The sequence below is a fragment of the Ranitomeya variabilis genome, chromosome 2 (genome assembly GCF_051348905.1).
Source record: "Ranitomeya variabilis isolate aRanVar5 chromosome 2, aRanVar5.hap1, whole genome shotgun sequence".
NCBI classification, from domain to species: Eukaryota; Metazoa; Chordata; class Amphibia; order Anura; family Dendrobatidae; genus Ranitomeya; species Ranitomeya variabilis.
In genome coordinates, this window is record NC_135233.1 from 361,359,419 (window position 1) to 361,431,507 (window position 72,089).

Genomic DNA, 72,089 nt, shown 5'->3' on the forward strand with positions numbered 1-72,089 from the left:
TAGAGGGTTAGGGTTAACCCTAACTCTAATGTCATGGCACATAGGGCCACCGATCCCACACTTGGCAACCAAACCTACAGTACGGCACCAGTTCTAGACAAAGCTCTCAATTAGGCCCTTACTTATTATAGCACGTAAGGGTACTCCATACAGAAAAGAAGCATGAACAGAAGTACCACGCAGAGTACCATCCGATCGAAGGTACATGAATGGACCATTTACATTGATGTCTATTATAAACAGCACTCCCATTATTAAGTAGGAGGCATGACTGCTCTAGGATGAAATCCCAGGCCCCGGAGAGTGGACTGGCTGATCGGCTGATGCTGACCTGAAGCGATACTCAATGACTACTGACATTAATTAGTGGTGGCAGATTTACGTGAGGAATCTGGGACTCCACAGTCACTTGCTGTTAATTGCATCAGCAACATTAATTAGAGCCCAGAATTTACACCCCATCAGCCCGGTAATGGGCTCCCCATTGTTTGCTGGTGCACACATTTATCCAGTTGACTGGAGATTCCCCCCCAAAAAATCACTGGTGGAGTAACCGGTCAAGCAAGTACATACCAGTTAGTAATGGAGTCATACAGTGAGACTGAAAATATTTCCTGCTGGGTTTTTTGTCTATATATAGATGCAAATATTAATCATGCCAAGTGGCTGGCACAACACCAAAGGCATAAAGGGACATACGATGTTTAGGGGTTGTATAGATTTGCCTTTTTCACCCACTTGGCTGATGGCATCTACCAAGTTCTGCTATAACCTCATCGTTTGCTCACTTATGCTGATAGTGATATATATATATATATTTTTTTTTTTACTATACTCATTATGTACAACACACTCGCTGGATCATGGATTCTTGATAGTGATTAAAGAGCAATTAAAGAGTTAATTTAATATGTTCTGGTGTGCTCTGCCAGTGAAGGTGCCACTGATAAATTTTGATTGCTCCTGAAAATCCCTTCAACTGGAAACCCCCTTGGTGTAAATAATGAAAGCCTGTAATTAACGCAAGAAATTAATCAGCAAAGATATTTAGAGTCATATATACATCATGGTGTTACAATATAGACTGAACCCAAAATAAATAATGATTCCACTATTGAACCAGATTCAAAGTTGCCTAAAATATACAAAAAAAGGTTCCTACTGAATTAAAACAAACAGATCTATAAAAAAAACAAACACAAGGAATCAATACAGAAAGTACATTGGAACATTTTGCAATTTTTGAGTAACCTTTATTTATTGAAACTGGACTATGACGCTCTTTTTGGCATCGTATTGTTTATAGCTTTTTCCAAAAATTAGATTACTGTATCTCCACAGAATATGTAGTTTTTATTCTCTGGCTGTGATATGCTGAAAGAACTTATTGGAATACTTAAAAGAAGAAGTTTAATTGACATTTAAGGGTAATTGATTACAAAAAAATAAAATATATATATATAGTATCCTAGTTAGGCCTCATTCAGGCGACCATTCTTCACGCATGAGTTCTATTTGAGGCTTTCATAGATATAATATGAGTACATGTTCTATGGGGCTGTTGACATGTGTTTTTTTTGTGGAGCAACTAGTCAGAAAAAAAACCAACAAAAAAAAAATCCATCTTTGATCTGATTCATGGATCACATTCGCCAGTGCAAGTACATGAGTCTGTGAAAATCACGGACGGCACAAGGATGCTATCGGTGTGCACTCATGTTTTCTGTCAGTAAATACACTGCTCAAATAAATAAAGGGAACACTAAAGTACCACATCTTAGATATCGCTGAATGGATGAAATATTACAGTTGCAAATCTTTATTCATTACATAGTGGAATGTGTTGAGAACAATAAAACATAAAAATGATCAATGTAAATCAAAATTAATTTCCCATGGAGGTCTGGATTTGGAATGATACTCAAAATGAAAGTGGAAAATCAAATTACAGGCTGATCCAACTTCAGTGGAAGTGCCTCAAGACAAGGAAATGATGCTCAGTAGTGTGTGTGGCCTCCACGTGCCTGTATGACCTCTACAACGCCTGGGCATGGTCCCGATTAGACAGCGGATGTTCTTCTGAGGGATCTCCTCCCAGACCTGGACTAAAGCATCCGCCAACTCCTGGACAGTCTGTGGTGCAACGTGGCGTTGGTTGATGGAATGAGATATGATGTCCCAAATGTGCTCGATTGGATTCAGGTCTGGGGAACGGGCGGGCCAGTCCATAGTATCAATGCCTTCATCAATCAGGAACTTCTGACACACTTCAGCCACATGAGGCCTAGCATTCTCATGTATCAGAAGGAACCCAGGGCCCAGTGCACCAGCATATGGTCTCATAATGGGTCTGAGGATTTCATCCCGGTACCTAATGGCAGTCCAGGGTACTTCTGGCGAGCACATGGAGGGCCGTGGGGGCCTCCAAAGAAATGCCACCCCACACCATTACTGACCCACTGCTAAACCGGTCATGCTGAAGGACGTTGCAGGCAGCAGAACGTTCTCCACAGAAGTCTCAAGACAGGCACATGTGCTCAGTGTGAACCTGCTCTCATCCGTGAAGAGCACGGGGCACCATTATCGAATATGCAAATCTTGGTGTTCTCTGGCAAATGCCAAACGCGCTGCACGGTGTTGGGCTGTAAACACAACACCCACTTGTGGACATTGTGTACTCAATACTGCCCTCGTGGAGTCTGTTTCTGACAGTATGAGCAGACATATGGATGTTAGTGGCCTGTTGGGGGTCATTTTGCAGGGTTTTGAGAATAGAGAACATTTTGAGAATGTTTATATCTGTATTCTCTTCGATCTGATTTTCTTTTCGTCACGTTATAAGAAATATTTGAGTGCCGAAGTTCAGTTTACTGTGCTGACACATACAGTTAGGCTATGTGCACATGATGCGGATTTTTCCACGCAGAAACGCTGCAGATCCGCACTGTGATGTACAGTATAATGTTAGTCAATGGCAAAAAAAAAAAAAAGCTGTGCAGATAGTGCGGAATAATCAGTGCGGAATTGCTGCGGATTTCAAAAAAGTGCAAGTCACTTCTTTTGTGCGGTTCTGCACCGTTTCTGCACCCTTCCATGTTAAAATTCCGCAGTGGCAAAAACCACTGCAAATTCGCACAAAATCCACATCAATTTCGCACAAAATCTGCATAAAAAACACGGAAAATCCACGGCTGCGGATTCTGCCAGGAGATGCGGATTTTGTGCAGAAAATTCTGCACCTCTTTTCTAATGTGTGCACATAGCCTAACATTTCATGCCACAGCTCGCATTGCTGTGCCATCCTGAATGAGCTGCACTATCTGAGCATTTCCTGTGGGTTGTACTGTAGACACCGCCTCATGCTACTGTACATTTAGGGGTGAGAGTAATGACAAATTGCAAAAGTGACCAAAACAGTGGCAAAAAAAAGGATGAGAGCAGAGAAATGGTCTGTAGTCACCCCCTGCAGAACCACTACTTTATAGGGATTGTCTTGCTAATCGCCTATCATTTCTACCAGTTGTCTGTTCCATTTGCACAACAGCAGGATAAATTGATTCACAATTGGTGTTGCTTCATAACTGGACAGGTTGATTTCACAGAAGAGTGATTGACTTGGGAGTTACATTGTGTTGTTTAAATGTTCCCTTTATTTTTTGAGTAGTGTACTTTTTATCATTGTAATGAGTAGAAGCTTTGCAATTTTTTGAAGCATATGAGAAAACCACCGATGATAAAATCCAACTCACTGACAATACACCAAGGAAAAATCGTTTTTTTGTGCGTGAGAAAAATCACTGATATCTGAATGAGGCCTTAGCTTAAGTATCTAATAAAAAGAAATCTTACTTGCTAGGGTTCTGCAATGGGGTCTTACGCCAGCCTAAGAAACATTCCCGAAAATGTTTGTTATTCTTAAAATTATACTTTAATTCAATAAAAATATTGTTGTCATCTAATCAGTTTCAACCTCTCACCACATAAAATCTTCCCTATTCTAAGTTCCAGACCTATCTGCACTGATTCTTCTCCCTTCATTAAACGGTTCTTGAAATCTCAAAAAGGGGGCCACATTTTGAGTTCAAATTGCAAAATTTGCACACTATGTGTCCTAGTTGTGATTAATAGTGCTTTATGCTGTATGCATCTAGCACAAATGATACATCGGAACACGTTTGATCAACTCCAAGAGAGTTATGACTCTTCAAAAATAAGGGTGTGGCTTATTAGATATTAGTGTAGTCTATTTCATGCTCCAAAGAACACAAAAGGTATATCTGCCTCACACCTTTATATAGTAAATCTGAATCACATTCCTTACTAAGAGCCAAGTACTTGGTACAAGCTGTGTGTGTGCCAATATGCCCAAAGATGTGATTCATAATTTACTTTAATCTTTAATTGTAAAACTGACTAATCGAAAAGGATTATTTCTATATGTAACGCTAGGCAAGAGCTGTTTTTGCACCTTGGACTCTGAATCTCACCATACCACATCTTACATCCCTTGGGTCCCGCAATGGGGTCTTCTACAAGTTTAACAAAAATGCCCAATATGTTTCATTGTACTGCACATTTATTTTTATCTCCCGTTAAATTTTTTTTTTACTAATCCAAAAAGTAATCATACTCTAGTCAATCTATTGCCATATAAAATCTTACCTTTCTGGGGTCCCGCAATGGGGTGTCGAACCTTCCTAGGTATCTGTACAAACTTATGACATGGTCGTCTTTTCAAGTACGACTTGGAAAATCGATTTTTTCAAAAATTAAAGAGACTTCACCTTAAATACACTTTAAATAAGGAAAGAACAATCCATACATTTTATTGTTTTGTACATCAAAGAGATTTCATAGATTGTAAGCTTGCAAGCAGGGCCCTCATTCCTCTTGGTATGTTTTGATCTGTGTTTATTGCTACGCTGTAATGTCTATTGTCTGTACAAATCCCCTCTATAATGTAAAGTGCTGCGGAATATGTTGGCGCTATATAAAAATGTATTATTATTATTAATCCATGTCAAGCACAAATGCCTGCAGTCCTTCAGTGTAAGAGGGGCAAGTGTATTTTATTGCCTCCACAGAGGGCACAGAGGAAGAGGTTGCTCAGAGAGGACACTTTCTATAATGTGATCATTGCAATTCAATACACTAACATTTTTAATTGCAGACTACAAATACAGTATGGCAATAATTTTTTTCTTTTTTTAAAGAGGACCCGTCAGAACTCCTGACAAGTGTGTTATTTTATATACTTGCGTTCCCTGTAAAATAACAATTCTGGGACATCCTTTTTTAGAATTCTGCATGTTGGCCTTCTTATTCTTAGAATTTGGTGGGTGTGCAGAGAAATATTATCCCTGGGTTGTTGATTACTCATACATTTCCAGGAGGAATAACAGAGGCATATCACATTGCAGAGTTCTAAGTAAACAATTATTTTTCAGGAGGAATAAATTTACTACAATAAAACCAGGAAACATTTACCCAAACACTTTCAGGATTTAGTATAGAGTCTAAAACGTCCACTAGGGGCATCTTATTTTGTGACACATAGTAGATATACCCTATACTAATGTATTCTATTAGTAATATTACTCTTTATGTCTTGCAATAATAATACCTGTTTTGCACGCTTACAATGATACCTGTGGTTTTACATTCCACCCCATGGATAGCGCCTCCTCCTTACATCCTACACATCGAACATACCTTTTCCTATTATAGTTATACATCTCGTTCTCTGGGTACAGCACACTGCACATTCTTTTATTAAAGGGGAAATCATTTTTTTTAATCAACCTAAATATTTGTACATCCTAGATGGCCAGACAGTAGCTACTCTTCATATAAATTACACAAAGATAATAGGAAATGTCCTAATTTGATTAATTATTCAATTATGTATATCTGCTGCCATCTGCTGGTCACAACACAAGGAGCAACTTACTAATTAATAAAAGGACAGGTCCTCCAGAGCGAGAAACGCTGGTTGTGACCACTGTGCACTTTGACCAAGAGAAGAGAATCCCGAAAAAAAGGACAACTTCCACTCTATTAATCCAACAATTTCTAATCCCTTGAACCCTGACAGGTCAATTTTATTACATTTTCCTCTCCGCTTTTCATCAGCCATAGCAGGGTTTTTTTTTCATTGATATGGCTGTATGAGACTGTTGTATGTGGGATAAAATTTTATAATTTTAGCGCTGTTTTGAAGTACATACCGTATATACTATGTAGTGTGGTTAACGGTTGCATAGTCAATGAGAGGTATGTGTTGCAGAGATGGCTGGGCTCTGTGATGTTACCGGGAGTATTTTCTCCAGTGCATGCAAGCACTGAGAGGCTCGTTTGTTGCACCTGGGACCGGGTTACGGGTAGTTATGAGAGATGGGCGGGTCTAGTTGGGACCGGGTTTCGGGTAGCTATGAGAGATGGGAGGGTCTAGCTGGGACCAGGTTGCGGGTAGCTATGAGAGATGGGTGGGTCTAGCTGGGACCAGGTTGCGGGTAGCTATGAGAGATGGGCGGGTCTAGCTGGGACTGTGTTTCGGGTAGCTATGAGAGATGGGAGGGTCTAGCTGGGACCAGGTTGCGGGTAGCTATGAGAGATGGGCGGGTCTAGCTGGGACTGTGTTTCGGGTAGCTATGAGAGATGGGAGGGTCTAGCTGGAACCGGGTTGCGGGTAGCTATGAGAGATGGACGGGTCTAGCTGGGACTGGGTTGCAGGTAGCTATGAGATGGGCGGGTCTAGCTGGGACCGGGTTTCGGGTAGCTATGAGGGATGGGAGGGTCTAGCTGGGACCGTGTTGCGGGTAGCTATGAGATGGGCGGGTCTAGCTGGGACCGGGTTGCGGGTAGCTATGAGAGATGGGGGGTCTAGCTGGGACCGGGTTGCAGGTAGCTATGAGATGGGCGGGTCTAGCTGGGATTGGGTTGCGGGTAGCTATGAGAGATGGGCGGGTCTAGCTGGGACCGTGTTGCGGATAGCTATGAGATGGGCGAGTCTAGCTGGCACCGGGTTGCGGGTAGCTATGAGATGGGCGGGTCTAGCTGGGATCGGGTTGCGGGTAGCTATAAGAGATGGGGGGTCTAGCTGGGACCGGGTTGCAAGTAGCTATGAGATGGGCGGGTCTAGTTGGGACCTCTGGGTCTGGTTACAGCCTATATAATGGAGGCTGTTGCTTGGCACATGGTTCTGTGACTGGAGGTGTGGAGGCCTCCAGTGCGTTTGCTAAGACACTGACCTGAGCGTGCAGACCCGCAGTGCTATATGGACTGTTTGTTTTCACTTTGTGCCACAGAAGGCTATCTTTTGTTTGCTTAAACTTAAGCAGGTTTATGGAACTAATAAACATGACTGGACATTTTTAGGAAAACCGCTTCCTGTGCTTACCTCAAACCACAGTTGAGTAAAACCTTAGAAGTGGTGTTAGACGTGCGGACAGAGTTCCCAGCGGAGACGTGCAACTGCTACAGGAGGGACTGCATGTCCTGGGTTAAGTCTGTTGCAAGCCAGCAAGCATCGCCAGACAAAATGGTGGACCTGCTGAAACACCTGGTCCAGTCGCAGCAGCAACAGCAAGAGACCAACAGGCTGATGTTACAGCAGATCCAGCAGGACAAACGGCAGCAGATGCAGCTCCTGGCAACTGCCAGGCGGTTAGACGGGCTTTGCAGAAAATGACCCCCGAGGATGACATCGAGGCTTTCCTGACAATGTTTGAAAGGGTCGCCGAGAGGGAGAAACTTCCGCCAGAGCAGTGGGCAGAGGTACTGGCGTCTAACTGGTCTGTAGGAGCCAGAACTCTTAATGGTTGGTAGGGGATCAAATACTTATTTGTCATGGTTCCCAATGGCAAGGGAACGTAAAAAACACATAAGTAACGAACGAGCTCTCGGGTGATGGAAACTCGAGTTGACCGTGAGCTAAATCTACCACACAACTAACAGTAGCCAGGGAGCATACCTACGGCTTCCTATATGCCACGCGCCAGCCGGAGGACTAACTACGCCTGGTAGAGGAAGAAACAGACCTGGCTTACCTCTAGGGAAATACCCCAAAAGATGATAGCAGCCCCCCACATGTAATAACGGTGAATTAAGAGGAAAAGACATACACAGTATGAAAGTAGATTTAGCAAAGAGAGGTCCACTTACTAGATAGCAGAAGGATACAAAAGAGGACTTCACGGTCAACTGAAAACCCTTTCAAAAACCATCCTGAAATTACTTTAAGACTCCTGTGTCAACTCATGACACAGGAGTGGCAATTTCAGCCCGCAAGAGCTTCCAGCTACAGAGAATTACAAAAACTGCAAACTGGACAAAAGGTACAAAACAAAAGGACAAAGTCCACTTAGCTGATCAGCAGACTAGTAGCAGGAACATGCAACCGAAGGCTCTGGTTACAATGATGACCGGCAAGGAAATGACTGGAGAGCAAGGCTAAATAGGAAACTCCCAAACACTGATGGAAGCAGGTGAACAGAAGCAGCAAAGTGCAAACAAGTCACCAATACCACCAGCAACCACCAGGGGAGCCCAAAAAGCGGATACACAACACTTATTTCTCACTGCAAAATGTAAAAAATATTATATACGGTAATTTACACAATGAGATTTTCTGGATTTTATTTTTGATATTCCATCTCTCAATGTTAAAATTAACCTACCCTTAAAATTATAGACTGTTCATGTCTGTCAGTGTGCAAACTTACAAAATCAGCAAGGAATCAAATAATTATTTCCTTCACTGTGTGTGTACAATATATACACACACATGTACATATATAACATGCATTTCGAGCTGATAGTAGGGTATCCACCTTCACAATGTTTATATGCCCTAAAAGACCACATAACCACTGAATGTTGTTGTGAAACAATACCTTTAAGGAGTAATGCAAAGTGGACATTAAAGGAAATGACAGAAAAATATGATACAATACTGTTTATTTTTTTTATACAATGTATTATATATAGTAAAAAAAAAAAGTAAAAAAAAAAATCTTTACATATAAAAACAGACAGCACCAATTGTAGGTAAATCTTTCCGTCAGCCAATCCAAGTGTAAGATAGATTATATATATATACACTCACCGGCCACTTTATTAGGTACACCTGTCCAACTTCTTGTTAACACTTAATTTCTAATCAGCCAATCACATGGCGGCAACTCAGTGCATTTAGGCATGTAGACATGGTCAAGACAATCTCCTGCAGTTCAAACCGAGCATCAGTATGGGGAAGAAAGGTGATTTGAGTGCCTTTGAACGTGGCATGGTTGTTGGTGCCAGAAGGGCTGGTCTGAGTATTTCAGAAACTGCTGATCTACTGGGATTTTCACGCACAACCATCTCTAGGGTTTACAGAGAATGGTCCGAAAAAGAAAAAAAATCCAGTGAGCGGCAGTTCTGTGGGCGGAAATGCCTTGTTGATGCCAGAGGTCAGAGGAGAATGGGCAGACTGGTTCGAGCTGATAGAAAGGCAACAGTGACTCAAATCGCCACCCGTTACAACCAAGGTAGGCCTAAGAGCATCTCTGAACGCACAGTGCGTCGAACTTTGAGGCAGATGGGCTACAGCAGCAGAAGACCACACCGGGTACCACTCCTTTCAGCTAAGAACAGGAAACTGAGGCTACAATTTGTACAAGCTCATCGAAATTGGACAGTAGAAGATTGGAAAAACGTTGCTTGGTCTGATGAGTCTCGATTTCTGCTGCGACATTCGGATGGTAGGGTCAGAATTTGGCGTAAACAACATGAAAGCATGGATCCATCCTGCCTTGTATGGAGCATCTTTGGGATGTGCAGCCGACAAATCTGCGGCAACTGTGTGATGCCATCATGTCAATATGGACCAAAATCTCTGAGGAATGCTTCCAGCACCTTGTTGAATCTATGCCACGAAGAATTGAGGCAGTTCTGAAGGCAAAAGGGGGTCCAACCCGTTACTAGCATGGTGTACCTAATAAAGTGGCCAGTGAGTGTATATATATATATATATATATATATATATATATAATCTATATATATATAATCTATATATATATATATATATATATATATATATATATATATATATATAATCTATATATATATATATATATATATATATATATATATATATATATATATATATATATATATAATCTATATATATATATATATATATAATCTATATATATATATATATATATAATCTATCTATATATATATATATATATATATATAATCTATATATATATATATATATATATATATATATATAATCTATATATATATATATATATATATATATATATAATCTATATATATATATATATATATATATATAATCTATATATATATATATATATATATAATCTATATATATATATATATATATATATATATATATATAATCTATATATATATATATATATATATATATATATATATATATATATATAATCTATATATATATATATATATAATCTATATATATATATATATATATATATATATATATATATATATATATATATATATATATATATATATATATAATCTATATATATATATATATATATATATATATATATATATATATATATATATATATATATATATATATATATATATATATATATATATATATACATATACATACACATACACAAAAAATACTCGGGGCTTTATAAATAGGTGGTAAAATAAAAGTGCTACACCGCGAGCACCACAGCAGGTTGTGATACTATACGTTTGTAGCAGGAGGACGCAACCAGCGTTCCACAAACCAATTGTCTTCAGCTTCCAAGGACCTGGTCACAGACAAGATGATCTATGTCTGGAGGCCGGATAGGAGAGGATGGTGCGATGGAAGGAGCAGGAATGGGTACATACAATTTTCTGGGATCCCCATAGATCAGCAAAATGACACTCCAGTGGGATGTAGATGAAGCGGAGCGGCGGCCATGCTTACATGAGGCTATCTTCCTAGCAGATTATGGGAGCAGTGAACACATACATACATACATACATACATACATACATACATACAGTGCCTTGCAAAGTATTCGGCTCCCTGGAACTTTTCAACCTTTTTCCACATATCATGCTTCAAACATAAAGATACCAAATGTAAATTTTTGGTAAAGAATCAACAAGCGGAACACAATTGTGAAGTTGAACGAAATTTATTGGTTATTTTAAATTTTTGTGGAAATTCAAAAACTGAAAAGTGGGGCGTGCAATATTATTCAGCCCCTTTACTTTCAGTGCAGCAAACTCACTCCAGAATTTCATTGTGGATCTCTGAATGATCCAATGTTGTCCTAAATGCCTAATGATGATAAATATAATCCACCTGTGTGTAATCAAGTCTCCATATAAATGCACCTGCTCTGCGATAGTCTAAGGGTATATGCACACGTTCAGGTTTTTTCGCGATAAAAACGCTATAAAAACTCATTAAAAACGCATACATTATGCATCCTATCATTTAGAATGCATTCTGCATGTTTTGTGCACATGGTGCGTTTTTTTCCGCGAAAAAAACGCATCGCGGTAAAAAAAGCAGCATGTTCATTAATTTTGCGTTTTTTTCGCGTTTTTCCTGCTATTCTATGCATTGGGGAAAAAACGCACAAAAAACGCATAAAAAAACGCGGTAAAATCGCGGTAAAAACGCATGCTGATTTCTGGCAGAAATGTCCGGTTTTTGTCAGGAAAATTTCTGCCAGAAATCCTGACGTGTGCACATAGCCTCAGGGTTCTGTTTGAAGCACAGAGAGCATCATGAAGACCAAGGAACACAACAGGCAGGTCCGTGATACTATTGTGGAGAAGTTTAAAGCCGGATTTGGATACAAAATGATTTCCAAAACGTTAAACATCCCAAGGAGCACTGTGCAAGCGATCATATTGAAATGGAAGGAGTATCATACCACTGCAAATCTACCAAGACCCGGCCGTCCCTCTAAACTTTAATCTCAAACAAGGAGAAGACTGATCAGAGATGCAGCCAAGAGGCCCATGATCACTCTGGAAGAACTGCAGAGATCTACAGCTGAGGTGGGACAGTCTCTCCATAGGACAACAATCAGTCGTACACTGTACAAATCTGGCCTTTATGGAAGAGTGGCAAGAAGAAAGCCATTTCTCAATGATATCCATAAAAAGTGTTGTTTAAAGTTTCCAACAAGCCACCTGGGAGACACACCAAACATGTGGAAGAAGGTGCTCTGGTCAGATAAAACCAAAATCGAACTTTTTGGCAACAATGCCAAACGATATGTTTGGCGTAAAGGCAACACAGGTCATCACCCTGAACACACCATCCCCACTGTCAAACATGGTGGTGGCAGCATCATGGTTTGGGCCTGCTTTTCTTCAGGAGGGACAGGGAAGATGGTTAAAATTGATGGGAAGATGGATGGAGCCAAATAAAAGGACCACCCATGAATAAACCCTGTTGGGAGTCTGCAAAAGACCTGAGACTGGGATGGAGATTTATCCAATAGTCGGAGGGCCGCACCCTAGGATTATATAGTCTCTCTGGACTTATAAGCGCAAGTCCTTACCAGGGGGTCCAACCCAGTCCACAGTTCCAAATATAAATAAAGAAAGGACAGCGCCACAACGGGATGTGAAGAAAGCAACTTACATTTTAATCTGCCTCCTGCGGCAACGTTTCGGACCGAAACGTTGCCGCAGGAGGCAGATTAAAATGTAAGTTGCTTTCTTCACATCCCGTTGTGGCGCTGTCCTTTCTTTATTTATATTTGGGATGGAGATTTGTCTTCCAACAAGAGAATGATCCCAAACATAAAGCAAAATCTACAATGGAATGGTTCACAAATAAACGTATCCAGGTGTTAGAATGGCCAAGTCAAAGTCCAGACCTCAATCCAATCGAGAATCTGTGGAAAGAGCTGAAAACTGCTGTTCACAAACGATCGCCATCAAACCTCACTGAGCTCGAGCTGTTTGCCAAGGAAGAATGGGCAAGAATTTCAGTTTCTCAATGTACAAAACGGATAGACATACCCCAAGCGACTTGCAGCTGTTATCGCAGTAAAAGGTGGCGCAGCAAAGTATTAAGTAAAAGGGGACGGATAATATTGCACGCCCCACTTTTCAGTTTTTAATTTCCACAAAAATGTAAAATAACCAATAAATTTTGTTCAACTTCACAATTGTGTTCCACTTGTTGTTGATTCTTCACCAAAAATTTACATTTGGTATCTTTATGCTTGAAGCATGATATATGGGAAAATGTTGAAAAGTTCCAGGGAGCCGAAAACTTTCGCAAGGCACTGTACTTTCGATATGTAGTAAATGTGTTGGAAAAGGATACCCCTTATCGTTTAAGTACACTCTTGAGATTAGTTTAATCAGAAAGGGCGGTCCTTGGGCCAAAAAAGGTATGTAAGGAACTGAGAAGGTGATCATACACCAGAGAACAAAATTCGAGGTCTCTGTAGCTGAAGAATCTTATACAGGATCTGCCTGATGTGGCTCTGCTATATTTGGTATGTTACATATACACATACATTAGATAACTTAGCACTAGCATTCCACCCCAAATCGATCAAAGTTCCTGAGAATGACAGTGAGCTCCAGGTGTACCTGCCCCATGCTTGTGGTTTGTAGACGGTACCGGTCCGCTCCTCCATATATAAGGTTCGTGGATTTCAGCTGTGGTCCTCCCCCTACGAACATCTGCGAAATCTGCTCCTGCCAGGTCCCCAAGGGTCTCCATGCGGGGCTCAGCAATGTGTGCGTTCCCGGAGTAGAAGGGACGTGCAGGAAACTGTATCCGTACAACTCATTCCGACCAAAAGAGTCCTGATGCCAAACCTGAAGATGTAGCTTAGGCCAACCTGGGAAGGGGAGGTGGGTGTCATTTAATATGGAAGTGCTCGGATGTAACCAAGACAGGTAGGCTTCACACGACTCCCGAAAGACACTGCAGCTGAACACTCTCCATAGTGATCGGAGCTGCAGTACCCAACAATGTACAGTATGTACTTCTGGTGGCTGCGTCACCAGGCATCGGACCCCCACCGATCCTAAGGCTTAGTCATCTATATCACAATCCCTTTATCGTTATGTCTCACCTTGATTTACCGACTGACTTACCTTGCAACCCTTTGGTAGCAAAATGTATGTCAATAGGGTGTGACCAGAAAGCCATGTCTTCATTCTGGGGGTTGTCCACCTGCGTCTGACCCTCCATGGTCCCCGAAAGCAACTTCCAGGCTCCCCCTATATGAGGCGCACAGAAATCAAACCGACTGTAAGTGTACTGTTCTGATGCTACAACAGCGACCATGGATGGGAGGAGGCAGCGCAAATATCCTTACTGGCCCTTAATAAATATACATACAATTACATCATTATTGGCTCATACCTGTGTGCACCCCCCATTTACAAAACAAGCTGTGCTGTGGGAAGCCGCTGGCACCGAGGATCTGCCCAATAATGTGGACCTCCGCCATCTCTGAGGAGAAAGACAATTGTGTGAGAATTCAGATATTCTATAACAATGTAGATTACACCCCCATGTTGTCAGCGCCCACAGAGCTGCAGTCCACAGAAGTGTCACCAACTAACTCTGATCTTACAAAAGCCTCGGAGAACCTCCAAGGCGGCACAGGAATTTCTGCACGCAATGGCCCCAGAGTGTATCCGCGCCACCAAGACGGCCCCAGAGTCTCTCCGCGCCACCAAGACGGCCCTAGAGTCTCTCCGCGCCACCAAGACGGCCCCAGAGTCTCTCCGCGCCACCAAGACGGCCCCAGAGTCTCTCCGCGCCACCAAGACGGCCCCAGAGTGTTTCCGCACCTCCAAGACAGGCCCAAAGTTAGAGTGCGCCTGCAAAACAGACCCAGATTCTAGGCACGCCACTGTGATAAGCCCAGAGTCTAGGCACGACACCAAGACAGCCCCAGAGTCTCTCCGCACCTCTAAGACAGGCCCAAAGTCACAGCGCGCCTGCGAAACAGCTCCAGAGTCTAGGCACGCCACGACACACCTCTGACACTGCCCCAGAGCCTCAGTGCACCATGGAAATGGCCCCAGAGTCTAGGTGAACAACTGAGACGAGCCCATAGTCTCGGCTAGTCACTGAGAAGGCCCCAAAGTCTCGATGCACCTCCTTGATGGCCCCAGAGTCTCAGTGCACCATCAAAACGCCCCCGAGTCTTGGTGAGCCACTGAGATGGCCCTAGCATCTCAGTGCCCCCCCATAACGGCCCCAGTCTCAGCGCACCTCTGAAAAAGCCCCAGAGTCTAGACACGCCACTGAGACGGCCGCACGGTCTCAATTTGTGACCAAAATATCACTGAAAGTGACACACAGAACTGTCCAAAATTATGTTTAATGGTCCAGATCCCACAAAAGTCTAATGAAATCACTCCTATCACACAAAGAAGTCACCGACTGAGCCGCGGGGACAGAAAGCTCATAGAGAATCAAACCATTGAGCAAATGTCACAGAACGACCGAATCACAGGAACGTCTCCATCACTGACCCAAATTCTGCACCAGACCTAACAGCACAAAAATAGCTGCAAAAAGTGTCAATACCTCTCCCAAATATCCCAACTGTGACCCCTGACCCCACTGCCATCAAATAACAGCCAGCCCCTACCCTGAGCTCCGCTAAAGCTCACATAACTCTGTAGTCTAGCCTCTCTCACCCCTCATGTAACGCCCACCTTCCCCCTCTGTAGAGCTCGCGGCACATTTCCCTCCTCACATAAAGCCCCCAGAGAGACGCACTCCCGCTCACAGAAATCGGCCCCTCCGCTGAAAAAAAGAGTTCGCCAGTTGCTAGGCAACAAGAGAGGTCGCCTGTTTCGCGAGAAAGAGGAAGCGGAAGTGACGCCTGCGATGTAGGCTGCCCTTATATTATGTTGTCGGCTGAAACACGCGCAGCCATGATTACTAAGGGCAAGTTTCAATGATCTTTATTGATACGAACAGAAGTGGTAAAGCTGACAAATAGGAGGTGAGGGCAGCAGCTTGTAGTGACAGCTGCAGATAATTTCTTCTCATTCACTAATGATTGTTAGACAACTATAATATTATACCCACCGAGCTGTATTAACCCCATGAAGACTGAGACCATTTTAGCTCTATGGACCGCAGAGAACCATATACTTAGTTTAATATATCTTTCATGCACATAACATTAGACTGACTTGTTTTTTTTGTACCCAGGCAGACTAAGAAAAATATGTAAAAAAAATAGTTTTAAACAAATGTATAAAATATTGAAATAAAAGTTTATATCAGCCCTTATTCCCAATTAAATAAAATATATATATTTTATTAATATTTCAGTAATATCTAATCTATGTAAAATTAATTAAGGAGCCAAAATAAAACTGGTCAAATTGGGCAATGTTTTTTTTTTTTTAATATCACAATCTATATTTCAAAAACCAAACTTTGTCATCTTGTATCTTGCACAGCGACTAATGAGGATTTTTTTAGACTCTGTTCTTTTTCGAAGAGTTTTCAGCAGGCTCCTTATCAGCAGAGGCAGGATTACCCTGACACTACACTTACACAAGATCCACCAATATCAATAGATTTCTATTTTTTATTTTTAATACAGTCTAGTTTTTTTATGTGATATTTTTCCTGTAATTCTGCACTTGATAATGCACTAAACAAAGCAGATTGTATTTAAATATTTCGGGGCAGATACCGGCAGAAAATCTGTACAAAAAAGGCAGTGGAAAAAAACATAGTGTTTACAGTACATGCGAACTGTTGTGGATTCTGTTTTTGGGCTCCCTCTGGTGGTTACAACTGGTACTAGGTGACTTTGGCGGGTTGCGGTCTCTGGTTTCCACCTGTCCATCAGAGGCTGGGTGTTTCCTATTTAACCTGGCTTTCCTGTCATTCCCTTGCCGGCTATCAATGTATCAGTGTGTCTCTGTTACCTTTGCTACCTGCTCCTAGGCCTTCAAGACAAGCTAAGTCTGGATTTCCCTGTTTCATGTTTGCTTTCATGTTTTTAGTCCAGCTTGCAGATATGTAATTCTCTGCTGCTGGTTGCTCTAGTGGGCTGAAATTATCACTCATGTACCATGAGTTGGCACATGAGTTCAAGTAATTTCAGAATGGTATTTTGAAGGGTTTTAAGCTGACCGCGCAGTTCACCTTTTGTATCCTCTGCTATCTAGCTTAAGCGGGCCTCATTTTGCTGAATCTGTTTTCATAACTACGTTTGTGCCTTCCTCTCATTTCACCGTCATTATATGTGGGGGGCTGCTATTTCTGTGGGAATATTTCTCTGGAGGCAAGATAGGTCTGTGATTCTTCTGATAGGGGTAGCTAGATCTCCGGCTGGCGCGAGACGTCTAGAGTCCCCCCAGGAACGTTCCCCGGCTGCTGTTAGTTGAGTGTTGAGGTTCAGGATCGCGGTCAGCTCAGGTTCCATCACCCTAGAGCTCGTCCTGTTTTTGCCCGTGTTATGTGTTTAATTCCCTGCCATTGGGAACATGACAGCGAACATTGCCTTAGGCCATGCTTCCACATGCAGAAATGCAGATTTTTAAAAATGTATTTTTTTCTCTGCACACAAAATACACAATCTGCTTAGTTTCGTGCATTTTTGTTGCTTTAATTAGTGTTTTTCCTGTTTTAAAGCATGGACAGGACGCTAATCAGGCTGGTCCATAAAATAAGTTAATTGGATTGATTCCTTTTTGGGTATGACTATATGGATAGGAGCTTTTTTAGGTGCCCCATGAGCCATTGAGGGTGTAATGTATGCTATATTCTATATTTGCGCATGTATATATGTATGTATTATTATATACTGGGTTATGTATTGAGGTATTATGCTATACATTCAGAGTGGGGACAATTGTATTGGTTATTTTAATTGTGTTTTAATTGTTTTTGTGTACTAATAAAGTGGATATGGTTTTCTATATTTGAAACATTGCGGTGGTGTGCATATATTCCTGTAGTGTCTTTCTTCTTTTTTTCTGAGATAACGTTCTGACATCACCTTAGTTCCCAGCAGCCAGAACTAGAGGAGCGCAGAACGGCACCAAACAGATGCTGCTGCTCTGATAGGCACCTCTCCATTACTAACCCCAGGGCTTGATGTCAGCGGACATAAAACAGCTGACATTAACCGAAAACTATTACCCCACTTGCCAATGCACCATGGCAAGTGGGAAGAGCCAATGTTAAGAGCCAGAATTGTAGCATCTAATGGATGCGCCATTTCTGAGGAGGCAGAAGGCTGATGTTATTAGTCTGGAAGGGGGTCAATATCCATGGCCCCTTCCCAGCCTATTAATATCTCAGCTGTCTGCATAGCCTCTGCTGGTTATTAAAAATATGGGGGATCCCACGCCATTTTTTAAATTCTTTAAATACATAATTTAAAAAAACAGCATGGGGTTCCCCCATTCTTGCACTTTTGATAACCAGCCAAGCTAAAATGGACAGCTGAGGGCTGGTATTCTCAGGCTAGAAAGGCCCATGGATATTTGGCTCTCCCCAGCCTAAGAATAGCAGCCGGCAGCAGCCACCCCAGAAATGGCATATCAGATGCGACAATTCTGAAGCATTACCTGGCTCTTCCTTTCCCTGATGCAGTGGCAAGCGGCGTAACATTTTGGGGTTAATGTCAGCTTTGCAATGTTAGATGACATCAAGAGCAGGGGTTAGTAATGGAGAAGTGTCTATCTGACACCCCATTACTAACTCAGTAAGTAAAAAGGGGTAAAGACACACACAGAAAAAGGTTGTTTAATTGAATAAAACACTACTTCACCCTATTGTACCCATTTATTAATGGAAAAATAAAAAATCTAAATTATACTCACCTGTCTGGCGATAATCCCTAATGCTGATGTCCCACAACAGTCCCCAACTCTGCTACATCTAGTTGCACTGCTGAGCAGTGACAAATGTTCCTGCATAGCCCTGCGTGAGAACGTGCCTCTGCGTGTGACCGGCCGTGAAGTCATTAAAGGTTACCGTCGGTCACGCAGACGAGTTGCCAGGCTGAGCATTAACATTTGTCACCACTCAGCAATGCTACCAGATGTAGTAGAATTGGGGATTGTCGTGAGGCTTCAGCATTATGGATTATAGGCAGAGAGATGAGTGTAAATTTGATTTATTTTTTTTTTACATTAATAACTGAGTAAAAGAGAGTTGGGGAGTGTTTTGTTCAATTAAAGGACTTTTTCTGTGTGTGTCTTTCTTACTTTTCAGGGGTTAGTAATGGGGGTGTCTTATAGCTGCTTCTCCATTAAAACCCCTGGCCTTGGTGTCAGCAGACATAACACAGCTGACATCAACCCCAAAAATGTTACCCCACTTGCCAACGCACCAGGAAAAGTAGGAAGAGCCGGGCAAAGAGCGAGAATTGGCGCATCTAATGGATGTGCCTTTTCTGGGACGGCTGCGGGCTGCTATTTTTAGGCTGAGGAGGGCCAGTATCCATGGCCCCTTCCCAGTCTGAGAATACCAGCCTTCAGCTGTATGCTGTAGCTTGGCTGGTTATCAAAAATGGGGGGCTATCAGCGAGACCAGGTGTATGCTGATAAGAGTAGTACTCATCAGCCGACGCCTGACCGGCGGTAACCTTTTCACTGCCAGTCAGGTCACAGCTGCTGGCTCACATGCTGTCATCTGTCAGCATGGGAACCACAGCATTGTGACTTGCAGTAACGTATAAGGTTAACTCCGATCAGAGCCAGTGTTTATAGTGCTGTCAGACAGATGGCAGCGTGGGAAAAGCCGGATGTTCAGGTTCCCCATTCATTCGCATGGGATCCGCTTTCAAATTCGGGTGCTGTTCATTTTTGTAAAGTTTGGCCGAACCCGACGGACCCGAACATCCATGCATCTGCCCATCACTAGTGCTGGTGAAATTTAGGGTTTTTTTAAATGCATTTTTAAGTGCAGAAACACTTAAAAACATGAGAACGTGTCCATTGGTTGCGTTCTCACAGGACATTTCTTTGTTGCAATTTGCAGTGGCCAAAATTTCATTTCAGAGAGTAAAATCCGTGACAAATCCTGATATCAACAAATCCAAATCATGCTGCAAAATATCTGCTGCAAAAGTAGTGGACAGCCCCTTTAAGTGTCTATTTCTGTCTCCTTTATTACTTCCATTTATAACAGAAGCTACAGAGCTGTCACTGATCCGTCTCACAACAAACCTCAGTAATGAGTAACAGGCCCACTAGGCCTTATTTATCATGTATCTTCGCTCCCTTAGCAACCAATCACAGCACAGCTTTCATTGTACCAAAGCAGTTTAAAAAATGAAAGCAGTTCTGTGATTGGTTGTCATGGGTGACAAAGGCAGCATGGCTCTTAGACACTTTTGATAACTGTGTCTTTTTAATTCTCCAATCAAAAGTCCCGTCTTTTTTTTTGTTCCCCCCATGTTGTAGGCAGGAGTAGGGAGAACTCCACCTTACAGCGCACCATACCTTAGCTTCCTGGACAAGGGGGCAATGGGGATAACTAATCACACATTGAAGCTACAATGAGGGGTTTTCATCTTACACCCTTACCCTTCTACATAGTGTCAGGCAAAAAAGAGAATACAATTTTCAGCTCACAACCCTCTCTTGTCCTGCAGGGGTCACCATTGTGTTGCCTAAAAATGAAGCGAGGCTTCAAACCAAGCGATATTATGATCCGCTGTTTAGAGATTGTAATTTCTTCTTAATTATGCCAAACGTAAATTGAGTAGGCTCAGCATCATAAACCATTCTCTGAATTATTGACTCTTCTTGTAGGACAAATATTTACCTCTAACATATTATCTCCTACCAGAGGCGTAGCTAGGGTTTTGGTCCGGGGGGGGGGCGAAGCGTCTGAGTGGGCCCCTAACCAGGTAACCTTGATTACAATTGGGTGACGCACCCTAATAGTGGAGGAGAACCTCAGCAGATGAGCGCACTGTTACTGAAAATAATCTCTATATAACGACCAACATGGACATTACCGCCATATGGTCAGTGGTAGATACCAGTCCTACAGAACATATAAGAGATCACTGCACAGTTACAGATAATGACTTACCGCTGACGTTCTCTGATGGAATCGTTCACTTTTCTTGTCTTTTCCATCTGGCCCAGAAAGACATGACAACTTCTTCCAGCTACAACTCGTCTGCAGAGAATACAACAAAGACACATTTCACTTCTCCCATTCCAGCCCCATCACCATATATTCCCAACCTGCACAAACTCCTCATCCTGCTGATATCCCAATACTGAGCCGCTGCTGCCAAATGTGTCCCTATCACTGCACCTGTTACCCCAATACTGAGCCGCTGCTGCCGTATGTGTCCCTATTACTGCTCCTGATACCCCAATACTGAGCCGCTGCTGCCATATGTGTCCCTATTACTGCCCCTGTTACCCCAATACTGAGCCACTGCTGCCGTATGTGTCCCTATTACTGCACCTGATACCCCAATACTGAGCCGCTGCTGCCGTATGTGTCCCTATTACTGCACCTGATATCCCAATACTGAGCCGCTGCTGCCGTATGTGTCCCTATTACTGCCCCTGATACCCCAATACTGAGCCGCTGCTGCCGTATGTGTCCCTATTACTGCCCCTGATACCGCAACACTGAGCCGCTGCTGCCATATGTGTCCTTATTACAGCACCTGATACCCCAATACTGAGCCGCTGCTGCCGTATGTGTCCCTATTACTGCTCCTGATACTCCAATACTGAGCCGCTGCTGCCGTATGTGTCCCTATTACTGCCCCTGATACCCCAATACTGAGCCGCTGCTGCCGTATGTGTCCCTATTTCTGCCCCTGATACCCCAATACTGAGCCGCTGCTGCCATATGTGTCCCTATTACTGCCCCTGATACCTCAATACTGAGCCGCTGCTGCCGTATGTGTCCCTGTTAGTGCCCCTGATACCCCAATACTGAGCCGCTGCTGCCGTATGTGTCCCTATTACTGCCCCTGATACCCCAATACTGAGCCTCTGCTGCCGTATGTGTCCCTATTACTGCCCCTGATACCCCAATACTGAGCCTCTGCTGCTGTATGTGTCCCTATTACGTCACCTGATACCCCAATACTGAGCCGTTGCTGCCATATGTGTCCCTATTACTGCACCTGATACCCCAATACTGAGCCGCTGCTGCCGTATGTGTCCCTATTACTGCCCCTGATACCCCAATACTGAGCCGCTGCTGCCGTATGTGTCCCTATTACTGCACGTGATACCCCAATACTGAGCCGCTGCTGCCGTATGTGTCCCTATTACTGCCCCTGATACCCCAATACTGAGCCGCTGCTGCCGTATGTGTCCCTATTACTGCCCCTGATACCCCAATACTGAGCCGCTGCTGCCGTATGTGTCCCTATTAGTGCCCCTGATACCCCAATACTGAGCCGCTGCTGCCGTATGTGTCCCTATTACTGCCCCTGATACCCCAATACTGAGCCTCTGCTGCCGTATGTGTCCCTATTACTGCACCTACTGTGCGGTTCTCTGTGCCCTCTAAGTTCTAAAGCACCCCTCTATAATATAGTAATGCCGGGTGCAAGTGCCCTAGAAAACAGTGCCCATATTTTGCCCCCTAGAAAGTAATAATTTCCTGTGTGTGCCCCTTTGATAATAACAGTAACCTGAGTTCCCCTATAACAATAAGTGCCCACTTTACATTTAATAATGTCCCGATTCTCCCCCCTGTACAGCTCCCTTATACACAGGATAATGCCCCCTCACTGTATAGTACCACCCACGCAGGATACTGACCCCTTAGTAGCCTCCAAACTGTTTGATGGCTCCAACACTGTATGATGGCCCCTTCACTGTAATCCCTACACTGTACAATGGCCCCCTCACTGTAATCTCCACAATGTATGATGGCCCCCTAGATAGCCTCCATATAGTATAATGCACCAGATAGTCCTAAATGTAGTATAATGCACTCCCCATAGGACCACTATATATTGTATAATGCATATAATGCACCTCCCATAGGCAGACTCTATAACACAAGGCAGCCCCCATAGGCAAACTCTATACTGTATAATGCATCCCCCATGGGCAGACTCTATTGCACAAGGCAGCACCCATAGGCAGACTCTATAGCACAAGGCAGCACCCAGAGGCAGACTCTGTAGTATCAGGCAGCACCCCATAGGCAGACCCTGTAGTATAAAGCAGCACCCCCATAGGCAGACCCTGTAATATAAGGCAGCACCCCCATAGGCAGATCCTGTAGTATAAGACAGCACCCCTATAGGCAGACCCTGTAGTATAAGGCAGCACCGCATAGGCAGACCCTGTAATTTAAGGCGGCACCCCTATAGGCGGACCCTGTAATATAAGGCAGCACCCCCATAGGCAGATCCTGTAGTATAAGACAGCACCCCTATAGGCAGACCCTGTAGTATAAGGCAGCACCCCCATAGGCAGATCCTGTAGTATAAGACAGCCCCCCCCATAGGCAGACCCTGTAGTATAAGACAGCACCCCTGTAGACAGGCCCTGTAATATAAGGCAGCACCCCTATAGGCAGACCCTGTAATACAAGACAGCACCCCTATAGGCAGACCCTGTGGTATAAGGCAGCACCCCTGTCATGGTTCCCAATGGCAAGGGAACGTAAAAAACACATAAGTAACGAACGAGCTCTCGGGTGATGGAAACTCGAGTTGACCGTGAGCTAAATCTACCACACAACTAACAGTAGCCAGGGAGCATACCTACGGCTTCCTATATGCCACGCGCCAGCCGGAGGACTAACTACGCCTGGTAGAGGAAGAAACAGACCTGGCTTACCTCTAGGGAAATACCCCAAAAGATGATAGCAGCCCCCCACATGTAATAACGGTGAATTAAGAGGAAAAGACATACACAGTATGAAAGTAGATTTAGCAAAGAGAGGTCCACTTACTAGATAGCAGAAGGATACAAAAGAGGACTTCACGGTCAACTGAAAACCCTTTCAAAAACCATCCTGAAATTACTTTAAGACTCCTGTGTCAACTCATGACACAGGAGTGGCAATTTCAGCCCGCAAGAGCTTCCAGCTACAGAGAATTACAAAAACTGCAAACTGGACAAAAGGTACAAAACAAAAGGACAAAGTCCACTTAGCTGATCAGCAGACTAGTAGCAGGAACATGCAACCGAAGGCTCTGGTTACAATGATGACCGGCAAGGAAATGACTGGAGAGCAAGGCTAAATAGGAAACTCCCAAACACTGATGGAAGCAGGTGAACAGAAGAAGCAAGGTGCAAAAAAGCCACCAGTACCACCAGCAACCACCAGGGGAGCCCAAAAAGCGGATACACAACAGTACCCTCACCTTAAGGAGGGGGCACCGAACCCTCACAAGAACCGCCAGGGCGATCTGGATGAGCCCTATGAAAGGCACGAACCAAATCCGAGGCATGAACATCAGAGGCAGTTACCCAAGAATTATCTTCCTGACCATAGCCTTTCCATTTAACCAGATATTGAAGTCTCCGTCTGGAAATACGGGAGTCCAAGATCTTCTCCACGACGTACTCCAATTCACCCTCCACCAGCACAGGAGCAGGAGGTTCAGTAGAAGGAACCACCGGTACCTCATATCTCCGCAACAACGACCGATGGAACACATTATGGATAGCGAAAGATGCCGGGAGGTCCAAACGAAAGGAAACAGGGTTAAGAATCTCCAAAATCCTATAAGGACCGATGAACTGAGGCTTAAATTTGGGAGAAGAAACTCTCATAGGGACAAAACGGGAAGACAACCACACCAAGTCCCCAACGCGAAGGTGGGGACCAACACGACGACGACGGTTAGCAAACTGCTGAGTCCTCTCCTGGGACAATTCCAAATTATCCACCACTTGTCCCCAAATCCGATGCAACCGATCCACCACCGCATCCACTCCAGGACAATCCGAAGATTCAACCTGACCAGATGAAAAACGCGGATGAAACCCTGAATTGCAAAAGAAAGGAGAAACCAAAGTGGCAGAACTAGCCCGATTATTAAGAGCAAACTCCGCCAACGGCAGAAAGGCAACCCAATCATCCTGATCCGCAGACACAAAACACCTCAAATAAGTCTCCAAAGTTTGATTAGTTCGCTCCGTCTGGCCATTGGTCTGAGGATGGAATGCAGACGAAAAGGACAAATCAATGCCCAACCTGGCACAGACTGCCCGCCAAAATCTAGACACGAACTGGGTACCCCTGTCAGAAACGATGTTTTCCGGAATACCATGCAAGCGAACCACATTTTGAAAAAACAGAGGGACCAACTCAGATGAGGAAGGCAACTTAGGCAATGGCACCAAATGAACCATTTTAGAAAAACGGTCACACACCACCCAGATGACAGACATCTTCTGAGAAACAGGGAGATCCGAGATAAAGTCCATAGAGATGTGCGTCCAAGGCCTCTTCGGAATAGGCAAGGGCAACAACAACCCACTAGCCCTAGAACAACAAGGCTTGGCCCGAGCACACACATCGCAAGACTGCACAAAAACACGCACATCTCGAGACAGGGAAGGCCACCAGAAGGATCTAGCCACCAAATCTCTGGTGCCAAAAATTCCCGGATGACCTGCCAGAGTAGAAGAATGAACTTCCGAGATGACTCTAGTGGTCCACTCGTCAGGAACAAACAGTCTACCAGACGGACAACGATCAGGTCTATCCGCCTGAAATTCTTGCAAAGCACGTCGCAAATCTGGAGAGACAGCAGACAAAACCACTCCATCCTTAAGGACACCAGCAGGTTCAGAATTCCCAGGAGAGTCAGGCTCAAAACTCCTAGAAAGAGCATCTGCTTTCACATTCCTAGAACCCGGTAAGTACGAGACCACAAAATTAAACCGGGAAAAGAACAACGACCAACGTGCCTGTCTAGGATTCAGGCGCCTGGCAGACTCCAAATAAATTAAATTCTTGTGATCAGTCAAAACTACCACCTGATGTCTGGCACCCTCAAGCCAATGACGCCACTCCTCAAATGCCCACTTCATGGCCAAAAGCTCCCGATTACCAACATCATAGTTTCGCTCGGCGGCCGAAAATTTTCGCGAAAAGAACGCACAAGGTCTCATCACTGAGCAGTCGGAACTTTTCTGCGACAAAACCGCCCCCGCTCCGATCTCGGAAGCATCGACCTCAACCTGAAAGGGAAGAGAAACATCAGGCTGGCGCAACACAGGGGCAGACAAAAAGCGGCGCTTAAGCTCCCGAAAGGCCTCCACGGCAGCAGGGGACCAATTGGCAACATCAGCACCCTTTTTAGTCAAATCCGTCAGAGGTTTAGCAACGCCAGAAAAACCAGCTATAAATCGACGATAAAAATTAGCAAAGCCCAAGAATTTCTGGAGACTCTTCAGAGAAGTAGGCTGCGTCCAGTCGTAAATAGCCCGAACCTTGACAGGGTCCATCTCAATAGAAGAAGGGGAAAAAATATACCCCAAAAATGAAATTTTCTGAACCCCAAAAACACACTTTGAACCCTTTACACACAAAGAATTCTCCCGCAAAACCTGAAAAACCCTCCTGACCTGCTGAACATGAGACTCCCAGTCATCAGAAAAAATCAAAATATCATCCAAGTACACAATCATAAATTTATCCAAATATTCCCGGAAAATATCATGCATTAAGGACTGAAAGACAGAAGGTGCATTAGAAAGGCCGAAAGGCATTACCAAATACTCAAAATGGCCCTCAGGCGTATTAAATGCGGTCTTCCACTCATCCCCCTGCTTAATTCGCACCAAATTATACGCCCCACGAAGATCAATCTTAGAGAACCACTTAGCCCCCCTTATGCGAGCAAACAAATCAGTCAGCAAAGGCAACGGATACTGATATTTGACTGTAATTTTATTCAGGAGACGATAATCAATACAAGGCCTCAGAGAGCCATCCTTTTTAGAGACAAAGAAAAAACCGGCTCCTAAAGGTGATGAAGAAGGACGAATATGTCCCTTTTCCAGGGACTCCTTAATATACTCGCGCATAGCAGCATGTTCAGGTACAGATAGGTTAAACAAACGACCCTTTGGAAATTTACTGCCAGGAATCAGATCTATGGCGCAATCACAATCCCTGTGAGGAGGGAGTGAACCAATCTTAGGCTCTTCAAAAATATCACGATAATCAGACAAAAATGCCGGAATCTCAGATGGAATAGATGACGAAATGGACACCATAGGAGTGTCCCCATGAGCCCCCCGACATCCCCAGCTTAACACAGACATAGCCTTCCAGTCAAGGACTGGGTTATGAGACTGTAACCATGGTAATCCAAGCACCAAAACATCATGTAAATTGTACAACACAAGGAAGCGAATCACCTCCTGATGGTCTGGAGTCATACGCATAGTCACTTGCGTCCAGAACTGTGGTTTATTACAAGCCAAAGGTGTAGAATCAATACCCTTCAGAGGTATAGGGACTTCCAGAGGCTCTAAATCAAACCCACAGCGCCTGGCAAAGGACCAGTCCATAAGACTCAGAGCGGCGCCCGAGTCCACATAGGCATCCACGGTAATAACTGATAATGAACAAATCAAGGTTACAGACAAAATAAATTTGGACTGTAAAGTGCCAATTGAAATGGACTTGTCAACCTTCCTAGTACGCTTAGAGCATGCCGATATAACATGAGCAGAATCACCACAATAGAAGCATAACCCATTTTTACGCCTATAATTCTGCCGCTCGCTTCTGGACATAACTCTGTCACATTGCATTTTCTCTGGCGTCTCTTCAGAAGATACCGCCAAATGGTGCACGGGTTTGCGCTCCCGCAAACGCCGATCAATCTGAATTGCCATTGTCACGGACTCATTCAGACCTGTAGGCGCAGGGAACCCGACCATAACATCTTTAACGGCATCAGAAAGGCCCTCTCTGAAATTTGCCGCTAAGGCGCACTCATTCCACTGAGTAAGCACAGACCACCTACGAAATTTTTGGCAGTATATCTCCGCTTCATCTTGCCCTTGAGATAGGGCTATCAAAGCTTTTTCAGCTTGAATCTCCAAATTAGGTTCCTCATAAAGCAACCCTAAAGCCAGGAAAAACGCATCCACATTGAGCAACGCAGGATCCCCTGGTGCCAATGAAAATGCCCAATTTTGAGGGTCACCTCGCAGCAAAGAGATTACAATCTTAACCTGCTGGACAGGATCTCCTGAGGAGTGAGGTCTGAGAGAAAGGAATAATTTACAATTATATTTGAAATTCAAAAACCGAGATCTATCTCCGGAAAACACCTCTGGTGTAGGGATTTTAGGTTCAGAAATAGGAGCATGTATAACAAAATCTTGTAAATTTTGAACCTTTGTAGCAAGATTATTTAAACCTGCAGCCAAACTCTGGACATACATGTTAAACAGCTAAGGTCAGAGCCATTCAAGGGTTAAGAGGAGATAAGAAGCAGCTAGACAGCAATTAAGGGCTAGGCAGCAAAACTCTGAGGGAAAGAAAAAAAAAAAATTTCCCTTCAACACTTCTTTTTCTCCTGCTTCAGCCCAAACAATTAACACTTTGTGGCCGGTCATACTGTCATGGTTCCCAATGGCAAGGGAACGTAAAAAACACATAAGTAACGAACGAGCTCTCGGGTGATGGAAACTCGAGTTGACCGTGAGCTAAATCTACCACACAACTAACAGTAGCCAGGGAGCATACCTACGGCTTCCTATATGCCACGCGCCAGCCGGAGGACTAACTACGCCTGGTAGAGGAAGAAACAGACCTGGCTTACCTCTAGGGAAATACCCCAAAAGATGATAGCAGCCCCCCACATGTAATAACGGTGAATTAAGAGGAAAAGACATACACAGTATGAAAGTAGATTTAGCAAAGAGAGGTCCACTTACTAGATAGCAGAAGGATACAAAAGAGGACTTCACGGTCAACTGAAAACCCTTTCAAAAACCATCCTGAAATTACTTTAAGACTCCTGTGTCAACTCATGACACAGGAGTGGCAATTTCAGCCCGCAAGAGCTTCCAGCTACAGAGAATTACAAAAACTGCAAACTGGACAAAAGGTACAAAACAAAAGGACAAAGTCCACTTAGCTGATCAGCAGACTAGTAGCAGGAACATGCAACCGAAGGCTCTGGTTACAATGATGACCGGCAAGGAAATGACTGGAGAGCAAGGCTAAATAGGAAACTCCCAAACACTGATGGAAGCAGGTGAACAGAAGAAGCAAGGTGCAAACAAGCCACCAGTACCACCAGCAACCACCAGGGGAGCCCAAAAAGCGGATACACAACACACCCCTATAGGCAGACCCTGTAATATAAGGCAGCACCCCTATAGGCAGACCCTGTAGTATAAGGCAGCACCCCTATAGGCAGATCCTGTAATATAAGGCAGCACCCCTATAGGCAGACCCTGTAATATAAGGCAGCACCCCCATAGGCAGATCCTGTAGTATAAGGCAGCACCCCTATAGGCAGACCCTGTAGTATAAGGCAGCACCCATAAAAAATAAATAAATACTCACCTCTCTTCCTCCGCAGCTCACTGCTCCCGCTCATCTCCTGACAGCGGGCACCGGCTAGTGACATCATCGCGCCCCTCTCAGTGTCTGTCGGTGATGTCAGACACTGAGAGGGGGATGATGGGAGGAGCGTAGCGCTCCTTCTCCCATCAATGCGATCAGCTGTATCGGCTAAATGCCGGTGCAGCTGACCTTCCAATGACGGGCAGGGGGCCCACTGCTGGCACCGGGGCCCCCCCACCTGCTCAGGGGCCCCATAGCAGCTGGGCGGCAGAGCAGGGAGATCGATTCTCCCTGCTGTACCACAGAATGTAACTGAATGTGCCGATACAGTTACAGTAGCGTAGCTTCGGGTGTGCCTCCTCAGAGCGCGGGGCCCTGGGCGACCCCCCCCCCCAGTTAGCTACACTACTGTCTCCTACAGTTTCTCTTCTGTTATCATGGTAAAACAGTAATGCATGGCCACTGAACAATGATCTGCGCTGATATGCTGATTACTTACCTTGTTTATGCCAGCCAGTTTCTTGGCCTTCCCAAACAGAGGAGGGAAAGCTATGCAAATAGCGTACATAATTGAACAATGCAGGTTGGCCTCATTGGTGTCTCTCTGGTTGAAAGCCAGTTGAGAACTATATGAAGAGACTTCTGGTCAGTGTGACTCTTCATGATATCAGCTTAGGGGACTATGGACCTGGTTGGAAGGACACATGACTGCTTTATTGACCATCACTGAAACCCCAGAGACGTCTTGAAGAATCTTATGTTGGGACAATCGGGTCACCTGGCTACATACCTCATGCTCTCGGTTAGCTTCCTAAGCTTGTTGTTACCACCTCGCTGTGAGGGTCCGTCAAAAGTGGGGAGCCACTGGTAGGGGTATGCGGCACTGGAAGCAGCTCTAATACCGGTGAGTCAGTGGAAGGGTGAGACTCTGTAATTTGCACCATCTTGGGTATTTGCTGGGACTGTTCTGTATGCTATTGTGTGTTGGTGGTTCAATAAATTATTGCCACACTGTTTTACCCTCACCCTGTGTTGTCTGAGTAGTGTTCTGCCTACGGGGAAAGAGAGTGGGCGTTCAGTGGTATGAGCCCTGGTCCATGCAGTCTTTCTAAATACAGCCACGCCAGCAGACGAAAGCACCCACTGACCCCCATGTCTCCACAGAGACTATACGGCAAAACCAGGGACACAAACTAATAAACTAGCGCCATGTATAGGCCTGCGTTCCTGGGGTGTCCTGGAGTATTATGCTGTATGTGATCGTGATTCACCTAGCAGCCTTGTCCCAAAACTGGCTTGCGTAAATATTCCCAAGTATTCATGCTGCATACCTCTATGCTGGTGTCTCACATGTAACAGACAGCAGTAAATGTAGAGTAGAATTCTCACCGGTAACAGGCTATGGGGCCACTTTTTGGAAAAGGATGTCAGCGGATTACTGCTTCTTTAAATGGGCTACATGCATAGTGCTTCTGGTCTCAAGTTTCTAACTGATATTCATTTGCATTTTGCCCTTTATTCTGGTGAGCTCTAATAGTGCCCCTATAACTGTTCAACCACAGTGCCCCATAACTGTGACAGCCACAGATCCCCAGGACAGGGCCAGCCATAGTGTCATCATACCTGTTCAGCTATGGTACCCCCATATCTGTGTCAGTCACAGATCCCCCAAGGAGAGTCTTGGCCACAGAGACCCCCATAACTGTTCAGCCACAGTGCCTCATAACTGTGTTAGAGATCCTCCAGGGCAGTGCCAGACACAGTGTCTTCATAACTATTTAGCCACAGCTCCCTATAACTGTGCCATTCACAGATCCTTTAGGACCGGACACAGTGCCCCCATAACTATTCAGCCAGAGTGCCCTATAGCTGTACCAGTAACATCTTTTTAAGGACAGGCCTCATCATAGTACCGCCATAACTGTTCAGCCACAGTGCCCCATAGCTGTGCAAGCCACAGATCCCCAGAGAGGTTCAGCCATAGTGCCATCATATTTATTCAGCTACAGTGCCCCCATGCCTATGCCAGTCACAGATCCCCCAAGAACAGTCGGCCACAGAAATCCCCATGACTGTTCAGCCACAGTGCCTCATAACAGTGCAAGTCAGAGATCTTCCAGGACTGTGCCAGAAATAGTACGTTCATAACTATTTAGCGCCCCATAACTATGCCATTGACTGATCCTCTAGGACATAACTGTTCAGCCACAGTGCCCCATAACTGTGGCAGTAACAGATTTTTAAAGACAGGGCTCACCATAGTACTGTCATAATGGTTCAGCCACAGTGCCCCTATAGATGCCAGTCACAGATCCCTGAAGTTATAGATTCTCCAGGTAAGGGTCAGCCACAGTGCCTCCTAACTGTGCAAGCCACAGGTCCTCCATGACAGGGCCAGTTATAATGCCATCATAACTTTCAGCTACAGTGCCCCCCATACCTATGCCAGTCATAGATCCTTAAGGACAGCCTTAGCCACAGAGATTCCATAACTATTCAGCCACAGTGCCCAATAACTGCCAGTCACAGATCCTCCAGGACAGGACATAGTGCCCCCATAAGTGTTCAGCCAGAGTGCCCTATAACTATGCCACTAACAGATCTTCAAGGACAGGGCTCACCACAGTACCGCTACAGTGCCCATATAATTGATAGTAACAGATCCCTGAAGAAATAATACACCCTGTAGGCCATAGGTAGCCCTAATTTCTGTGTCTATCTTGCAGCTTAGGTTGACAACATATGTAATGTGACAACTGGCGCCCACGCTGCTCGATGACTGTAAATACCGTATATAACTGTGACTGTGAGCACGAGAGTCTTTTTACATAAGATCTAAAGTGCATGTGCCTTGTATATGGTGGTAACAACAGAGGTTTACTTATCCCATAGGTGGTTTTCCCAAGGGTGGTTAATCAGGAGGCCCAATGTATATATTCTCATGCTGGATATTCAAGGAATTCTGTTCCTTGATGCGTTTCTCCAAGGATGGTTCATCAGGAGGTCCAATGTATAGATTCTCACGCTGGATGTTCAAGGAATGCTGTTCCTTGATGCGTTTCCCAAACGATGGTTCATCAGAAGCCCTGATGTATAGATGCTCTGCTATCAATTAGAGAGGAATAGATTGTCATACACCCTGGGCTAGCTTATAATGATATTTTTTGTGATTGTTCCTCTACCCAAGAAAAGGGATTGGTAGGGTTTTTCAGGGACAATCGTTGATGAGCGGGGGCCCACTGTTGCATTACATAGGGTGTCAACCTCCGCTGCAACGTAGACTCAGAATTTAGGGTTACCTAGGGCCACCAGGGTGTATTATTTCTGTATGTGTGTCAATGTTTGTCTCTTGTAAAGCTACTCAACTTTTACATTTATCTAATAAAAATTAAGTTGTGTAGATCTTTTTTGATGCCACCGAATTTTTGATGACCTTGGATCATTTACACTTTACACTAACAGATCCCAGAGGGCAGGGTTGACCACAAAGCCCCATAACAGTTCCATTTAATTTGGTTTCCCAGCCTGAAAACCCCGATGATTGTGATTGCATACTTTGATGTCATACGGCCAAAGTTGCCCTGCGGCCCTAGCTGTAGTGCTGCCTTATAATGCTGAATCTGCATCCAGCTCCCCCTTCTTAGCAACCTTTATCTCTAATATTTGAGGCAGGTCTTCAATGTAGCCATTGCCCCTTCGTGCATTGTGGTTACAGGCATCATCTGAGGTCACAGTGACTTTATAAGTCTGCCTGTGGCGCACAAAGCAGTATACTCGTGCTATCTCTACATACTGCTCGTCCTCACACCTCCCCCTCACATACACCCACACTATTTCTAGGTTAATGTGACATGTGCAATATTAATGTGTAAGAATTTCGTCTTTGGAGAGTCTTCTTGCTGATTACTATTCCCAACATTGTTTTCATCTGCATGGATGAGCACAAGTGAAAGTTACTCCTATTAGAATTCACCTACCGTACCATGTATTGAGTTTCTGCCGTGTAGTTTTAGCAGCCCTGCCAACCTCTCATGCCACCTCACCTATCGCTTTAGACTTTTAATGGACGATTTAGTATCTCGCCGTACCGAACATTATAACCATTGTTGCACAGTACGCTCTAACAGATGCAAGCTGTCATGTCATACAGGGAGTTGTAGTATCCCAGCATGTTGGAGGCCGATGTCCAAGGGGTATTGCACGGCCAACTAGCAGAATAGCACATGTCTTTACAGTAGCCGCATCATCTCACTGTCTGCCTCCTTCATACACTTACTGCCCCCTCCCTAGCACCACTACTTCACAATTCTTACTATCTCTGCCTGCATAGCACTTCTTACCATTCACTCCTTCATATCAGTTCTCCCTCCTTGGCATCACTTCTCTCTCCTTTCCACTACTTCTTTTTAAGGCATGTAGAAGGCACAGAGGTTCATCATAAAACATCTTTAGCACTACTTCTACCTCTCCAGCACTAGAAGCCCTACTACTGCATCCTACTACGTATGCGTCACTCACTACTTCTCCTTTCTTCCCACTATTTCTACCACCCGAGGACTACTACAATAGCTCTGTCCTTCACTCCCTCACACTGCTTCTTCCATTTTCCCACTATTTTGACATCCCTAGCAATAATCTCCTCCTCCATTACCCTAATCCTTTCTCTTGCACCACTACTTCTTCCCTCACACTACTTCTTCCCCCTTACACTACATCTTATCTCGCACTACTACACTCATTCTTAAACAACTTTTTTCCTCCCATTATTTCCACCCCCAATGCACAAAGTCTCTCTATTGCACTTTTTCCTTCATCTCACTATGTACGTTATGGTATTTCTTGCTCTAATGCACTAATTCTCCCTACCTTACTTTTCCCACCACTATTTTTCCCTTCCTTATGCGGCGCCCCAGGGTCCTGGTCGTCGCAGTGGTATTGCTTTCCTCTTGGGGAGAGTGATGCTACGTTTGGAGGCAAAGAAGGATAACTGCATCCAGGTATTACAAACATGCAACACACATTCACACTCCAGGCCACCAGGGGGAGCTCCTGCTCCTATTTATTAGGTCACTCCCCACATATATATAACTGGTAGTCTGTAGGGAAAGTTAGTCAGTTCCAGACAGAAGTTAGTTGCTGGCTGAGCTCAGCTCAGTTAGTTCCAGACTGGAATCTGAGGAGGACAGAAGGTCAACGGAGCTGTGCATGCCCTCAGAGCTGCAGCTCCCAGAAAAAGACACTGAAAGGCAGAATTGTGTTGTAGCGAGCGTGAAGGGAGTCGAAGCAAAGGAGAGGATACCAGAAGGGGACCTTCTGAGGCGCAAAATCCCGGTAGCCGGAACACCGAGGGAGTAAGGACCTCTTCGCCTTATTTCAGAGACCAGCAGGACAGCTAATTGCAGGTTACCTGTCCGCACCTACACCCAGGAGGCACGGTGACACCTACAGAGCCGGGTTATCTAAGAGACCCTATAAACAGGCTCAAGTCACCAGTCATACGGGTTTTGTCCTATCCTATACGGGGGACAGAGAGAGCGAAACATCGCATCTGTGAGACCCTTATGTGAAGCCAGAGGCAGTAAGGGACTACACCTCCGCAGCGCAAGGGAAAGCTACTGATTTCCACCTGGACAAGGGAACTCTGGACTTGCCCCCAAACTGGCCGGACTCTGCCTGCCCTGTGATCTGGTGCCCTGGACTGTGGATGCTGAAGTCTTCAGTAAAGGTAAAGAGACTGCAACCTTGTGTCCTCGTTCTTCATCGCGCCATTCACCATAGCACCATCTACATACTGGGAAGCCCTGGGGACATACTTCACCAGTGGGAAGGTATACCATCTAGCTGCCATAACATCACCCCAGCGGACCCCTTAAAGCAGCGTTGGTCACCCTGACCGAATACCACAGGTGGTGTCACGAACATAAACTTTATCCCTTTAAGGACCTTTCCCTTTTACATCCCAGGGCCATGGACCGGGTCAGCCACTGTGACATCCCCCTGTGAACCGAAGGACCCGGTACCAAGTACCCCACGGCCCTTGGGGGGCAATCCACTTACACCATTCCCCTTTCCCCTTTACTGGTATTCCCTCTCTTGCAGCACTTTTCCCTTCCTGTCAGTACCCCTCTCTCACTTGCACTACTTCTGTCATACACCACTTCTTCCTCCCTTACACTACTTCTTTTGCACCACTTGTTTTTTCCTTACACTACTTCTTTAGCACTTCTTCATTCTCACTACTTTTTTGCTCTCTTACACTACTTCTTTTTCACTCCTCTTCTCTTACACTACTTCTTCCTCCCTTAAATTACTTCTTTTGCTCCACTTTTCTCTCCTTTACACTATTTCTTTTGCACTACTTCTTCTCTCTTACACTACTTTTTCCTCCCTTACTCAACTTCTTTTACACCACTTCTCTCTTGCACTGCTTCTTTCATCTCACTTCTTACTCCCTCTCCCTTACTTGTCTCATTTTTTCACTACTTCACTCTCCATCCTTCCCTTTATTGTGTCTCCCTTTAGTCGGAGTAGGTATGACCCCATGTAGGACACTGACAACTACAAGTGGTGCATATAAAGCACAGCTGGGTGTAACGGGCTGCATGGTGAAAGCACTGTGCCGTGGACCAAGGAAAGCCTGGAAGAGCGTGAATACGTGCCTCACCGAATTCGACCTTGGCCACACAGCGGCTGATGATTCTGTGATCTGAAGAAGGACTAAAGAGGTGGATCAGGTGTAACTCCAGAAGTGAACTTGGGAAGATGGCAGCTGACCCCATAGGGACAGGGAGCTGGGACGGCACGAAGGAAGGTACAGAAGATGCAGGCAGGCACTGAAATAACACGGGAACCATGGATTCTGACTGGATAGCTGATGTAGAGATAAGCGTGGCAGTTGCAGACTGGACTGGCTGATGAACACAAGAGCCCTAGCAGGTGCGGACTTGGACCAGCTGATGAACAGAGGAGCACTGTCAGGTGTGGAATTGGATCGGCTGATGAACAGAAGAGAACTGACAGATTCGAACTTGGACCGGTTGATAAACAGATGAGCTGCACGGCTGGTAGACAGGCAAGTACGAGCACTGGAACCTGAGAACAAGAGTGTTTTAGGAAACAAACTTACAACGTTGCACAGGCACCTCCATGCTGGAGGAGATGCCTTAAATAGTAAGTGTCCGCCAGCAATTGGCTGGGAACACTCTAGGAGAATGCACGAAGCCCCTTTAAGAGAGTGTGCGCGTTTGTGCCCTAAGCACTGTGCTGGGGACCTGCGCTCTGTGAGTGAACCATAGGCGGCTGCAGACCTGTGAGGACCCGTGAGGAGGAGAAAAGCAGGACAGGAGCCACGGTGGTGAGCACGCTGGCGTCTCTGATGGAGAAAGGGGCAGGAGGCAGAGACGCCAGCGCTACACTGGGTGTGTACAAATATTGTACATTTGACAGGAAACCTTCCATCCTGCTATTGTATAGTCCTCTGATACATGGCATCTAGAGGTACACATGATTAGGGAGCACTGTTTCAATAACCATACTTGAATTGTCCCAGGCTGAGGTGTCTTCTGGTCCTGGATATATAGAAGCATTATGTTTACATTACCTGCATATTTGCTGTTGGTTTCTGGGGACCCTTGATATCACACAGGAGTGATGCTTCTGCCCATATGTGATGTGTAATATCCTATAGAGATTGTGTACACAGGTCTGTAGGGCTTCACACCAGCTGTCATCACGCTCTCATGTCACGTACACACATCCCAGCGAAATATAATTATTATCTGTGAGGGAAAACGATTTTAAATGAATCATTTCTTCCAAAACCTTAATTAAATGTGCCTCAATAAATTGCTGTTTTGGACAGAATACAAAAAAATGAGACACTTATTATATGAGAAGAACCAGACTGTTCTTCTGGAGATAAACTGTATCTCCGCTGTGCATGCTGAGACATAAAACCTTTTAACGTTTAACCCTATCTCACAGATGACAACCCTGCATTCTTCACCCAGGCAGAGATTCAGGTTGCTGTCCTCTCCCTGTATCTGTCTAATATGGCAAAGGCAGAGTAGCACCTCTAGGCTAACATCTGGGCACATACCCCCTGACTATGCATGTGTACCACCTGTATCCACAAATCTAATTTTCAACTCTTTATTTCTCTACTGTCATTCCAATTTCCCCCCACTAGTTCTTCTTTCATCTCTTTTATCATCATCTTTTTAATAAAGGATAACTTCCCTATTGCTGGTGGGTCCAACCGATGGGACCCTCAGAATCAAGGAGGACCATGTGAATGGAGCAGTGGTCCATGATATGCACCTCCACTTATTATTATTATTATTTATTGTTATAGCGCCATTTATTCCATGGCGCTTTACATGTGAGGAGGGGTATACATAATAAAAACAAGTACAATAATCTTAAACAATACAAGTCATAACTGGTACAGGAGGAGAGAGGACCCTGCCCGCGAAGGCTCACAATCTACAAGGGATGGGTGAGAATACAGTAGGTGAGGATAGAGCTGGTCATGCAGCGGTTTGGTCGATCGGTGGTTACTGCAGGTTGTAGGCTTTTCGGAAGAGGTGGGTCTTCAGGTTCTTTTTGAAGATTTCGATGGTAGGCGAGAGTCTGATGTGTTGTGGTAGAGGGTTCCAGAGTAGAGGTGATACGCGAGAGAAATCTTGTATACGATTGTGGGAAGAGGAGATAAGAGGGGAGTAGAGAAGGAGATCTTGTGAGGATCGGAGGTTGCGTGTAGGTAAGTACCGGGAGACGAGGTCACAGATGTATGGAGGAGACAGGTTGTGGATGGCTTTGTACGTCATGGTTAGGGTTTTGTAGTGGAGTCTCTGGGCAATGGGGAGCCAGTGAAGGGATTGACAGAGGGGAGAGGCCGGGGAATAGCGGGGGGACAGGTGGATTAGTCGGGCAGCAGAGTTTAGAATAGATTGGAGGGGTGCGCGAGTGAGTTAGAGGGGAGGCCACAGAGCAGGAGGTTGCAGTAGTCAAGGCGAGAGATGATGAGGGCATGGACTAGGGTTTTTGCAGATTCTTGGTTGAGGAATGTACGGTTTCGTGAAATATTTTTGAGTTGAAGTCGGCAGGAAGTGGAACGGGCTTGGATATGTGGTTTGAAGGAGAGATCAGCGTCAAGGATTACCCCGAGGCAGCGAGCTTGTGGGACTGGGGAGAGTGGGCAGCCATGTACTGTAATGGATAGGTTCATTGGGGGGGTCGCGTGAGATGGGGGAAAGATGATGAATTCTGTTTTGTCCATGTTAAGTTTCAGAAATCTAGCGGAGAAGAAGGATGAAATAGTGGACAGACATTGAGGGATTCTGGTTAGTAGGGAGGTGATATCTGGTCCAGAGACGTAGATCTGTGTGTCATCAGCATAGAGGTGATACTGAAAGCCATGAGATTCTATGAGCTGTCCCAGGCCATAGGTGTAAATGGAGAAGAGCAGGGGCCCAAGGACTGAACCTTGTGGGACTCCAACAGATAGGGGGCGAGGTGAGGAGGTGGTGTGTGAGTGGGAGATGCTGAAGGTCCAGTCTGTTAGGTATGATGAGATCCAGGATAGGGCCAAGTCTGTGATGCCAAGGGATGAGAGGGTCTGTAATAATAGGGAATGGTCCACTGTGTCAAAGGCAGCCGACAGGTCGAGGAGGAGGAGGACAGAGTAGTGTCGCTTGCTCTTGGCGCTTAAGAGGTCATTGGTGACCTTAGTTAGGGCAGTTTCAGTGGAATGGTGTGACCGGAAGCCAGATTGTAAGCGGTCAAAGAGGGAGCAAGAAGAGAGATGGGAGGACAGTTCAAGGTAGACGTGTTGTTCCAGTAGTTTGGAGGCATAAGGGAGAAGTGATATAGGGCGATAGCTAGATACAGAGGATGGGTCAAGAGAGGGCTTTTTGAGGATAGGTGTGATGGAGGCATGTTTAAATCTTGAGGGGAAAACACCAGTTGTTAGTGATAGGTTGAAGAGATGGGTTAGGGTTGGGATGAAGACTGTGGTGAGGTTTGGGATGAAGTGGGATGGGAGCGGGTCAAGTGCACATGTGGTGAGATGCGATCTTGAGAGTAGAGTGGAGAGTTGATCTTCAGTAATGGTGGAGAAGTTGGTTTTGGAGGTGGAGGGCTGGGAAGTCGGGAGGAAGGTCTCTGGGGGTTGTTGACCAAAACAGTCTCTGATGTTCTCAATCTTCTACTTGAAAAATGAGGCAAAGTCTTCAGCTGAGATAAGTGGGGAGGGAGGAGGTGCTGGGGGACGGAGGAGAGAATTGAAGGTGTTGAATAACTGTTTAGGGTTATGAGACAGGGAGGATATGAGAGATGAGAAGTAGGTTTGTTTAGCTGTGGCGAGTGTGGTCTTGAAAGTAGTGAGGGATTGTTTGAATGCGATGAAGTGCTCGTTGGAGTGGGATCTTTTCCATCTGCGCTCAGCAGCCCTGGAAGCTCGCCTCAGTTCTTTGGTCAGGCTGGTGTGCCAGGGCTGTCTGTTGATTTTGCGAGCTTTGGTATGTGTAAGTGGGGCAGCAGATTCCAAAGCTACAGCTATTGTGGTGTTATATAGAACGGCAGCGTCATCCGCATTGTGTAAGGAACTTACGTCTGCAAGAGGGAGGAGGGATTCAGAGAATGAATGTAGGTCAAGATGTTTAAGATTTCTGCGAGGGTGTGAAAGTTTGTGGGGTGGGGATTGTAGACATGGAGTGGAGAGGGAAGAGAATGTGAGAAGGTTGTGGTCAGAGAGAGGAAGAGGTGAGTTAGAGAGGTTAGATAAGGAGCAGAGGCGGGTGAAGATGAGGTCCAGTGTGTGACCATCTTTGTGAGTGGCTGCAGAAGACCATTGAGTGAGGCCGAAGGAGGAAGTGAGAGATAGAAGGTTAGTGGCAGCTGAGAGGGAAGTGTCAATGGGGATGTTGAAGTTGCCCATGATGATAGTGGGGATGTCCGCAGAAAGGAAATGAAGTAGCCAGGTGGTGAAGTGGTCAACGAAGGTGGTGGCTGGCCCTGGGGGGCGGTAAATGACAGCCAGTTGCAGGTTGGAGGGGGAGAAGATGCGCATAGAGTGCACCTCAAAGGAAGGGAGGGTAACAGAGGGTGGCAGTGGGATTGGGTTGAAGGAGCAGTAATCTGACAGGAGAAAACCAACTCCTCCACTATGTTTGCTGCTGGGGCGGGGTGTGTGAGAAAGGTGGAAGCCACCGTAAGAGAGTGCAGCAGGGGAGGCTGTGTCAGAAGGGGTGAGCCAGGTTTCAGTGATGGCGAGGAAGGAAAGTTTGGTAGTAACAAAAAGATCATGGATGTAGGAAAGCTTGTTGCAGATAGAGCGAGCGTTCCACAGAGCTCCTGTTAGTGGGACTGGGGAAGCGGTGGCTGGGTGAATGGGTATAAGGTTAGAGAGGTTACGGAAGTTTGTGTTAGAGCGTGGATGGGAGGTAGAAATGACTGTGGGAATGTGGTGAGGAGGGCCAGGATTTGGAGAGATATCACCAGCAGTGAGAAGGAGCAGAGAAAGTGTTAGCAGGTGGGAGCAGGAGAGGGCGTGAGGGGGCTGTCTGTGTTTGGAGGCAGAGGATTGTAGGTTAAGGAACAGTTCTGAGGAGGAGGTGAGATGGATGGGGAGGATTGAAGCAGAGATAAACAGTTCCTTACTTGGTGTGGGGATTAGGGGAGGTAGCATGAAGTGAAGGATTATAGGGGTGAGAGTGAAAATAAACAGAAACATTGTTAATTAACTTAATTAATTAATTTGTAATGGGAGTGCAGAAGACCAGCAGATTTAGTCAGAAAGCAGTCCTTTTAAGCTGTAAAGTTCACAGAATTCATTAAAGCACCCCCTAATTAGTACAACAAAGGCTTCCTAATTCTAGAGGACTAGCGAGCGTGCTTGTCAAAACTTCATACACTTATAAAGGTCTATGAAAGCAGTAGTGCACTTGGTTGACCACCCTTTCCGTAGACAATAAATGAGGCAGTATTGGCACTACCACCCTATTCACACAGGAAACCTTTGACATCTAGTTCATCTGATCAATCGGGGTCATAGTAATGAAAAAAATGAAGGGGATTGTAGAAGCATCATTCTTTTTTATGTTGATTTCCCACTTCTTGCACCCTGGAATAGATTTAACAATACCACAAATGGTGAAATATGGCATGTGTGGTATGTTACATTTTGGACAACTTATTAGGTGTATGAGACAACTTTTTCTCTTTTATAACAAAAAAAAAATAATAGTGTAGACTATGCCTACGTTTGACACATTTTTCAACATTCCAACTGTTAGCTTTTCCCCTTTTTCTAGACAGTAAAGGATATCAAGAAAGGAGGAAAAAAGTGTCTAAATCCGTAATAACTGTAGTGCAGACATTGTACTTTTACAATTTATAGGTAATACATTTAAGATCTGTAGGTCCTCACCGATCACTAAAATAGACACGCCCCACCAGGTTTAGCCACGCCAGTGGGTCCACACCATTCAGCATTACAATGGCAATTGACAGATCCCCTTTAAAGGGGTTGTCCACTACAATATATTATTTTAGAAATGGGCATACAGTAGTTCTAAAATAATAAAAAATTACAAATACTCATCTCTGAAACCTGCAGTTCCTCCATACTGCCCATGTTCTTGCCGGTCTTCCCATTGTTTTATTTGGACAATGGATATCACGAGAGTACTGCATTGGATCATTGGCCTTTTACTGGCTAAATCAGTGACGTTCCATCGGAGCCAAAAGAGAATGTTACAAGACTGTCTTTTATGGCACGGGGTAATGGCATGGGTATGGTAGTTTTGTTTCATTTTTGGACCACCATGGAACCATTTGTAAAATGAAATACAGTAGTGGACAAACGCTTTATCATCAGTAATACATGGCCGCAGTGTGTGGGGGCCTCTTGGAACAGTGAACAGTCAACTTGATATATTGCGCAGGAGGAATGACTGTAGACCGCGCTCGTCCTCATCTCATGCTCGGACTCCATTACATCCTTCTCTCTCCTTGAATTACAATTGACTGACAGCCTCACAATCTGCAGAACAAGGACGGGCCAGACCATTTGTAATAATGACAAATATGGATCGATCTCTACCTCAAAATCACTATTACAAATTCAGACTGCCACAAGCCGGAGAGCTTATAAAAGCTGAAATCACTCGTAGTCCCAGTGAGGTTTATAAAACAGTTTATCTGATAACAGAGCGGAAAAGCTCATGTGTCTGGGTTAGTTACACACCTTACAAGGGAAATTAGTTTTCCGCAAAGCACGCAAGAACTTCCAAGTCCTTCCAGCAATTTCAGATTGGAAAGCTTGACGACTGATTTGTAGAATTATCTGGTACTGATAGGTTTTGCCTAAATAAATGCAGATTTACCCCTTGAATCCTACTGGGGCATATCTATCAAACTAAATGTGATAGAACTCTTGCATAATCTGTGCCAAAAACTGTTTTCAAATGGAACCTATTACATCCAGAAATATTATTTACCTGCAGGTACAAGGGTAGGGCTTATTCACACATCAGTATTTTTTCCGAGTAAGAGAAAAATGGATCGATTATTTTGATCAGAGTGTGATGTCATGAGAGTGTGGCCTGATTTTTTCACGGACTCATGGACTTGCATTGCCAATTTTGATCCAAAGCTTTGATCAAAATCAGACATGTCGCCGATATTTTCCACGGACTGCTCGGTCCACGAAAAATCACGGGCATGTTAATGGCCCCTTAGAGTATCACAGTTACAATTGCTAACCGTGAAAAAATCAAGCGTGTGATTGAGCTCTTAATCTGCAGGTTTTTGGCTGGCTTAAGACTTACTGGAGCAGCGGGTACAGGGAGAAAGTTTTATTCTCCCTGCAGCCACTCACTTGCAGTCATCAGAACGGTGCAGGGAGCAATTTGGGAATCTGCTCATGGTCTGATAAAATAATTAAAAATAATGAACATATGCACTGCAATGTCAAAATGACTTGCTGTGCATATCTTCCATCTTTTCTCACTTCTTTAAACCTTTTAGGCTCCGAAAACCGTGAAGCAGCTAAAAAATGTCACTTTTCCATTCAACAGGTGACTGCCGCTGGGAAGACGCTGGTGGAAAAGTTACTGCTGCAATAACAAGAAAAACTAGAAAGATGCAGCAGGAAAAACTCCTGACCGAAGTGTCTTCTGCTCCAAAACTAGGTGTGCCCATATCCTTACAGTCACCACTCACCACACAGTGAGCTCAGCTGTAATCACTCCCCGGCACTTTGACTGACAGCCTGCTGTGCAGCGTGTGTGTGCAGGGTGTGTTTGTAGAGCAGGCTGTCAATCAATGTGTCATGGGGAGATTACAGCCGCAATCACTGTATAGTGATCGGTAACTGTAACTGTTCCTGTACCGCCTCGGTGACTGAAAGCGAGAGGCTGCAGGGAAAATAAAACTTAATTTTCTCCCTGTACCTGCTGCTCCAGTAAGTTGGCTACACGAGATTTAGACCTCCAGATGAACCTTATATTTGCTGGTTAATAGCATTATTTAGGACATGTCTTAGACATTTTTTACTTTTTATCCGACTAGTGGGCATAGGTTGTTTGGAAAATGGTTTTAGCTTAACATAACACCATAATGAACCAAATCATGGTGCACATTTCTGGCACTAAGTAAGCCAACAAAGAGGTGGTATAAACTTAGACTAGAAAGTCCTAAAATTGGACAGAAACAGCATGAAGTACTTTGTTAAGTCTTCATTTTATGACTGACGTTCTTCATTAGCTATCTCTCCTTACTCCCTATACACAGGATCATCCCACTAATCCGACTGCTCCTGAATCTTCCACAAGAGCCTCTGCCATATTCTTCTGACCTTGGCTTATGAAAGGGATTGAGTGATTGAATTCCTATGGCTGGATCCTTCTCTGTATTCAGATGATCACTTGATCCCAATGAATGCGGTTACTTCGGACACTCTTTCTTTAATGTATATGGGTGCCTTAAAAAAAAAGGTAACGATTCAGGTTAGGAAAGTCAAACCATTGGATTTTGGCAGGAGCAATGCATGATGGGAAGTTTCTGAAAGAACAGTCCCAGTGGCTATAGTGCTGGCAGAATGCCAATGAAGAAAGACCTACCATTCAAAAACAGTAGAAGGCGAGTTTTATATGTGAGTATACGTAGCTGAAAGCTTTTGCATCTGCGCTTTCCTCCCACTTCCGAGCTCAATCACTACTGTTTCCATATTCTCCGTCTGTCTTTTTCTAATGGAATCGTTACCACATACTGAAAACCTGATGTCTCCCAATAAACATGGATTATTTTTGCAGTCACTGCGGTTCAGTCTTTTTATGCCCCGAGGTGGCCGGATTATAAAGCCATCCTCATTCGTCTTGATGTGGAAGTGTTTGTTGAACCTAATCTATTTTCCCTCTCCGCATCCTCTGCTATCAGTATAATGAATAGGCAATTAACATGGAAAATAAACTGAATTACCTAACTATTTATTTCTGCAGCCCGAAGGCTGTTACTTGGCAACGCCGGTGAGAGAATTCCCCTGCACATGTGCTATTAATGACACCGCTCTACCCACTCATCCCAAAAAAACGCAGGTCTACGTCACGTCCCCGGAGAGACGATCAGCACGGAGTCCTCCGGCAATATGTCGATATAATGGAGTAATTTGCTACAGTTTCCGTGTGCCGGAGAGAGAACAATTGTGAATCGTGACTTGTTCCTCTCCTAGACTGGTGGAGAAAATCTTCCTCGAATTATCACGCTGATTTTTCATTAGTAAAAAACAAATGCCGGTATATCCTTGTAGGTAAAAAAAAATAGCGAAATTCAGTCTTATTCATCCGGGGGAAAAATCTCCTCTGTCTATCTGAAAATGGTTCCAAAAAAGGGACAAATATTTAATTTCTAAATTTATATTCTATTTTCAGTGCATAAAGATGGGGGCAAACGTCTTGTAAAAGGAAAGTGGTATGGAATATGTTGGCACTATAGAAATACAAAATATTATTATAAAGGAAACGTGTCATCAGAAAATGGCCCATTGTTTAAATCAGGATTTGATGTTACACACATCTGTTAATTATTTGGGGTATGATATACAGCTCTGAGCCCTTAAATTGGTTGATTCATCTTCCTAAATGGTTTAAAAAGTGCTTGTTAAAAAAGCAGCCACTTTACAATTTACCTCCTAATAAAAATCATAGAGGTTTCAATTTTATTGTATACTGCTCATTGTCTAGGTTACCAGCCACCTCCATAGTATATCAGCAGTGGTTGGTATGCTAGGTAAGAAGTGTACAGGTTAAAGGGAATCTGTCACCCCCCCAGGGCGTTTTTAAGTAAAAGAGCCACCTTCACAAGCACTAAGGCTGCATTCTGTGATGGTTGCTCTTATGCTTAGTATCCCTAGGAATGCTGAAATAATCACTTTTACAAATTGCCCGCCATACCTCTATTGTGTCCCGAAGGTATGTCTTCTCCCCCGGTGTCAACCGCCTCCGAGACGTCAATCATCTCCGTCAAGCATCTATTACATGCCCGGCGCCTGCGCTCTGCCAACATTTCTCGCCTGATGTAAGCTAACTGGTAGCACGCATGTTGGCAGAGCGCAGGCGCCGGGCATTTAACAGAAACACAGGAGGCGGCGCACAGACGCAAGAAGGAGATGATTGACGTCTCGGAGGTGGTTGACACCGGGGGAGAAGACATACCTCCGGGACACAATAGAGGTATGGCGGGCAATTTATAAAAGTGATTATTTCAGCATTCCTAGGGAAACTAAGCATAAGAGCAACCTTCACAGAATGCAGCCTTAGGGCTGGTGAAGGTGGCTCTTTTACTTAAAAATGCCCTGCGGGGGTGACAGATTCCCTTTAAAAGCTTTTTTCCATAGAGCTTGTAGTCACTGTTCCAAAGTTGGCCGCATCGCTGGATCGGGCCATCTTCAGGACCACTGAGCACCTCTAATGCTGCAAAGACAAAGCCGTCTCTTCTTCCAGCATTAGAGAGTGCACAGTCCAGGCCAGCAACTATGCAACTGCTCCAAACTGTCAGTCTTTAGTCAACCACCTTACACTTCCGATATTGCAAAGGCAAAGCCGCCTTTGCTTGCAGCATCAGATAGCGCACAGTCCGGGCCAGCAACCATGCCATTGTGTTGATCTTTCAATCATCAGTTAACCATCATGCTCTTTGTTGTGAATTCCGTTCTCGGGCTCCCTCCTGTGGTCGTGAATGGTACTTTGTTGAGTTCTGTTCGTGGGCTCCCTCTGGTGGCTTTGAGTGATACTGCTGGTCTTTAGCTGGGCTCCAGCTGCCTCGATTTCTGCAGTGCTGGTTGCCTATTTAACTCCACCTAGATCTTTACTTGTTGCCAGCTGTCATTGTATTCAGTATTGGTTCAGTTCTCTCTGGGACTTCATGTGTGACCTGTCTCCTCCTGGAGAAGCTAAGTTCATGCTAGTTCATTTTTGCTCATTGCTTTTGGAAAATGTTTCTCAGTATATGATAAGTTCAGTCCAGCTTGCTTATATGCTATTTTCTTGCTAGCTGGAAGCTCTGGGGAGCAGAGTTGCTCCCTCACATCGTGAGTCGGTGTGAGGGTCTTTTGTACTCTCTGTGTGGATATTTTGTAGTATTTTATACTGACCGCACAGTTCCCTTGCTATCTTCATACTATTTAGTATTAGTGGGCCTCTTTTGCTAAAACCTGTTTTCATTCCTATGTTTGTATTTTCCTCTTAACTCACCGTCATTATTTGTGGGGGGCTGAATTTACTTTGGGGAAATTTCTCTGAGGCAAGTGAGGCTTTTGTTTCTCTCTAGGGGTAGCTAGCTCTCAGGCTGTGAAGAGGCGTCTAGGGAGAGTTAGGTACGCTCCACGGCTGCCTATAGTGTGTGTGATAGGATCAGGTTTGCGGTCAGTAAAGTTCCCACGTCCCCAGAGCTTGTCCTATATTTCTGGTTTACCTATCAGGTCATTCCAAGTGTTCCTAACCACCAGCACCATAACAGTACAGCTGGCCCGAAAGTGTTAATGCCTCACAAAAGAGGGATAAGAGAAGTCCTGAGTTCATTTTTTTTTCTCTGCAGTGTGTTTTGCTTCTCTCCTCCCCTTAATCTCTGGGTGGTTCAGGACTCAGCTGCAGATATGAACATTCAAAGTCTGTCCTCTAGTTTGGATCATCTCACAGCAAGGGTACAAAGCATTCAGGATTTTGTAGTTCAGAATCCTATGTTAGAGCCTAGAATACCAATTCCTGATTTGTTTTATGGAGATAGATCTAAGTTTCTGAATTTCAAAAACAATTGCAAATTGTTTCTTGCTCTGAAACCCCGCTCCTCTGGTGACCCTACTCAGCAAGTTAAAATTATTATTTCTTTGTTACGTGGCGACCCTCAAGACTGGGCATTCTCCCTGGTGCCAGGAGATCCTGCATTGCTAAATGTAGATGCGTTTTTTCTGGCACTTGGATTGCTTTTTGAGGAGCCTAATTCAGTAGACCAGGCAGAAAAGACTTTGCTGGCTCTGTCTCAGGGTCAGGATGAAGCGGAGGTTTACTGCCAGAGGTTTAGGAAGTGGTCTGTGCTCACTCAATGGAATGAGTGTGCCCTGGCAGCGATTTTCAGAAAGGGTCTTTCTGAAGCCCTTAAGGATGTTATGGTGGTGTTCCCCACGCCTGCGGGTCTGAATGATTCAATGTCCTTGGCCATTCAGATTGATCGGCGTTTGCGGGAGCGCAAACCTGTGCACCATCTGGCGGTGTTCTCTGAGCAGAAGCCTGAGTCTATGCAATGCGATAGGATTCTGACCAGAATTGAACGGCAAAATCACAGACGTCAGAATGGGTTGTGTTTTTACTGTGGTGACTCCACTCATGCTATCTCTGTTTGTCCTAAGCGCACTAAAAGGTTCGCTAGGTCTGTCACCATTGGTACTGTACAGCCTAAATTTATTTTGTCTGTTACTTTGATTTGCTCTCTGTCATCCTACTCAGTTATGGCTTTTGTGGATTCAGGCGCTGCCCTGAATTTGATGGATTTGGAATTTGCCAGGCGCTGTGGTTTTTTCTTGGAGCCTTTGCAGTTTCCTATTCCACTAAGGGGAATTGATCCTACGCCATTGGCCAAGAATAAGCCTCAGTACTGGACTCAAATGACCATGTGCATGACTCCTGCACATCAGGAGGATATTCGCTTTCTGGTGTTACATAATTTGAATGATGTTGTCGTGTTGGGGTTGCCATGGCTGCAGGTTCATAATCCAGTATTGGATTGGAAATCAATGTCTGTGTCTAGCTGGGGTTGTCAAGGGGTACATGGTGATGTTCCTTTGGTGTCAATTGCCTCTTCTACTCCTTCTGAAGTCCCTGAATTTTTGTCGGATTACCAGGATGTATTTGATGAGCCCAAATCCAGTGCCCTACCTCCTCATAGGGATTGTGATTGTGCTATAAATTTGATTCCTGGTAGTAAGTTCCCTAAGGGTCGACTGTTCAATTTGTCTGTGCCAGAGCATACCGCTATGCGGAGTTATATAAAGGAGTCCTTGGAGAAAGGACATATTCGCCCGTCTGTTGTGAATTTGGATTCTGGGCTCCCCCGGTGGCCGCTTGTGGAATTGGACTTGTCATCCTCTTTCCTGTTTCACCTGATTCCATCAGTAGTGGGTGTCGCTATTTAAGCTCATTTCTCTGGTGGTTTCTTGCCGGTCAACAATGTTATCTGATGCCTCTCAGTGCTTGTTCCTGCTTCTAGACAACTACTAGATAAGTTGGACTTTTGTCCATGTTTTGTTTTGCCTATTTGTTCCAGTTCACAGCAGAAGTTTTGTTACTGTGTCTGGAAAGCTCTCGTTGATCAGGGATTGCTACTCTGGCGTTATGAGTTAATGCCAGAGTTTAAGGTAATCTCTGGATGGTGTTTTGTTAGTGTTTTTCTGCTGACCATGAAAGTATACTATCTGTCTTCTGCTATCTAGTAAGCGGACCTCAAATTTGCTAAGACTATTTTCCTGCTGCGTTTGTTGTTTCATCTGAACTCACCGTCATTATATGTGGGGGGCTACTGTCTTCTTTGGAATATTTCTCTAGAGGTGAGCCAGGTCTTATATTTCCCTCTGCTAGCTATTTAGGTCTTAGGCCAGAGCTGGGCATCTAGCGATAAATAGGAAATGCTACCTGGCTATTTCTAGTTGCGCGGCAGGCTTAGTTCATGGTCAGTATAGTTCCATCTTCCGAGAGCTTGTCCCTCTATAGGCTTGCTATGATCTCTGCCTGCAGAGATCATGACAGTTTGACCGGCCTATAAAGTGTTAAAGACCCAGGTTGAGAAAGGAGAGTTATAAGTAGTCTGCTGGAATTTTTTTTTTTTTTTTTTTCCTCCAGTCTGCCTTGCTGCAGTCTTTTTTCTCTCTCTCCTCCTAATCTCTGTATGCTCTGTGTGCACCTGACAATAATGGATCTCCAGAGTGTAACTGCGGGTTTGAATAATCTCATCACGAAAGTACAAAATTTACAAGATTTTGTGGTACATGCTCCGGTATCTGAGCCGAGAATTCCTTTGCCGGAGTTCTTCACAGGGAATAGAGCTAGCTTCCTGAATTTCCGAAATAATTGTAAGCTTTATTTGTCCCTGAAGTCTCGTTCAGCTGGAGACCCTGCTCAGCAGGTTAGGATTGTGATTTCCTTGCTCAGGGGTGACCCTCAAGATTGGGCCTTCTCATTGCCAGCAGGGGATCCTGCGTTACGCGATGTGGATGCGTTTTTTCTGGCCTTGGGCTTGCTTTATGAGGAACCTCATTTGGAACTTCAGGCAGAAAAAACTTTGATGGCACTATCTCAGGGGCAAGACGAAGCTGAAGTTTTCTGCCAAAAATTCCGTAAATGGTCTGTGCTTACTCAGTGGAATGAGTGCGCCTTGGCGGCAACTTTCAGAGAAGGTCTCTCTGATGCCGTTAAGGATGTTATGGTGGGGTTCCCTTTGCCTGCAGGTCTGAATGAGTCCATGACAATGGCTATTCAGATTGATAGGCGTCTGCGGGAGCGCAAACCGGTGCACCATCTGGCGGTGTCTATGGAAAAGACGCCAGAAAGTATGCAGTGTGATAGAATTCTGTCCAGGAGCGAGCGACAGAATTTTAGACGGAAGAATGGATTGTGTTTCTATTGTGGGGATTCTACTCATGTTATATCGGCATGCTCTAGGCGTACAAAGAAGCTTGATAAGTCTGTTTCCATTGGCACCATTCAGTCTAAGTTTATTTTGTCTGTAACCCTGATTTGCTCTTTGTCATCCATTGCCACGGACGCCTATGTTGACTCTGGCGCCGCTCTGAGTCTTATGGATTGGTCCTTTGCCAATCGTTGTGGTTTTGATTTAGAGCCTTTGGAGACTCTTATTCCTCTGAAGGGGATTGACTCCACCCCATTGGCTAATAATAAACCACAATACTGGACACAAGTAACCATGCGTATCAATCCGGATCACCAGGAGATTATTCGTTTCCTGGTGCTGTATAATTTACATGACGATTTGGTACTGGGATTGCCATGGTTGCAGTCTCACAACCCAGTCTTGGACTGGAGAGCAATGTCTGTGTTGAGCTGGGGATGTAAGGGTATTCATGGGGACGTACCTTTGGTTTCTATTTCGTCGTCCATTCCCTCTGAAGTCCCTGAGTTCCTCTCTGATTATCAAGACGTCTTTGACGAACCCAAGCTTGGGTCGTTACCTCCGCACCGTGAGTGCGATTGTGCCATAGATTTGATACCGGGTTGTAAATATCCAAAGGGTCGTTTGTTTAATTTGTCTGTGCCGGAACATGCTGCTATGCGGGAATATATAAAGGAGTCTTTGGAAAAGGGACATATTCGTCCATCTTCTTCTCCCTTGGGAGCTGGGTTTTTCTTTGTCTCAAAAAAAGACGGCTCTTTGAGACCATGTATTGATTATCGGCTTCTGAATAAGATCACTGTTAAGTATCAATACCCATTGCCATTGCTTACTGATTTGTTTGCTCGTATAGAGGGTGCTAAGTGGTTCTCTAAAATTGATCTTCGTGGGGCGTATAATTTGGTGCGGATCAGGCAGGGGGATGAGTGGAAGACCGCATTTAATACGCCCGAGGGCCACTTTGAGTATTTGGTCATGCCTTTTGGTCTTTCTAATGCCCCTTCAGTTTTCCAGTCTTTTATGCATGATATTTTCCGCGATTTTCTGGATAGATTTATGATAATATATCTGGATGATATTCTGATTTTTTCTGATGACTGGGGCTCTCATGTCCAGCAGGTCAGGAGAGTTTTTCAGGTTCTGCAGTATCTGGTCAACTGGAAGGGTTACGGCCAGGAGGATAATTCTTGGGTCAATGCATCTGATGTTCATGCTTCTGATCTTGTTCGTGCCTTCCATAGGGCTCATCCTGGTCGCCCTGGTGGATCTGGTGAGGGTTCGGTGCCCCCTCCTTGAGGGGGGGGTACTGTTGTGAATTTGGATTCTGGGCTCCCCCGGTGGCCGCTTGTGGAATTGGACTTGTCATCCTCTTTCCTGTTTCACCTGATTCCATCAGTAGTGGGTGTCGCTATTTAAGCTCATTTCTCTGGTGGTTTCTTGCCGGTCAACAATGTTATCTGATGCCTCTCAGTGCTTGTTCCTGCTTCTAGACAACTACTAGATAAGTTGGACTTTTGTCCATGTTTTGTTTTGCCTATTTGTTCCAGTTCACAGCAGAAGTTTTGTTACTGTGTCTGGAAAGCTCTCGTTGATCAGGGATTGCTACTCTGGCGTTATGAGTTAATGCCAGAGTTTAAGGTAATCTCTGGATGGTGTTTTGTTAGTGTTTTTCTGCTGACCATGAAAGTATACTATCTGTCTTCTGCTATCTAGTAAGCGGACCTCAAATTTGCTAAGACTATTTTCCTGCTGCGTTTGTTGTTTCATCTGAACTCACCGTCATTATATGTGGGGGGCTACTGTCTTCTTTGGAATATTTCTCTAGAGGTGAGCCAGGTCTTATATTTCCCTCTGCTAGCTATTTAGGTCTTAGGCCAGAGCTGGGCATCTAGCGATAAATAGGAAATGCTACCTGGCTATTTCTAGTTGCGCGGCAGGCTTAGTTCATGGTCAGTATAGTTCCATCTTCCGAGAGCTTGTCCCTCTATAGGCTTGCTATGATCTCTGCCTGCAGAGATCATGACACCCGTCCTCCTCACCATTGGGAGCAGGGTTCTTTTTTGTGGCCAAGAAGGATGGTTCTTTGAGACCCTGTATTGATTATCGCCTTCTTAATAAAATCACAGTCAAATTTCAGTACCCTTTGCCTCTGCTGTCCGATCTGTTTTCTCTGATTAAGGGGGCTAGTTGGTTCACCAAGATAGATCTTCGAGGAGCGTATAATCTTGTGCGTATAAAGCGGGGCGATGAATGGAAAACAGCATTTAATACGCCCGAAGGCCATTTTGAGTACTTGGTGATGCCATTTGGGCTTTCTAATGCCCCTTCCGTGTTTCAGTCCTTTATGCACGACATCTTCCGAGAGTATCTGGATAGATTCATGATTGTATACCTGGATGATATCCTGGTCTTTTCTGATGATTGGGAATCTCATGTGAAGCAGGTCAGGATGGTATTTCAGGTCCTGCGTGCTAATGCTTTGTTTGTGAAGGGCTCTAAATGTCTCTTCGGAGTCCAGAAGGTATCCTTTTTGGGCTTTATTTTTTCCCCTTCTACTATCGAGATGGATCCAGTTAAAGTCCAGGCCATTTATGATTGGACTCAACCTACATCTGTGAAGAGTCTTCAGAAGTTCCTGGGCTTTGCTAATTTTTACCGTCGCTTCATCACTAATTTTTCTAGTGTGGTTAAGCCTTTGACTGATCTGACCAAAAAGGGTGCTGATGTGACGAATTGGTCTCCTGCGGCCGTTGTGGCCTTTCAGGAGCTGAAACGTCGGTTTTCTTCGGCTCCTGTCTTGCGTCAGCCGGATGTTTCTCTCCCTTTTCAGGTCGAGGTTGATGCTTCTGAGATTGGAGCAGGGGCTGTCTTGTCTCAGAGAAGCTCTGATGGCTCTGTGATGAAGCCATGTGCTTTCTTTTCTAGAAAGTTTTCGCCTGCCGAGCGTAATTATGATGTTGGCAATCGGGAGTTGTTGGCAATGAAGTGGGCATTTGAGGAGTGGCGACATTGGCTTGAGGGAGCCAAGCATCGTGTGGTGGTCTTGACGGATCACAAGAATTTGATTTATCTCGAGTCTGCCAAGCGGCTAAATCCTAGACAGGCTCGATGGTCGCTGTTTTTCTCCCGTTTCGATTTCGTGGTTTCGTACCTTCTGGGCTCTAAGAATGTGGAGGCTGATGCCCTTTCTAGGAGTTTTGTGCCTGACTCTCCGGGAGTTCCTGAACCGGCTGGTATCCTCAGAGAGGGGGTGATGCTGTCTGCCATCTCCCCTGATTTGCGGCGGGTGCTGCAGGAGTTTCAGGTCGATAGACCTGACCGTTGTCCACCGGAGAGACTGTTTGTCCCTGATAGATGGACCAGTAGAGTTATTTCCGAGGTTCATTGTTCAGTGTTGGCGGGTCATCCTGGGATTTTTGGGACCAGAGATTTGGTGGCTAGGTCCTTTTGGTGGCCTTCCTTGTCGCGAGATGTGCGTTCTTTTGTGCAGTCCTGTGGGATTTGTGCTCGGGCCAAGCCTTGCTGTTCTCGTGCCAGCGGATTGCTTTTGCCTTTGCCTGTCCCAAAGAGGCCCTGGACGCATATTTCCATGGATTTTATTTAGGATCTTCCGGTCTCTCAGAGGATGTCTGTCATCTGGGTGGTTTGCGATCGTTTTTCTAAGATGGTCCATTTGGTGCCATTGTCTAAATTACCTTCCTCCTCTGATTTGGTTCCGCTGTTCTTTCAGAATGTGGTTCGTTTGCATGGTATTCCGGAGAACATTGTGTCGGACAGAGGGTCCCAGTTTGTGTCCAGATTTTGGCGGTCCTTTTGTGCTAAGATGGGCATTGATTTGTCTTTTTCTTCGGCTTTCCATCCTCAGACAAATGGCCAAACCGAAAGAACTAATCAGACCTTGGAAACTTATCTGAGATGTTTTGTTTCTGCTGATCAGGATGATTGGGTGACTTTTTTGCCATTGGCTGAGTTCGCCCTCAATAACCGGGCTACTTCTGCTACTTTGGTTTCGCCTTTTTTTTGTAATTCTGGTTTTCATCCTCTTTTTTCCTCAGGGCAGGTTGAGCCTTCTGACTGTCCTGGTGTGGATTCTGTGGTGGACAGGTTGCAGCAGATTTGGAACCACGTAGTGGACAATTTGGCGCTGTCACAGGAGAAGGCTCAGCGCTTTGCTAACCGCCGTCGCTGTGTGGGTCCCCGACTTCGTGTGGGGGATTTGGTTTGGTTGTCTTCTCGTTATGTTCCTATGAAGGTTTCCTCTCCTAAGTTTAAGCCTCGTTTCATCGGTCCTTATAAGATTTCTGAAATCCTCAATCCTGTGTCATTTCGTTTGGACCTCCCAGCATCTTTTGCCATCCATAATGTGTTCCATAGGTCATTGTTGCGGAGGTATGTGGTGCCTGTGGTTCCTTCTGTTGATCCTCCTGCTCCGGTGTTGGTCGAGGGAGAATTGGAGTATGTGGTGGAGAAGATCTTGGATTCTCGTGTCTCGAGACGGAAGCTTCAGTACTTGGTTAAGTGGAAGGGCTATGGTCAGGAGGATAATTCCTGGGTTGTTGCCTCTGATGTCTATGCTGCTGATTTGGTTCGTGCCTTTCATTTGGCTCGTCCTGATCGGCCTGGGGGCTCTGGTGAGGGTTCGGTGACCCCTCCTCAAGGGGGGGGTACTGTTGTGAATTCCGTTCTCGGGCTCCCTCCTGTGGTCGTGAATGGTACTTTGTTGAGTTCTGTTCGTGGGCTCCCTCTGGTGGCTTTGAGTGATACTGCTGGTCTTTAGCTGGGCTCCAGCTGCCTCGTTTTCTGCAGTGCTGGTTGCCTATTTTACTCCACCTAGATCTTTACTTGTTGCCAGCTGTCATTGTATTCAGTATTGGTTCAGTTCTCTCTGGGACTTCATGTGTGACCTGTCTCCTCCTGGAGAAGCTAAGTTCATGCTAGTTCATTTTTGCTCATTGCTTTTGGAAAATGTTTCTCAGTATATGATAAGTTCAGTCCAGTTTGCTTATATGCTATTTTCTTGCTAGCTGGAAGCTCTGGGGAGCAGAATTGCTCCCTCACATCGTGAGTCAGTGTGAGGGTCTTTTGTACTCTCTGTGTGGATATTTTGTAGTATTTTATACTGACCGCACAGTTCCCTTGCTATCTTCATACTATTTAGTATAAGTAGGCCTCTTTTGCTAAAACCTGTTTTCATTCCTATGTTTGTATTTTTCTCTTAACTCACCGTCATTATTTGTGGGGGGCTGACTTTACTTTGGGGAAATTTCTCTGAGGCAAGTGAGGCTTTTGTTTCTCTCTAGGGGTAGCTAGCTCTCAGGCTGTGAAGAGGCGTCTAGGGAGAGTTAGGTACGCTCCACGGCTGCCTATAGTGTGTGTGATAGGATCAGGTTTGCAGTCAGTAAAGTTCCCACGTCCCCAGAGCTTGTCCTATATTTCTGGTTTACCTATCAGGTCATTCCAAGTGTTCCTAACCACCAGCACCATAACAGCTCTTCCAATGTTGCAAAGGCAAAGCTGCCTCTGCATGCAGTATCGGAAGGTGCACAGTGCGGGCCAACAACCATGCCACTGCTCCAACCTGTCAATAACGAGTCAACCACCACACTCTTCCGTTGTGACAAAGGCAAAGATGTCTCTGTTTGCAGCTTTGGAGAGTGCACATTCTGGCCTAGCAACCATGCCATTGCTCCCATCTCTCAATCATAAGTTAACCACCGTGCTCTTCCGATGTGGCAAAGGCAAAGCCGCCTCTGCTTGCCGCATCAGAGAGTGCCCAGTCCAGACCAGCGGTGCAACCATGCCATTGCTCCAATCTGTCACTCATCAGTCAACCATCATGCTGTTCCAATGTTGCAAAGGCAAAGCCGCTTCTGCTTTCAGCATTAAAAAGTGGACATTCCAGGCCAGCAACCATGCCATTGTTCCGATCTCTCAATCATAAGTCAACCACCACACTCTTCCGATGTGACAAAGGCAAAGCCGCCCTTTCTTGCAGCATCGTGAAGCGCACAGTTCACACCAGTGTTGCATTCATGACACTGCTCCAAACTGTCAATCATCAGGAGCCCATTGACCCCCAGCAAGCAGGAAGTTGTGAGGCAGGGGAGCGGCGTGCTCCTGAAGATTGACAATGGACAGTAGAGGTGGCAATTCATTCCACTCCTAATGAAACCATGTTGCGAAGGAGGTAAAAGCATATATTTGATTTTGCATCGACGATTCAAGACAACATGGCAAAATTATTTATTCCTAAAGGGGTTCCCACCCTGTTTTCCAAACCGCCCAAATAGCACCTCTGTCCTGAACTGCTGCAAATATAGACAATTTTTTAAGAAACAGAGGACATCTTAGTGACTTATGCTTAGAAGTGATTGTTTTTTTTTATGGGAACTACTCTACATAATCCAATAAACTGATACGGCTTCGATCCCAACTGGAATGTTTACTGTGATTTCTGTAAACGGTGAATATTGCCGCTTTAAATGATCTGTCTCTGGCCGGTCCGTTACAGCAGAGTTATCAGTAATAATGATATATAATAAATATTCCCTCTGTTCTCTCTCCTCAAATGGCTCCTGAGTCCATCGATCAAGCAGCAGCATTAGCGCTGATCCGGCTCTTATCTTCCCGGGCACACTATATAAAGTGATGGGGAGGGAGAATCTGGCTGGAGACTGTACGAATTACTCACGCCATATATCAGCAGGAGCTCAGGGGCACAAAAGCACTGGGGCTTAGCCGGGATTTAAGGTAAATGCTTTAGTACAGAATGACTAGTGGTTTATGGGACCTCCTTCTGCTGCTGATAACTCCAAATTGAAGGGGTCATAATAGGAAAGCAGATGTGGACTGCAAGGTTATCCTTGTATTAGGGTGCATTTACACGGCATGATTATCGGGAACACTCGGGTAAAATGTGCTTTAAATAGGCTTAAAAAACCCCATTGTTCTCGGCAACACATCATCCTATGTATACAGGACACGTGCTGTCGAAAACAATGGCAGCCTGTTCTATATGTGGTTGACCTGTCTAAACAGTCTATTAAACAACCACCAATGTAGCCGATCGGCGGTCGTTGTCAGTGGCAGATCGTGTAGCGTCATCCAGCCCTTAGTGGATAGGTAAAGGAATATGCTGACTTTTTCAACTGTTTTAATTACTGCAATACCTAACAATAGGAAAAAAGTTAAGTGAGATAAAAAAAAAATAGCCAATGGTTTTGTGTCAACTGCAACCATGCAGGGCGGCCTATGCATTTCTATGGTAAATTATAGTGCCGTCTGATCCTGGTGTTGCACTTTACTCTATTTGTCCCCCACTGAATGTAAGCTATTATTTAAAGAAACACTCCTCCTCCATGTCAGCCTCCTTCCATCAAAATGTTTGTCCTCTTAATACATTGCAGTCATCATATTATACAACACTGGGCTCTTACAATTGCTCATTTTGTCAGTGGTGGGGGTGGGGTTATGCAGAGCTCAGGAATATGGAGGACTACATGGCAGCAGGTCTACTAGTCCTCTACTGATAATCTCCTGATAATAAAACAGTAGCAAGCATATTGCTGGAATCAGCATTTCTGTCTCTTGATTATTCTGCTCTCAGATTAGGTGGCAGACACCTAATGACAGATTCTCTTTAAATCAACGTCCTTTTTTCCCAATTTTTCAATTCAGGCAGGAGAACTTTTGTTCCCTGTTCAACTGTTTGTAATTCACATCATAATGATGCCGCCTGGTAGGAAATAAACTATGAGCAAAATCCTAAAAGCATCAAAAGAAGAAGATTTCAAAGATGTTAGGAAGCCATCACAATGCTCCTTGTCTCCTATTACTGCCATCATTTGCATCTTAGTTTCAATGGGCCATTAATTGAGCTTGAATAATTAATTTAGACCTACAGGAGAAACATCTACATCTGCTTCCTTATCAAGATCTTGAATTTTTACGTTGGCGCTTTCTTCGGAAAAGTCTTTTGCAGACTTCAAAGCAATTACAAGTGATGTTCTTGGCATTGTCACAATCAGATAGCTCGGAGAGATAAGGGGTAAATTTGTCTATTCTCTGAAATGTACTTATTTCATTGTGTTTTTTGTAATTATTTTATTAGGACGTTGAAGGTTTGTAGGGCAGGCTGAGTCGGATGGGGAATTAACGGTTTGGTGACAGGTCTACTAGAAGTGGCGGTGACCTGGATTTTTCTTGTTGAACCTGCTGTCATTGGATGGTTGGTATCGGTCCTCAAAATTCACAGTCTTCTCTCCTCCCAGAGTAAAATTATTCTACTGTCATGACAGAAGGTGAGATATGAGTTAAAGTCTGGCTCCTGCCTGCCAAGAGTTTTGTGCCGTCTCATTATTGATGGACCTCGATGAGATCACTGCCTGCGAGTGTGTTGCAAAGTAATTTAGTAATTGGCCCCTTTGGAACGGAGAAATATACGAAAAGTTGTGTTCTCCAAAAAGGTGAAACATATGACCTTCTTCAGTTGGAAATATGCAAAACTTATACACTGATCAGCTATAATAAATCAAGGGCATAACATAATTCACTTTTTACAATGACACCCATGAATGGGTGGGATATACAAGTGGCACTCGCTTCTCCTGGCTCTAGCAGAGAACACTGCATCCCCTCTCCACAGTCTCGTCTCTGGCACTGCTACAACAGCCAGTTTTGCTGTAAACTCTGCTATCCCAGCCTCCATTGTTGCAACTCTGACATAACAGTATTTGCTGTTCCAACTCTGCTACATCATTCCTCCATGTTCCAGCTCTTTTACATTGGCCATGGCTGTTCCAGCTCTGCAACATCAGTCATTGCTGTTCCAGCTCGGTAACATTTGTATTTTGTGGTTCAGCTTTGCTCTACTACTATGGCATCTCACCTTTTACATCTACAACAATATGTCCCTCAACTCAACGGTCCTGCTGCACCACCGGCACCTGTCATTGTTGCTAGAACTGCTTAACTGGACCAGGGAAAAGATCATAGACCTGCACAAAGCTGGGATGGGCTACAAAACCATTAGTAAGACGCTGGGTGAGAAGGAGACAACTGTTGGTGCAATAGTAAGAAAATGGAAAAAATACAAAATGACTGTCAATCGACATCGATCTGAAGCACCATGCAAAATCTCACCTCTTGGGGTATCTTTGATCATGAGGAAGGTGAGAGATCAGCCTAAAACTACATGGGGGAACTTGTTAATGATCTCAAGGCAGCTGGAACCATAGTCACCAAGAAAACCATTGGGAACACATTACGCCATAAAGGTTTAAAATCCTGCAGTGCCCGCAAGGTCCCCCTGCTCAAGAAGGCACATGAGCAGGCCCATCTGAAGTTTGCCAATGAACACCTGGATGATTCTGTGAGTGATTGGGAGAAGGTGCTATGGTCAGAAGAGACAAAAATTGAGGTATTTGGCATTAACTCAACTCGCCGTGTTTGGAGGAAGAGAACTGCTGCCTATGACCCAAAGAACACCATCCCCATTGTCAAGCATGGAGGTGGAAACATTATGTTTTGGGAGTATTTCTCTGCTAAGGGCAAAGTTTGTCACACTTAAATGTTTCACATCACCAAACAAATTTAAATATTAGACAAAGATAACAAGCAATCACAAAATGCTGTTTTTAAATAGCCTTCAGTATGCAGTACGAGCCCTCAAATCCCATACACATATTAATTAAAAAAAACAAAACCACATACAGATATACTCGCCTTGCTCCCGTTCCCCGGCGCACCGCTCCAGTCCTCGAGGCTCCACTTCTAGTCTGGCCAGCCCGTACATGCCAGCACGCTGACAGCATCACACCAGTTCCAGCTGATGATGTCATCGTGAGGGCTTGTCACAGCAGAGGCGACAGGAGCTCCCCTGAAGCTGCACTGCCATTCTGTATTGTCAGAAGCGCAGCGCCAGGAAAGCTCCCTGACGGAATGTGTGCGCCACAGATGGCAGCACACAAAACATTGTAATAAGGGAGATCTGGCGATGGGCCCCCCTGAAGCCCCAGGCCCTGGGCGGTAGCCCAGATTGCCCTCATTATCATCCGCCTATGAGCTCTGTTCATTTATTGTGGCTGTTCCTGCTGCTGAAACTCAGACCAATTCACTTAAATTAAACTGAGCTTCAGTACCAGGAACAGCGACCGTACAATGCACAGAGCTGTGCCAGATTAATGAGGGTGCTGGAACTTAGAACCTCTGATATTGATAGACCTCCCCAATATCGAAGTTCTCTCCCAAAAAACCCTGTAATGCTGATATACCAGCTGATATACTCTATCTAAAACAAGGGTAACATCACTATAACTAGCAAGCCAGTGAGATACATCCTTAAGGAAGACTTTTTGCTTTTATTTTATTACCACTACAGAGTATTGCATTTTTTTAATTGCGATATACAGTTCCAGAGATATAGACCTAATTATTTAGTGCTAATTTTTAAAGTCTTTACCCAGAGGTGTGGCTCATAGGATCCTCTGGGGCGTGTCTTTTGGCTTCTCTGCATAATTTGTTAGCAACGCCTGTTTAGTAAAAATCATAAAAATGTTCATTAGATGAAAAAGCCCAAATCTCTGGAACTGTGTGGTGGATTCTAAAAAAAGAAGAACTGAATACTCAAGGGAGCAGCTGTTATAAAATAAGAGCAAAAAACTGCCCTCTTATGACCTGGTGACATATCTTCTTTAAATATTGTATTCCTGAACTTATCCAAAAGCCACTGTCTTACATCCTAAGACATTCTGCAGCCAACAAGAGAACCATACAAATGCCAAAAACAGTATCTATGGAGGAGAAAAGATTGAAAGACATAGGCGATGGAAGGCTAAATGAAGGGAATATGAAACCTCTTTTTATTTTACCCACTCGCCCTCACCCAAATTCTGTTTTTGTTTGAGATATCGAGTAATACCCTTATTTCATGAAAAAAAATCCTACTCTAATATAATTCAACAAAATATTGCTTGTAGTAATCTAATTTGATCCATCTAGTTTTCATTTAGTCATTTTTGATGCCTGTAAGTGCTTGAATACAATGTCCTGTGGGGTTTCGTGTTGCCGGCATTCCCCCATTGTTGTCCCCAAAGCTTTTCTCTGCAGATATCACTGTGCTAATACCCCTCGCCATAGCCAGGGTTTGTGGAACCATCAGAAGAAAATAATTTCCTTTCAGTGACTTGTGAAGGAGCGGATTACGGAGTGGGCTACACGACAGGCGCAAATAACAATGAATCATTCCCCTCTGAGAGCGGTCTAATTGAATATCCATTGATATTCCCAGTCTGGGCACGTCCTCTTCATCTGGGTATGTGTAAAGTATCTTAATGATCTATGATTGCCTGGAACCTATAGAATATGTTTGTATCTGCGTATGCTCCATGTATTTATTGAGAGGCATTCACGTGGGCGTCTGTATAGAGGAAGATATCCTACTGTATGTGTCTCCATCGGAATCATGATCACGGACCCCAACTGAGGAGCTCAGTGTTACCAACATACTAATAGAATTATGTATTGATTAGAAAGCCATCAAATTAATCTTATTCAACCCGTATCCCACCATCTTAGTGGCAGAGATACGTATATCCCGCTAATCTTGCGGCTGCTTGATATCAGTGAACAATTTATTTGTCCCCAGAACTATTTTGTTTACTTTCTCCCTACTAGCTGGAACTCTGCAAGGAGAATGAGTAACCAAAATCTAAGGCTCAGTTCACACATCCAGTAAATATTTACCTTTTAAAATCCGTTTTGGGATTACAAAAATGATCCAGTACTGGATCTATTCATTAGGATGGGAACAGAAGTGCCCCCAAAGGTCTTCCGCTGGAGTAAAATCCGGCGTCAATCATTTTCTTTTGTTTTTTTTGCGCATAGTCTGCAACACTTTTTTGTTCAGGAAAAAAAAGTGGAGAGCTATTGGATCCATTATTTATAATACAGAAGTGTATGGAAAATAGATCTATTATACAATCCGTTAACGGGTCAGTTTTTTGGGTGTTTTTCACTGCACTTGCCCAGAACAGCACAGCTGTAGAGTTGAATGATAGTGATGCTCATTTCAGGGGCTGGACTAGTCTCTGCGCACTGTGCGATGTGCACAATGACAGCACACTCTCTGTTGCAGGCTCAGATCAGCAGTAATGAGCCTGAAAGAGAGCACATTGTCAGAATGCCCGGTGTACAGAGATCAACACCATCCCCACAAGTGACATCACTGGTCTCTGCACTCTATTCTGACAACGCTCTCTGCTGTCGGCACAAGTTGGCACCAGAGAGCGCGCTGTCATTGTGCACATTGCACAGTGACAGAGCAGGGACTAGCACAGCCGCTGTAATGAGTGCCACTGATGAAGTTTTGCTTCAGGAAGGGGGCAGGAGTTGTAACAGTGACCATAGTTTATGCATGTCCCCTGATGATGCCTCATTTGGGTATCCCAGCCTGCACTGGAATTTTCAAATGAAACGTCATCAAAAAGGTAAAAACAAAATCAGAACAGCACACGTGTAGAGTTGAATTTCTAGTCTGCAGACAATTGTCATGGTTTTGGAGCAAAAATGTTCATGTGGTTTGCAGGAAAGTTGGTGCAATATGTGGGTATACGTAATGTATACATGAAAAATGTATGCACTAGGTATATGAATTTTGGGGGATTACTTGAATGTTTGGGTGCAACAATTTTCATATGTCCGACAGACATTACATGGAGAGTTGATGGTAGACCACATGCAAATTATTGGTGCAATAGTTTCCATTACAAAGTAACTCGGTACTGTACGGCAATATTCACACCTTGCTTTTTTGATGCATTTTTTCTGTTGCGGAAACCTGCTCACTTGGCAGTAAAAAATCTTCTTACAAATAGCAGAATTCGCTGTCTTTTGGTGCAGATTATACGTGTAGTTTGTCAACAGTACATGTTTATTAAAGGTAATTTTAATTCACCAAAAAAGCAGCCAAAACGGCATGGTTGTGTTTTTTGCTCCGTTTTTGCACTTATTCATTGCTTTCTCTTGTGAAAAAAACTATGCAAAAACGCTGAAAGAAGTGACATGCTGTAGTTTTAACAGTAGTTGTAGTTGTAGACAATCCTGGTGCTCCTAAAAGCCAGTGACAAGTAAAAAGTAAAAAAAAAAACAATGAAATTTAAGAATTTAAAATATACATATTTGGCATTGCTGCTCCTGTAAAAGTCCTGTCTATCAAAATGTGAAATTATTTAACCCTTAAGAATAAATGCCGTAAACAACAGAAAACATTAAACACCTAAATTACAATTTTTCAGTCAAAACTCAGTTCAAAACGTTTTATGTACCCCATAGTGGAACCTTTCAAAAGTACACCGTAGGAACACAAAAAAAGCCATAGCACAGCTTTATCACTGGAGAAAGCCAAAATGATGGCTCTCGGAACATTGCGATGGATCTTATCGTGTCACAAGATTAATACAAAGCTAAGATTTTGTTCATGTCACAATAAATACCTACGTTGGGCATATATGCTGGGAAAATCTCCCAATAGATTGGCCAAACCCATAAATTGGGCTCAATTTACCGCGCCGATGCCAAGAAAGAGTCCTTTTCACCTCCTTCAAGCTGATACATATTTTTTGTGTACTTTTATCTTTGCTATTCCATACAAAAATGTTCAGTAAAAATGTTCAACATATGGTGTATATATATTTTCATAATAGGAGCATATGGCTAATACAATGCCATATACGTATGTCCATCTTCCATGGAAGGAATACAGTGGAGATCCTCTCGACATACTACTGCAATGTGAGTTCTAAATGTGGTGTGAAGAGAGCCTAATCATCCTCTAAAGCTTCTATTTGCCATTTTATCTCTACCATACACCATTTTCATACCATACAGCATTTTTCTCATGGAGTGATCCTACGTTACGATATTTATATGTCACTCCTTTACATCCCAGTAGATGAATGAAGAACCGGTCAGTCGTCTTTTTTTTTTCCCAATCGTCCATGGTCCAGGAGTAATACCAGAACTTTGTGTCCTTTATTTTGTGCGCTTTGTGTCTTAGGTCATTTGTTCAGATGATGGCTCAAAGACAGATTTCGGATATTCCGATGAATGTTTCAAAGACAAGTTCAGAGTTTTCTTATTGAGGGCACGTCAGGGCCAGCAGATCTTGATATATCAGACGCACTCATCTATGACATTTTGACACTTTTATGACTTGTCTTTTAGAAAGTTTTCACTTTCCATGATGTTCCTCCTCTGATTGTTACTGGGATGAATGTTAGCAGCGGTGTAAGAGTCCTTGTGTGACATCATGGACTTAGTCTGAACATGATCCAGTTTTACCTGTGGGTTTGAGGATTTATTTTGGCTCCTTTCATGCTCTCACCACTTACAGAAAGGTTTGGTCCCTTGAGTTTATACCATTTGTCATTTTTATTTGGCAGTTTCTCATTGACCCTAACAATAGTTTCATACTTGTTATGCTTGAAGATTAGACTTAAGTCCATCAAGTTCCACTTTCCATGATCCAGAGGAAGGCTAAAACCCCATGGGGCAGACACTATTATGGAAAAGCGTCCCTCCCGACTCCACATTCAGCAATCAGACTAGTTCCCTGGATCAACGCCCTATCAAGGAATCTAGTGCCTATAGCTTTTAAAATTATATTTATCAAAAAAGGCATCCAGACCCTTCTTGAATGTTAGCAGTGAATCAACCATTACAACATCATGTAGCAGAGTGTCCATAGTCTCACTGCTCTTACAGTAAAGAATCTGTGTCTGTGATTATGATTAAATCTTCTTTCCTCTAGGTATAGAGAATCGTTGATTCGGTAAAGTACCTGCCCTTCATCTGATAATTACTGCAATTTTTCATCTCATCTTGTTTGCTTTCTGCTGCCACATTGTTACTAATCCAACTATTCTACACTGTAAGAACTCTTCTTGTATTCTCTGCTATAACCTTATTATTACTGTGGACTCGGTGTTTCTGTTCTTATCTCAACTTTGTCTCTAATTCTGATCTTCACTGTCTTTTAGCTATTCATCTCCACTTTACTCAATACTGCCGCTGACTGCTCATCCAATAGTCTTTGTGATGTCTTGACTACTCATTAACTTCTCTACTCTCTTCTGCAGACCTACTCAACAAACTGCCTGAGAGCCATATGCGGCCGCCAAAGGATGTTGTGCGGCCTGCAGAGAACCATGAGACTCCGATTCCCACCTCCCCAGATTCAACCGTATTTGCGTTTTTCAGCTGTGAGTACAGTTAAACACTCGTCAGCCCTTGTGCCAATGTCCAGCAACGTGATGAGGTCATCACGCCACACTGTGACCTCATCACACTGCTGCTGTCGCCGGCAGAGAGGGGCAGTGTAGGAGAGACATTATGGAGAGGGGCAGTGTGGGGAGAATATTATGGGTAGAGGCATCATGGGGGGATATTATTGAGAGGGGCAGTGTGGAGGACATTATGGAGAGGGGCAGTGTGGGGAGGATATTATGGAGAGGGGCAGTGTGTGGAGGACATTATGGAGAGGGGCAGTGTGGGGAGAATATTATGGAGAGGGGCAGTGTGGGGAGAATATTATGGAGAGGGGCAGTGTAGGTGAGACATTATGGAGAGGAGCAGTGTGGGGAGAATATTATGGATAGATGCATGGTGGGGGGATATTATGGAGAGGGGCAGTGTGGGGAGGATATTATCAAGAGGGGCAGTGTGGGGAGGATATTATAGAGAGGGGCGGTGTGGGGAGGATATTATAGAGAGGGGCAGTGTGGGGAGAATATTATGGAGAGGGGCAGTGGGGAGGATATTATCAAGAGGGGCAGTGTGGCTAAAATATTATGGAGAGGGGCAGTGTGGGGAGGATATTATAGAGAGGGGCAGTGGGGAGAATGTTATGGAGAGGGGCAGTGTGGGGAGGATATTATGGAGAAGGGCAGTGTGTGGTGGATATTATGGAGAGGGGAATGAGGGGAGCATATTATGGAAAGGGGCAGTGTGGGGAGGATATTATGGAGAGGGGAATGTGGGGAGGATATTATGGAGAGGAGGAGTGGGGAGGATATTACAGAGAGGGGCAGTGTGGGGAAGATATTATGGAGAGGGGCAGTGTGAGGAGGATTTTATGGAGAGGCAGTGTTGGAGGGATATTTTGTGCAGAAAGCACAGTAAGGGGTAATTATTTATTCAGGGATGCATTATGGGAGATATTTTTATTTAAGGACCAATACAATTATACTTTTTATTTTTAAGGGCACCGTATTGGGATGTGGTGCTGAAGAGGGAGAAGATGGGGAACTTTACAGAGCCGAGCTCTGGGCATGAAATCTCATCATGACTTCTGTACTTGGTGGTGACAAAAGTGATGGGAACGATCAGAGAAGATGTCACCTATAAGGTACTTTGTTCTAAATGTTTATTTGTGATCCTTCCTGCATTTCATCAGTACTGTTGTTCTTGGTGATGTATTCCTGTACTGATAATGGTTCTGGAACTGCTTTCATGCACTGACTGTGGTTCTGGCACTGCTTTCTTGTACTGACGGTGGTTCTGATTATGTAGCTAGCAATTCATACTGTGCTTCGTGTTAAAACTGAAAAATCCTCAAAATTTAATTTTGAGATTATGAGGAGGGTTTATGTTGTGAATTCTGCTCTTGGGCTCCCTCCGGTGGTTGTTGGTGGTAGTGCAGTTGTCTTGGGGTTGTAATCCAGGGCAGGTGTTTCTGCTGATTGCAGCTCTATTAGGTATTTGGGTGTGCAGGATCCATGAGTCAACGCCAGTTGTCCATTGTACTTGGAGAGATTGCATCTCTCTCTGGCTCCTCATGCCCTGCTGCCAATTCACCTAAGATAAGTGTCTGGTTTTTTGTCTCTGTGCACACATGCAGTGTGCTTTGCAATTCAGTGCAATTCATTGTGTTTTTGTCCAGCTTAGACATTGTTTGGATTTTTCAGTCATGCTGGATTCTCAGGAGATGCAGATATACTTTCTATGTCTTTAGTTAGATGTAGTATATTAGTATTATCTGCTGTGGATATTTTTAGGATTTTAATACTGACCACTTAGAATTCTATCCTATCCTTTTCTGTTTAGCTAGAAGTGCCTCTTTTGCTAAATCCTGTTTTTCTGCCTGCGTGTGTTTTTCCTCTTATACTCACAGTCAATATTTGTGGGGGGCTGCCTATCCTCTGGGGTTCTGCTCTGAGGCAAGATAGAATTCCCATTTCCATCTATAGGGGTATTTAGTCCTCCGGCTGTGTCGAGGTGTCTAGGACGTGTTAGGTAAATCCCACGGCTACTTCTAGTTGCGGTGTTAGTTTAGGGTTTGCGGTCAGTACAGGTACCACCTTCTCCTGCGAAAGTCTCTCATGCGGCTCCAAGGTCACCGGATCATAACAGTACAACTGGCCAACAATGAGTTAAATGCATCTCAGAAGAAGGGAAGAAAGAGCCATTTTTTTTTCTGTAGCCTGCTTTGTCTTTTCTTCCCTCTTTTCCTCTGGGTGACTTTGGAGTCTTGTGCTAGCATGGATGTTCAGGGATTAGTTTCTCGTATAGACCAGCTTGCTGCTAGGGTACAGGGTATTTCTGATTATATTGTGCAGACTCCGCTGTTAGACCCTAGGATTCCTACTCCTGATTTGTTTTTTGGGGACAGGTCAAAATTTTTGAGTTTTAAAATCAATTGTAAGCTGTTTTTTGCTCTGAAGCCTCGTTCCTCTGGTGATCCCATTCAGCAGGTTAAAATTGTCATCTCCCTGCTGCGTGGCGACCCTCAGGATTGGGCATTTTCCCTGGAATCTGGGAATCCGGCCTTGCATAATGTAGATGCCTTTTTTCAGGCTCTAGGATTATTATATGATGAACCAAATTCTGTGGATCAAGCGGAGAAGACCTTGTTGGCCCTGTCTCAGGGTCAAGAAGCGGCAGAATTGTATTGTCAGAAATTTAGAAAATGGTCTGTGCTGACTAAATGGAATGAGGATGCTTTGGCGGCAATTTTCAGAAAGGGTCTTTCTGAATCTGTTAAAGATGTTATGGTGGGGTTTCCAATGCCTGTTGGTCTGAGTGATTCTATGTCTCTGGCCATTCAGATTGATCGGCGCTTGCGGGAGCGCAGAACTGTGCGCGCTGTGGCATTGTCCTCAGAGCAGATGCCTGAGCCTATGCAGTGTGATAGGATTCTGTCTAGAACGGAACAACAAGGATTCAGACGTCAGAATAGGTTGTGTTTTTATTGTGGCGATGCTTCTCATGTCATTTCAGTCTGCCCAAAGCGTACAAAGAGAATCGCTAGTTCAGTTACCATCGGAACTGTACAACCTAAATTTCTGTTATCTGTGACCTTGATCTGCTCATTGTCGTCATTTTCTGTCATGGCGTTTGTGGATTCGGGCGCCGCTTTGAACTTAATGGACTTTGAATTTGCCAGGCGTTGTGGTTTCCCCTTGCAGTCTTTGCAGAACCCTATTCCTTTAAGGGGCATTGATGCTACACCTTTGGCTAAAAATAAACCCCAGTTTTGGACACAGGTGACCATGTGCATGGCGCCAGCCCATCAGGAAGATTGTCGTTTTCTGGTGCTGCATAATTTGCATGATGCTATTGTGCTGGGTTTTCCATGGTTGCAAATACATAATCCTGTGTTGGATTGGAAGTCTATGTCTGTGACTAGTTGGGGTTGTCAGGGGGTTCATAATGACGTTCCTGTGATGTCAATCTCCTCTTCCTCCTCTTCTGAAGTTCCAGAGTTTTTGTCTGATTTTCAGGATGTATTCGATGAGCCCAAGTCCAGTTCCCTTCCACCGCATAGGGACTGTGATTGTGCTATTGACTTGATTCCAGGCTGTAAGTTTCCTAAGGGCCGACTTTTCAACCTGTCTGTGACGGAACATACCGCCATGCGGAGTTATGTTAAGGAGTCTTTGGAGAAAGGGCATATTCAGCCATCTTCTTCACCGTTGGGAGCGGGATTTTTTTTGTTGCTAAGAAGGATGGCTCCTTGAGACCCTGTATTGATTATCGCCTCTTGAATAAGATCACGGTCAAGTTTCAATACCCTTTACCTTTGCTTTCCGATTTGTTTGCCAGGATTAAGGGGGCTAGTTGGTTTACTAAAATTGACCTTCGGGGGGCATATAATCTTGTTCGTATTAAGCAGGGTGACGAATGGAAAACTGCGTTTAATACGCCCGAAGGCCATTTTGAATACCTTGTGATGCCATTCGGGCTCTCTAATGCTCCATCTGTTTTTCAGTCCTTCATGCATGATATCTTCCTGAATTATCTTGATAAATTCATGATTGTATATTTGGATGACATCTTAATTTTTTCCGATGATTGGGAGTCTCATGTGAAACAGGTCAGAATGATATTTCAGATCCTTCGTGATAATGCTTTGTTTGTGAAGGGGTCTAAGTGTCTCTTTGGAGTGCAGAAGGTTTCTTTTTTGGGCTTCATTTTTTCTCCCTCATCTATAGAGATGGATCCGGTTAAGGTTCAGGCCATTCATGATTGGATTCAGCCCACATCTGTGAAGAGCCTTCAGAAATTTTTGGGCTTTGCTTATTTTTATCGCCGTTTCATTGCTAACTTCTCCAGTGTGGTTAAACCCCTGACCGATTTGACGAAGAAAGGTTCTGATGTAACGAATTGGTCCCCTGTGGCTGTCTCTGCCTTTCAGGAGCTTAAACGCCGATTTACTTCTGCCCCGGTGTTGCGTCAGCCAGATGTTTCTCTTCCGTTTCAGGTTGAGGTTGAAGCTTCTGAAAATGGTGGCAGGGGCCGTTTTGTCTCAGAGGAATTCTGATGGTTCCTTGATGAAACCGTGTGCCTTCTTTTCCCGTAAGTTTTCGCCTGCTGAACGCAATTATGATGTCGGGAATCGGGAGTTGTTGGCTATGAAGTGGGCGTTTGAGGAATGGCGACATTGGCTTGAGGGAGCCAAGCACCGTATTGTGGTCTTGACCGATCATAAAAATCTGATTTACCTCGAATCTGCCAAACGGCTGAATCCTAGACAGGCTCGATGGTCCCTGTTTTTCTCCCGTTTTGATTTCGTGGTCTCGTATCTTCCGGGTTCTAAGAATGTTAAGGCTGATGCCCTCTCTAGGAGTTTTTTGCCAGATTCTCCTGAGGTATTGGAGCCGGTCGGCATTCTGAAGGAAGGGGTGGTCCTTTCTGCCATTTCCCCTGATTTGCGACGAGTTCTGCAGGAATTTCAGGCTGACAAACCTGACCGCTGTCCAGTGGGGAAACTGTTTGTTCCTGATAGATGGACTAGTAGAGTGATTTCTGAGGTTCATTGTTCTGTGTTGGCTGGCCATCCTGGTATTTTTGGTACCAGAGATTTGGTTGGTAGGTCCTTTTGGTGGCCTTCTTTGTCGCGTGATGTGCGTTCTTTTGTGCAGTCCTGTGGGACTTGTGCGCGGGCCAAGCCTTGTTGTTCCCGTGCTAGTGGGTTGCTTTTGCCTTTGCCGGTCCCTGAGAGGCCCTGGACGCATATTTCTATGGATTTTATTTCAGATCTTCCGGTTTCCCAGAGGATGTCGGTTATCTGGGTGGTTTGTGACCGGTTTTCTAAGATGGTTCATTTGGTGCCTTTGCCTAAATTGCCTTCCTCTTCTGATTTGGTTCCGTTGTTTTTTCAGCATGTGGTTCGTTTGCACGGTATTCCGGAGAATATTGTGTCCGACAGAGGTTCCCAGTTTGTTTCTAGGTTTTGGCGGGCCTTTTGTGCTAGGCTGGGCATTGATTTGTCTTTTTCTTCCGCATTTCATCCTCAGACAAATGGCCAGACCGAGCGAACTAATCAGACTTTGGAAACTTATTTGAGATGCTTTGTGTCTGCTGATCAGGATGATTGGGTGGCTTTCTTGCCATTGGCCGAGTTTGCCCTTAATAATCGGGCTAGTTCGGCTACCTTGGTTTCGCCCTTCTTTTGTAATTTTGGTTTTCATCCTCGTTTTTCTTTGGGGCAAGTTGAACCTTCTGATTGTCCTGGTGTGGATTCTGTGGTTGACAGGTTGCAGCAGATTTGGGCTCATGTGGTGGACAATTTGGTGTTGTCTCAGGAGGAGGCTCAGCGTTTTGCTAACCGTCGTCGGTGTGTTGGTTCCCAGCTTCAGGTTGGGGATTTGGTCTGGTTGTCTTCCCGTCATGTTCCTATGAAGGTTTCTTCCCCTAAGTTTAAGCCTCGGTTTATTGGTCCTTATAGGATTTCTGAGATTATCAATCCTGTGTCTTTTCGTTTGGCCCTTCCGGCCTTTTTTGCCATCCATAATGTTTTCCATAGATCTTTATTATGGAAATATGTGGTGCCCGTTGTTCCCTCGGTTGATCCTCCTGCTCCTGTGTTGGTTGATGGGGAGTT

The 72,089-nt window shown here is 44.5% G+C and overlaps 1 protein-coding gene across 6 annotated transcripts; it reads right to left on the reverse strand.

Moving 5' to 3' along the window:
* Positions 1–13,481: 13,481 nt before the first annotated feature.
* Positions 13,482–37,153, reverse strand: B9D2 (B9 domain containing 2). 6 transcript variants are annotated; one of them, XM_077292495.1, is made up of 4 exons: positions 37,134–37,153; positions 14,405–14,494; positions 14,134–14,259; positions 13,482–13,874 (listed from the first exon to the last, which is right to left on the reverse strand). In XM_077292495.1, exons 2-4 carry the CDS (start codon positions 14,490–14,492, stop codon positions 13,561–13,563), a joined length of 528 nt encoding a protein of 175 aa, XP_077148610.1. In that variant the 5' UTR covers positions 14,493–14,494; positions 37,134–37,153; the 3' UTR covers positions 13,482–13,560. The 6 variants fall into 6 exon arrangements, with proteins under 6 accessions (XP_077148610.1, XP_077148607.1, XP_077148612.1 ...); XM_077292492.1 differs by lacking the exon at positions 37,134–37,153 and adding an exon at positions 15,789–15,900; XM_077292497.1 differs by lacking the exon at positions 37,134–37,153 and adding an exon at positions 15,715–15,864.
* Between the last annotated feature and the right edge of the window lie 34,936 nt (positions 37,154–72,089).

What these genes read in the sequence shown, in the direction of transcription:
- B9D2 (XM_077292496.1), bottom strand. An exon ending in TAAATGGGGGGTGCACACAG is followed by an intron (nt 14,260 to 14,404) that starts GTATGAGCCAAT and finishes CGCCTCATATAG; the next exon opens with GGGGAGCCTGGAAGTTGCTT. An exon ending in TGCTACCAAAGGGTTGCAAG is followed by an intron (nt 13,875 to 14,133) that starts GTAAGTCAGTCG and finishes TCCCCTTCCCAG; the next exon opens with GTTGGCCTAAGCTACATCTT.